General features: G+C 48.7%; 1 protein-coding gene and 1 long non-coding RNA gene across 3 annotated transcripts; one reads left to right on the forward strand and one right to left on the reverse strand.

Annotated features, from left to right (window-relative positions):
- The first annotated feature begins 462 nt into the window (after positions 1-462).
- Positions 463-33,834, forward strand: Cd9 (CD9 molecule). The gene is made up of 8 exons (XM_085839883.1): positions 463-685; positions 21,467-21,569; positions 29,640-29,737; positions 30,367-30,441; positions 31,480-31,578; positions 31,700-31,789; positions 32,775-32,858; positions 33,356-33,834. The coding sequence occupies exons 1-8, from the start codon at positions 620-622 to the stop codon at positions 33,419-33,421; spliced, it is 681 nt and encodes a 226-aa protein (XP_085696009.1). The 5' UTR covers positions 463-619; the 3' UTR covers positions 33,422-33,834.
- LOC147003803 (uncharacterized) lies at positions 8,166-12,546 on the reverse strand. Of its 2 annotated transcripts, none has more exons than XR_015047495.1 (4): positions 12,502-12,546; positions 10,970-11,120; positions 9,676-9,802; positions 8,166-8,973 (listed from the first exon to the last, which is right to left on the reverse strand). It is a non-coding gene; the product is annotated as an uncharacterized LOC147003803 (long non-coding RNA). The 2 variants fall into 2 exon arrangements; XR_015047496.1 differs by lacking the exon at positions 12,502-12,546 and adding an exon at positions 12,087-12,143.
- Positions 33,835-70,911: the final 37,077 nt, after the last annotated feature.

Genomic DNA, 70,911 nt, shown 5'->3' on the forward strand with positions numbered 1-70,911 from the left:
GATTAGCACCTAGAGCGTTCTAGCGGCCACCGCGCTCAACTAAGTGCGTTCAGTCCGGAAAGGTTTACAAGGAGGTGTCAGAGAGAACGCAAGCCAGGCAAACGAGCCCGCAGACTTGCCTCAAGAATCTGAAAAGGTTCTTAAGATTACATGGCCCTTGTGGGTCTTCCAACGTGAGCTCTTATGCAGAGCCCAGGATGAACTAGGATGAACGGGAAAGGCGAGGCCGGCACTTAACTCCCCGTAAAAGAAGTCGGGTATAGAGGTCCGGAAAGACCCCGAGACGGTGGGAAGAAGGAAGATGGAGGGAAAGAGGATCTTAGGAATCAGACAGCAAAAGTAAGGTGCAGAGAGAGCTTTGCACTGAGGGTGGAACCGAAGTCCCAGAACCTGGGTCTGGGGAGGGGATTAGAGCAGGGGCGGGGCAGGTGGGCCGGGGGGCGGGGTCGGCATCCCTCGGCACATGCGCATAGCAGCTGGCCGAGCGCCGTAAGGAGTGGCACTTTTTAAAAGTGGAGCCTCAGGCCAGCCCCTAGCCGCAGCGTGTCTCAGTCGGTTGTCGAGTCCCTTCTGTCCCAGTCGTTCGTGCCTCTTGTCCCACGCAACTCCAGCTTGTACCATGCCGGTCAAAGGAGGTAGCAAGTGCATCAAATACCTGCTCTTCGGATTTAACTTCATCTTCTGGGTGAGTGAGAGGCGACTGTCGCGCGCTCCTCTCCGAGGCCACCTGTTCTCAGGCCCGAGACGGCGTCCGGGGCGGAGAGTGTCCCGGCGGCCGAGAGCGCCGGGAGCCGCTGGTACTGCGCGCGCCAGGCGGACTCCGGGCGAGTAGAGAAAGGCGCAGCGGCTGCCAGCTGGCCGGGCGGGACTGGCAGGTGGGCGGGAGGAGCAAGTGGGTGGGAGAGCCGAGGGTCCTGGTGGCTCCGGCTGTGCACTTCGCTCCCGGGTCCTTCTACCGTCGAGTATTTGAGATGGGCTATGTGCCTGCTCCCACCCGGAGCACCCCCGAGTGTGAGAGAGGAGTGAGGGAGGAGCGGAGCAACCTTTTCGAGTAACTCGATGCCCTCCCCGGCCCGCGAGGCTCCTTGCCAGCAGGGCAGTTGAGCGTCTCCCACTTCGGTGGTCCCACAAGTGACAAGGGGTGCTACGGAGGGAGAGGAAGTGGGTGTGGGAAGTCTTCCCCGCACCTGGAGGTCGGACATTCCTTGTTTAGGACCTGAACTCTCAACTGAAAACGTCCATGCCTCCCTCTAAGCTACCTGAAAGACTAGATTGTCTTGATTCTTTTTCAAGAGCGATAACTATCTTGGCTGTAGAGAACTCTGGGAGAGTTAAGAAAAAGAAGGCGGGGAAGGTGCCTATTGGCGCCTCTAGATGGGATAAATCCGGTGTTTCTGCATTTCCCAGGTAATCAGGTACTGCGGGCTTGAAGCCTCGCTCTAAAAATGTCCAGGTGGGGCCAAGGGAAATGTCCGTTCACCTGCAGAGAGTCCAGAGGCAGGTGCTAGTAGACTCTACAGATGGGCCTCTGGGTAGGGCAACAAGAGAGTGTCCACTCTCCCAAAACTAAGGGACAGAAGCAAGGAAATACACAGAAGACCCTTTTGTCCTGATTCTGAGAGGGCACACTCCCAACACAAATGACCGGAATTTGCTCCCAGGCAATCAGGAAAGAGCTTAACTAGGCAACTCCTGTGCCACCAGAGACTTTGAACAACAACAACAACTAAAAAGTCCACTGTTCCCTTGGAGCTGGCTACCGGGATGCTCACCATCTTCCAGCAGCTGTAAGGTTTAATACTCTCCGGGGTTGTTTGGAAGTGTTGCACAACCTGCAGAGACTGCCCTGGGTTTCTAGGAGCCACCACACCCATACAACTTAAGAGGATGTCAGAGGACATTCCCTGCTTGTGTTTCCCCAGCTCTGCAGACTGGCAGCCAGCTCCCAGGCTTGGCTTGGTCCACTCATCAGCTTGAGCGCTTTGTTACAAAACAAAGTCTGAAGGCAGCTGGCCCCACCCAACCCCGCCCTGTCCTTTGGGGAGTTTTCTTCCCTCTACCTTTTAGTCTATTCCCTGCTGGTCTGTCGGTCAGTCCCCAGACGCCTGCATAGATGGTGTGAAAGTTTGGTGCTAAGGGGAAACCACATAGTTGCCCACATCTCCCATCTGCCCCCATGGCATATGTATGCAAGGGGCTGAGGGGAGGTGCCCATGGCCACCCTATGTCTTCTCATTCTGTTGCCTGCTGGCCTACAATCTGCCCACCGTCTTCCTGCTGCCACTTCCTCTCCTATCCAGAGCCCCCTGCCCTGACAAGTTGCTGCTGGTTGACTCTGCCTCCTGAAGCAGAACAGTCTCTCTCTAGAAGGGTTTTATTTGGGGGTTGGGAACTGCATTGGAGATGATGTACCAGTTGGAGGTGCTAGCTCTCGTGTTCACCGTAAGGAACCAGGGTGCCCAAGATTGCAAGCCGAGTTAGTACTGTAACCTCTGGGCCCCTTGTTTGCTTTCATTACTCTCCTGTCTCTTACCATTAGGGAGGTGGGCAGTTTACTATGTTAATTATTGTTACCTGCCCTACCCTGGGCTCTAATAGGGACAGTCCTGTTACAATCTCTGTGCTAAGTATTTTACAGCCTCCAAAGGCCTCCCCAAGCTCCATGATATAACCAGAGAAAGAAACATTATTCCCATTTTGCCTATTGATGACCAGAAATCTTGCCCATGATAGGTTAAGTGCTAAAGGCAGGGTCAAGTGATAGGGTATTAAGTGCTAAAGGCAGGGTCAAGTGATTGATAGGGTGTTATCAAGTGAGGTGGTAGTGGGCGGGAGCAAAGGAAGGCTGAGAGGAAACTCCTCAAAATATCTTTTACTCCAGGCGGTGATCTCTCTGGGGGGGGGGGGGGGAACCCTTGGGATCATTATGATGTCACCTCTTCAATCCCTTGAGACCAGTGATTTATGAACTTGACATTTGGTGCCTGGTATGGAAAGCAGAGGCCACCTTTGTCTGTAGAGGATACTCAGGGGCTGGATGGCAGGAATCCAAAGAGAAGCCAGCCTCTCGTAGTCGCCCTGGGACAGTGGAAGAGAGGGAGGACCGGAAAAGGGGAATCTGCCTTTCTCCTAGGCTCGAGCATGTCCCCTGTGGGCTGCTCTGTGACAGCTGAGCCTGCCCAGCCTGCCTTTCTGAAGTTGGGTGTCTCTGCCCACAACCAAGCCAGCAATCGGTCTGTTTTCCGACAACCTCAGAGCCAGACCTCACAAGCCTATTTTAGTGGTTCCCAGATTTCTCTCAGATCTCCATGTCTATCCCCTCCACTCCCTCCAAAAGAGAAAGAAAAGAATTGAGAAAGAAAACATCTTCCTAATGTCTGAATGGCAGGTGATAGAAGTGTTTCTGGCTACAGTGTGGTGGCCAGCCTTGAGTCTGGCCAGGAATGTGCCTCTCCCATTCGTTGTTTGTTTGTTTGTTTGTTTGTTTGTTTAAGGCTTTGTTATACAGCCAACTGGCTTTGATCCTGTTGCCTCTGTCTGGCCTTTCCCCATCCCGTATACCCATTCCCCCAGATCCCGCATAGCAAGGTCTTTTATGGTTTTTAGCCTCAGCAAAGGAAAGACCAGATTGAGAGAGCCAAGGCAGATCCTGCTTCCACGCACCCTGACCCCTCTATATCTGCTCCTTCCCCATCCGGAAGGATGGAAGTAACAGAGGGCTCTCCACCTCCAGAGATGACATCACCTTCACGGAAGCAGCTAGGAAACGTGTGCAGAGAGCTGACCCAGGCTTCAGAGCCTGGCGGAGGGTGGATTACTTGGGAACCACAGGCAGCTCACTTCCCTGATCCGCACCGAAGTTTCCTCATCACAAAACCCATGACTTGAAGTAAAAGGTCTCAAAGGTCCATTCAAGATCAGCCTATACAACAAGCCCCGGCCACCACACACCATTGCCCCACCTCCCCTCTGGTTAATAAGACTTCCCGGCATGCCACGTACCATAGGAGTAGGAGTCTGGAAATCGAGGTGGATAGTGAGGCTTGTTCCCTGGCTTTTACCTGCGAGTATAAACCTGTTTCTTGGATCTTCCCTGCTCCTTTTACCTTCCCTCACTCTTGGGGGAGGGGGGTGTGTTCTCCTTATCTTCTGGTTTTTTGGTAAGTGCTCCATTGCCTTGGCCTTTTATGGTCATAGATTGTAATGGCCTGTGCACAGCCCTGGATTCAGCATCTTCAGCCCCTGGGCAGATTAGCTGCATCTCCCTTTAGCTCTGTTGCTTCACCAGTAGAAAGTGATTTGAGGCCTTTGGAGAGAGAGTGGGAGCAATTCCCAGGTAAGTGTGGATGCTTAAACCACAGATTAGGCCACACTCCTACTCGATGTGGCCGGACTATGTGGCTGTATGTACTGTGTAGCCTTACAGCTTTTCCACATCTCCCTGCCACACGAGCTGAGGTACGAGAGCCGGCCTCACTCTTCAAAGCAGAACCCCTGACTCCATTTTGTACACCTCTGACTCAGAGAGGAAGGTACACCTACTCCTGAGAAATGAAGCTGAAGAGACTCTAGCGTGTTCCAAGGCGTCCGGGTTCGAGTCGGGGCAGGTTGTGGAGGGGTAGGTGGCTGCAACAGGAGCCCCTCCCCACCCAGATTGCTCCTCTCAGAAGCTGTTTGACTTGGATGTTGGGTTGAACTGTGGCATAAAATGGCTTCCCACAGAGCCGCCTGGACTGGAGCGACACTGCCCTGCTTGTACTGGAGCTGGCTGGCAGGTTGGGGAGAGGGTGAGCCGAGGCCAAGTGTCTGCCCAGCTATGGAAAATAGGAACTGGCCCCTGCCTAGAGCTTTGGTTTCTCCCCCACCCCCAGCCACAGTTCCCAGTAACCAAGATCTGGGATCCCAATCTCTGGGTGGTGGTGAGAACTGGGTTCCTGGGAGCACACTCGCACTCGATCACACACACACACACACACACACACACACACACAAACTCTTCACAGACACTGCCCCTGTTTTCAGATTGCCGGTGGCAACGTTCCAGACCTTGCTCCAGAGCCGCCTTTGCCGCTGGTTACCGGTTACTTCCCAAATTTGGACAGGCTTTGATAAGCAGCCGGAGAGAAGTGGATCTGGGGTGGCCTGTCAATGCTCCCTCTCCTAAGTGAGCCTTTCCTGGCTCCTGCCTTTCTTTGGGAGGTGTTTTGGGTGTGAACCTTTTAATCTTAACACATAGGCCTGTGTGTCCTAGGGTGGTTCCGCCTAGTTTTGGGTTCAGTTTTTATAAGGAGCTGGGGCCTCTGAAATGGGTCACACAGTTCGGGACCTAAAAATACCTTGGGTTTACAAGAAACATGTTTTCTTTGGTAGCACGCACAGAGGTAGATGGATCTGCCTGGGTGTTTTCTTATTTCTGGCTTGGGACAGACAGGAGTGGAGGCTCCAATCTCAGGGTTCTGGTGGCTTTGCAGTGCTGGTGCCGTGCCGTCTTGTGTGTTCTGGGTAAACCCTTGTGGCATTGAGAAAAGAGATCACACTGTGATTTCTGAGTTCCTCCCTGCTCTGGTTGGGTGAGAGGGACTTTAATAGGACCTGTCAACTTTTTTATTCTTTTGGGTTTTGGAGCTGGGGATTGAAGCCAAATCCTTGTGCATGGAAGGCAAGCATTCTGCCCTTGAGCTGTACCCCCATCCCACCCCCTGCCCCGGGCCCTCAAAGGGTTGGGTTTTGCTTTCCAGTCAAAGTCTTGCAGAAATGGGTTTTACTTCTTAAACCCAGAAGAGGAAAAAAAAAAAAAAAAGCCTCTTCATTTCAGAGGCTGTAAATCTCCCTGACCCTGAACTGCCAGATGAAGTGTATTTCAACTAAAGAAGTTTTGGGTTTTAGGTTAGTCTTAGTAACGTTTTGTATGTTGTGTTTTCGAAGTCTGACTGCATGACACCCGGCTGCTCCATTCTGTAAAAGAGTCAGGCTGGCCCAGGGACATTTTTATTTTCCATCAAGTGGTGACATGCAGCTGTGGAAAGCAATATCCTGTCCCCAGATGAGACAATTTTATAAAAATTATATCCATCCGGGTAATTTTCTACCCCATCCACCCAAGAAAACACTTAGTTATGGATTCATGTGGGGGGGGTGCTTGCCTGTTGGGGTTTTGTTGTTGTTGTTGTTTTGGGTTTTGTGGATTTTTTTTCTATTATTGTTATTATTTGTTTGGTTTGTTTTTTTTTATTTCTAATATTTTTTATTACGTATTTTCCTCAATTACATTTCCAATGCTATCCCAAAAGTCCCCCATACCCCCCCCCCACCTTGGTTTGTTTTTTTGAGACAGGGTTTCTCTATGTAGTCCAGTCTGGCCTCAGATAGATCCTCCTGCTTCTGCCTCGGCCTCCCAAATGCTGGGATTAACAGCATGGGCCCCCAACATGCCCAGCTAAGTTTTAAGTACTGTGGGTATATTGTTACCTTGTTAGGGAAGCCCATGAAATTAGTAGGACTTCGTTTCAGGGGGAAAAACGTTATACGTGGTTTGGTTTTGTTGTTGTTCTGGGGCCCATGAACTTCAGATCAGGAACGGCCCCATCTTGATTTGTTTCCCTTGGTTTCTAGGTAACCTCTGGTTTGTCCTGAATCCCATGTTTCTGACATGAGTGATTTCCTGGAATTGAATGGGGAAATAATAGAAGGTTTTAAAAAGTGCTGTTAGAAATCCTAAATTGCCGGGCGTATTCTAATCTTTATCCCTTTTCCACCTACCATGAGTCTATAGTATATTTAGTATATATGTAGTATGTTAGTATGTATGTATGTATGTATGTGTATATACACACATACATACACACATACACACACACACACACACACACCTTTCCAGTGGATCTATATACACACACATACATACACACATACACACACACACACACACACACCTTTCCAGTGGATTTATATATACACACATACACACACACACACACACCTTTCCAGTGGATTTATATATACACACATACACACACACACACACACACCTTTCCAGTGGATTTATATATATACACATACATACACACATACACACACACACACACCTTTCCAGTGGATTTATATATACACACATACATACACACATACACACACACACACACACACACCTTTCCGGTGGATTTATTAAAACTAAATGAAAAGATAGGCAAAGCCACGAATAGTTGTGAGTTCACCATGACTTTCCCAGTGGGTGGAAATTTAGGTATCGGGGTGCATGTCCCAAGGGTATGAGCATTGGCAGAGTGCCAGTTTGCACATACATCACATGTTCACACCCCAGTTCTGATGGGTGTTTTCAGGCTGGGGAATCCCCACTAAGGCTGCCCCTTCACGGTATGAATACCTTTCTGGTACCTCCGGTGTCAGTCTATGACCAGCAATGCCCTCAAACGTGTGGTGTTGGGTTGGGTTTGAGACAAGGTTGAACTGTATGGCCCAGGCTGACTCAGAATTCTCTGTGTAGACCACACTGGGCCTTACACTCTTAATAATCCTCCTGACTCCCAAGTGCTGGGATTGTGGATGCCTCCTCACCTGTCAGCACTCCAATGTTAAACCTCCTTTTATCCGCCCGGGACAGCTTCCACACAGCACTCCGCTAATCAAATCATTACCCTGGGCCTAAGGCACATAACCGTTTCGTGACCCAGAAAACTCATTGCCAAGTAGAAATTAGATTAATGTCCAGTGCTGGGCTTGGAGAGCCCTCAGTCCTTTGTAATAGGAAGCTGACCTCAAGTTCATGCCACAGTGACCTCTAGGACCCCATGGAGTGTTGCTGCAGGGAAGGAGCAGAGGCTCCAGGTTGTGTCTCAGAACCCAGTTTTCCAAGACATATACGAAGAATAATAGCAGTCCTGACTGGTGGTGGAGGACGGCTGCGGCTGAGGGAGAGCTAAGCAGAGAGGAGGGGTGGAGTCAGGACTCTGGAAAGCAGAGCTTGTGTGGAGTGGAACAAGGTTGTGGGCAAAGCTTAGAGGACCAGCAGCTAGAGGAAGGAAGCCTAGACACCCCACCCCCACCCACACCCATCCCTGCTCAGGCTGTCTTCCATTGGCTGCTCATTTGAGAAAGGCCAGGTTCCACGGCATCTCAAGCCAAAGTTGACAGTTCTGGGACCGGGATGAGTCTTCTGTGTCCCTGTATCCGTTTCCCAGCATGGGAGTGGGAGAGACACGGCTCAACAAAATGATTTTGAATTCGCACTTTGCCATCAGAATCGGGTTCAATACTTTATTTGTGGTATTACCTCAGAGGAGCAATTTAACTTCTGTGCCCAGTTTTCTCATATAAAAAGATGGGAGATGAAGTCTGAAGTCGAGGGATACAGCTCATTTGATAACACACTTGCCTACCGTGATAACCCAGGGTTCAGTCCCCAAGCCCATATAAACGAATCATGGTGGCACTAGCCTGTGATCTCAGTGGTGGGGGCAGGAGAAGCAATAGTTCAAGGTCTTTCTTGGTGTGAGGCAAGCTTGGGCCGTGTGACACTGGGCTTCTCACACACACATAGAAAGGAAGTTGGTGTTATCTGTTAGAAGGTCCATTGTGAAAATAGCTCAAGTGAATTCATTGCGTAAGGTAGGGTGTGGGTCAGAGGACAGATGTGTGAACGCTTGTCCTCTCAAACTAAGAGACCTAAAATATGAAGGAAGAGATTGTGTGATGGGTCGGGACGCATGATAGGTAAGACACAGTACTTTGGAAACCTTGTCTGCTGTATAGCGCTCAAAACATGTCGTGATGGGTGAGGAGATTCAGCCAAGTGGCTCTGTAAGTGCCACTGGCCAACACTGCTCAAGGGTCACCTCCCGCCTCTGGGACCATCTTCACTTCTGTGGGTGGGATGAGAGCTTCAGAGCCACACAGGATATGTGAGCCAGCAGGAGTGTGCACATCTAATCCCTGGACACCTTAGCAAGGTGTGCGCTGTGGGAGAAAAACCAGTGTGTGGATCAGAGCAGGCTCAAAAGCAAAACAGTCCCCGCATCGCCACATGATCAGGACGCCCGCTTTCAGCAGAAAGGGAATTATTTACGAGCTGGTGGCCAGGACGGGAGGGGGGATGTTGTGTGTCTGGCAAGCAGGCAGTGGAAACTGCAGCTGGGATGTCTCCTTTTTGAGTGAGGTTAGCCGGGTCCTCAAGCACACCAGACCTGCTCTGCAACTGAGCAGCCCAAAGGCCCTGCTTTTTAATGATGCTAATTCTGTCTACAGAAGAGAGGACTTCTTAACTCCTGAACTTGTCCAGACCTGGTTGCTATCTCACTACTAGGAGGATACCCTGAGAAAAAGTTGATGTGATCACAGATCTCAAGATGTTGCGACCCGTTAATACAGTTCCTCATGGTGACCCTCAACCATAAAGTTATTTTCGTTGCTACTTCATAACCGCAATGTTGCTACTGTTATGAATCATAATGTAAATATCTCAGGTTAGATATCTGATATGTAAACCCCTGTGAAAGGGGTTAGTGCAGTCCCAAAGGGGCCACACTGCAGAGAAATAAATCTGATAGAAATCATTTCTACCAAGAGTGAGACTAGATTTGAGAAAGAGACCTCTCTCATGGTCTGTGTCATGCAGGTGAGTCACTCTGAGCATGCTGTGACGTGGGCAAGTTGCCTCACCTCTCTGGGCCTGTTTCCTCTTCTCTCTGACTGACCATGACTATGGAAGCCATCTGAGACAGAGCTCTGGTCAGGTCACCATGCAGGTCGGCTGTGTTCTCAGGCGGCCAGACACACACAGAAAAGCCTAAAAAGAGACCGGACCCCTTCTTTAACTTGGGTGTTTTACAACTGAATTTTTCTTAAATGTTGAATTATATGAGTATCAATTTTCTCAAAATTTAAGATAGAAAATAGAAGGGGCTGGCTTCTTCTGGTTGGTTGGGATGTTAAAGTTGTGCTTGCACACGCAGCCCGTGATGCTACAAAAGAGTCTTAGGGATCTGGGCCAGGTGTCACATACCTGTAGGAAGATCAAGATGAAGGTTCTTGTCAGCTACATAGTGAGTTTAAGCCCAGGGATGACTACACACACACACACACACAAATGCAAAAGGTAGAGCAAAGGTCATTTGTGAACCAGAGTAACTTGAGGGAGTGAGTTGGTCTGTTAAAAACAGATTCCTGAGAGATGGCAAGTTACTGGCTTAAGCCTCAGTTTCCTCATCTGTGTAATGGAGGAGTAGTGCAGCATTTAATGCAAGGCTAATCGACTTTTCCCTGGCTCACAGTAAGAGAGCCCAACAGGTAGGTTAGCTAACTTGAGGGTCTACAGCCATCGCTGGAGTTAGAGCACTGCTAGCTTTCTATGCTTGTTTGGAGCTTAGATCTTAGAGCTGGTCCCAACATTTCTATCCACCCAGATCTCTCTCCTCCAGCTCTGTGGAATCACAGCGCAGGGTGGCTCAGAGCTGAAATTGGCCTCCAGCACATGTGCCACAGGGCTTACCCCTCTATACTGGCTATTTTTGTGTCAACTTGACACAGCTGGAGTTATCACAGAGAAAGGAGCTTCAGTTGAGGAAATGCCTCCATGAGATCCAACTGTAAGGCATTTTCTCAATTAGTGATCAAGGGGGAAAGGCCCTTGTGGGTGGGACCATCCCTGGGCTGGTAGTCTTGGGTTCTATAAGAGAGTAGGCTGAGCAAGCCAGGGGAGGCAAGCCAGTAAAGAACATCCTTCCATGGCCTCTGCATCGGCTCCTGCTTTCTGACCTGCTTGAGTTCCAGTCCTGACTTCCTTTGGTGATGAATAGCAGTATGGAAGTGTAAGCCAAATAAACCCTTTCCTCCCCAACTTGCTTCTTGGTCATGATGTTTGTGCAGGAATAGAAACCCTGACTAAGACACCCTCTATCCACAGAATGCTTGGCTGTCTCCCCAGTGTTGAAATTAGCCCTTGGTCAAGGCTCACCTCATGAAGCTTAACTTGGGTGTTAATTCCCAGTAGTTCAGGAGCTGCAGTACTCCACTGCATGGAGGCAATCCCAGCACTTGAGGTCAGAGGCAGAAGATCCAAGGCATCCTCCTCTGTGTAGCTCTTGTGAGACCATCCTGCCTCCAAACTACAACAACAAAGAATGAAAGGAAATGGGGGGCGGGGGGGGGGGTAGGGGACAGGGAGAAAGTAAAAGAAACAATCTTATTTACCCTAAACCAAGCGTGGGACCTTAGCACACACACCACCACCACCACCTTTCCCCTCCAATTCACCCCATATACTTCCCAAAAGAGAACTGAATTTTTTTATTTAGAACTTTCTTGGACAACAAGGACACCCCCCCCCATACACACCCGCCCAGGAAACCAGATCCTAAAGGGTGTCTCAAGCCAAAGTCATCATTGCTTCTGTACAGATGGAAGAGGAAGGGCACTTGGGTGGAGCGCCCTGAAGCACATTTTCCAGGGACCACATCCTGCCCTGCCTCAGCAGAGAGAAAAGGAGGATGACCTCCAGGGAAGAGCTGGCTTCTGCCCTCCCTCCCTCCCTCCCAGGAGGCTGACACTTCATCCTCAAGCCTGGACAAGAGAGGAAATCCTTGCCTCAAAGTTCAAGCTCGAGTATTTTTCCAAATCTGACCTGTCCAGAACCTGGGGATTCCCAGTCGTACAGGGATGGGTTTTCTGAAGTAAGAGTTTTCATCTCTGTGACTCTGGTTCCATTTGAGCCCTTCCTGTTCTGGCTGTGTCATTCTGAGTAAGTTGCTTAACATCTCTGATATCCCTAGTTACAAGTAAAAGAAGGAACCTTCCGTGGTGATAAACCACATCCCACCATGGGAGGCACCCCGTGTGTGTGTGTGTGTGTGTGTGTGTGTGTGTGTGTGCGCGCGTGCGTGCGTGGGTCCTCACAGATAATAGCTGCTGCTGTTATTCGCAGCCTCTGTTTTGGAAACATTGTGTATCTCCCCTCACCTGCCTCTGGAAGAAAAACCTGCCAAAAGTTCAGTCCCCACTAAAGCTGGCTAACCTACAGCCTGACTGCAGTCTCTGTGTTTTCTTGTTTAAAAATAAAAAGGAAAATCTCTTACAAGAGTCTGGGGTAGTATGAAGCCAGAGTCTGCGGCTCATGCTTGATAGCAGCTTGGCCTTGGGAAATAGGGGTATAGTTTTCAGGAAAGCAACCGTGGCTGGCCATGGGAGCCTCTTCCAACTTCCCTGAGTCACTGGAGAACTAGGTGCAGGTTCCAAGAGCGCTTTGCTCTTCCTACCCTTGATCATTCAGTGTGGAGCAGCTGCCCAGCCAGGGAGGGGGCCTGCCTCTCGGTCTCCTCCCCCCACCCCCCACCCCCACCCAGCCGGCCTCCACTGGCTCTGGCCAGCAGTCCAGGAGGACTTCCTGTGGCTTTGTGGTTGAGTTGGTTAGAGTGCCAGGGCCCCACTCCCTGTGTCTGAGACCAGTGGGGGAAACAGCCTTGCTCCTTTCAGAGATGGCCACAAACTCACCTCCCACAAACACAGAACGTCAGCCCAGGAAGTCCCACCCCTCCCTCCCTCGATGTTTTTCAGAAACGGGAAAGGGGAGCGCTCCCTGCCATCCTTCTTGTGCAGTATTTAAACAAAAGCCCAGGGTAGTGATCATAATCAGGAGTGTCAGAATAACCCAGGGCGCATGATCAAACACAGGCTCCAGGGTAACCCCCACCCCGGGAGGGAGGCAGGCTCTAGGGACTACCCTTTGCGAACTGCTGGCTGGTGAAGGGGTTCACTATAAATGTGAATGCTGCCCACTTGATAGAAGCTGAGAGAGTAGAATCTGAGAGTTGCCCTGGACCTGTCCACCAGTCCTTCTGTTACTCTCAAATCCATCCCCTTGCTCTTTAAACAAAGCTAACACTTGCAATTCTCAAGGAAAGGCAGGCATGAAGTCTCTTCCGTTGGAGTGGACCTGAGTATTGGTCATAACTGAGAGGTGGGATCTGTGTGTAGGAGGGCCCCTTCCTTCAGCACTGGCTATGCCTTCCCACAGCCAACAGTTCCAGGCTCAGGTGGGGGAGGGGGAGACAGAAGAGGAGGCTGCCACTTGGGATCCTGTGTGTTCTTGCTGGCATTGCATGGCCCAGCCATCTCAGGCTTGGCATTTGCCAGTGAGAGGAGGTTGCTATGGGGATGGGTGAGGCCCAGAGCCCATGGGTCTGGGTGGCCTGACTTGCTTTTGAATGTTGAAGCCTGTGGACACAAGAGGGCCTTATCTTCGCCTCAGTGGCTTTCTTCAAGCTTGGCTGATATTTTAGGGCCTGGGAAACAGCTGATGGTGAAATTGCATCCTGACTATTTGGTCTTCCTGGGCAGAGTGAACAACAGTGCCTACAGGTACCCAAGTGCACTGTGTTCAAACAAAAGCATCAAGGAGATCGAGGAACAGTTAGTTACAGAGCTGGTGTCCTGTCCTGTGCCAGAGACTGTGTCTCCCTCCCTCCTACCCCAAGAGAAGTAGATTTACCCATTTGCCTCCCACCCAAGACACACAGCCTCATAAAATAGAAACCCAATGTCCTAAGTTTTGCAGCTTCTGCCAGCCACCTCCTCAGATCGGGAGTGGGGTGGGGGTTGGGGGACGCCATATAACATCCCTGGATGTTATATATCAATTCGCCCACTCATCCCTCGTCTTTCTCAAGGTTTGTTGTTATTGTTGTTACTTCTATTTTCCCCACTAGACCAGAGTGTTTTATGTGTGTACTTCTCAACCTATGCTGAAAGTTGAAACAGTGTTTCAGTGTGTGTACACATGCATGGTACGTCCATGTGTGCGTGCATGCAACAAAACAAATAACAAACGAAACCGATTGTGTGGCGTATGCCTGTAACCCCAGCAGCATTCCGGAGGCTGAGGCAGGAGGATCACCACAAATTTCAGGCCAGCCTAAATGTATGTCACTAAGTGGCAGTCAGCCTGTCTCACAGAGAGAAAGCAAGCCGAGGAAATGACTGAAGACTGTCAATGGTAGACGAGAGTGCTTGGGGTTGAGCTCCAGAGGGCAGTGGCAGAATTGCGTGGAGTCCTTCTCCACAGAGATGTGCAGTCACATCACCGGGCATCCTTGGAAGAGCCACCTGCCTAGAATTCCCCAGATGATTCTGGCGCCACCCCATGTGCAGCCAGGAACTGGTGACTCGGTCAGGCAGGTGGCAGGTGGCAGCTCTAGGACTTCCTGCTTCTTGCTTGCTACATTTCTATTATGCCACCGTCCTTCCCTGAAATAGCCATTGTTTTTCCAGAAGAACAACAGAAAGTAGGAAAGAAAGACCTCGCCCCTTTCCCAGACCTCCTCCACTCCCCAGCACCCACCTCAGCCCCTCTGGTTTTGGCAGTTGAGGCTACTTCAAGTCCATACTCTTCAAGTTCAGCTGCAAGAGTAGCTGAGTTAGTTGGTAGAACGCTTTCCTAACACGCACAAAGCCATGAGTTCAATCCCCAAAACCGGGCTTGGTGGCACATGCCTGTTTGAGTTTGTTACTGTTTGAGGTGTAAACAGGAAGAACTGACGTTCAGGGTCATCCTTAGCTACCTAGAAAGTCTATACCCTAGGCTTCATGAAAGCCTGTTTTCGATTCCCACCCTCACCCATCCTCTCCCTCCCCCATCCCACCTCCTCATCCCCACCCTTGCTAAGTACAAAGAAAGCCCAACCTGGCTGAGTTCACCTGCTTGCTGCGCGATAAGCATTTTGTCCTTCAGAAAAGGGAAAAAAAAAAAAAAAAAAAACAGTATAAGAGATGGCCCCTCCCAGAACACCCAGTACACCCTAGTGTGTTTTAGTTGGGATAGGTCTCTCCTGGTCACATGCCACCTCCCAACTGAAAGACCCAGTACAGTTATGGCTCAGTTGCTAGTCCAATCCTAGTCCGCCTGCCCACAGACTTGAGTTTCTGTCAGTTCCCCTTCCCCCATGGGTGTACACCTCCACAGGTTCTGGCTGGATCCAGTTTAGCAAGCTTGGCCAGGTACCCCTAAGTTTCATTATTACTATTTAGCTTTTTTTTTTTAATTGACCTTTGGAATTGGAGGTGTTCCCATTGCCTGTAGGTCGTGTTTCAGGGTGAGACTGTCCCTCCAGTGAGATTTTCCATGTGACTCACTAAAACCCTGCTCTGAACTTTCTGTGGATCAGGGAAAATAGCCGTGAGCTGGAATGTGGTGCGATGGTGGAGGCTCTGGGGCTGGCCTCACAAGTCCAAGGCCTGGGTTCCTGGGTTAACACCAGAAGGCAGAGAGAGAAGAAGGGTTTGTGCCTCTGAAATTGTCTTAAGCCTTACACGACCGGGTTACCTGTGTGTTCACCCCAAAATCGGAGTATGTGGCTGGATTTCTCGAAGGGCGGAGTTACAGAGAGGATCGCAAAGCAAGCACTTTGCAGAAACTTGGCTTCTCAAAAGGCTTTACAAGAGTCGGGCGTGGTGATGCACGCCTGTAATCCCAGCCCTTGAAAAAAGGAGGATGGAGAATTTGAGACCAGCCCAGCTGTGCACAGAGAGATCCTTTGGGAAGGGAGTACAGACTTCCTGAGGATTAGCCCACATCTCATCCAGGCCCTTACTCCTGGGAGGCAAGTGCCCTACCACTGAGCTACTCTGGTTTGGTTTTAAGTCAGGGTTTCCTACATAGCCCAGGCTGGCTTTGAGTCCAGTATGTAACCCATGCTAGCCTCAAAGATCCTCCTGCCTCAGCCTCCCAAGTGCTAGGATTATGGATGTGACCTCCCTGCACTGCACCTGTTGTTGTTGTTGTTATTGTTGTTGTTGTTGTTGTTGGCAGGGTGTTGGAAGATGCAGGGAAGGAAACAGGATCTTGCAGTGTATCCTTGACTAGCCCAGAATTCACTATATTGACCAGACTAGCCTCAAACTGAGAGATCTGCCTGCCTCTGCCTCCTGAGTGCTGGGATTAAAGCCCCCAGGAGCTGCTGTGCGCAGCTTCACCAGTCGTGAAATATTAGGAAAGGGCTCCAGTGTCTCTTTGGAGCTGTGGTTAGGATGTTGTTTGAAGCTGGGTTAAAATGGGGGGGGGGGTGAATAAGAAAAGGAATCAAGGGCTGGTGAGATGGCTCAGCAGGTAAGAGCACCCGACTGCTCTTCCAAAGGTCCTTAGTTCAAATCCCAGCAACCACATGGTGGCTCACAACCATCCGTAACAAGATCTGACTCCTTCTTCTGGTGTGTCTGAAGACAGCTACAGTGTACTTATATGTAATAAATAAATAAATCTTTAAAAAAAATATATTCATCTCTTTAAAAAAAAAAAAAAGAAAAGGAATCAAGAAGTTGATCTGACCTTAAGGCGTGTCACAGAGCACACTCTGTGAGGTGCTAGAGCAGTCTGGGTGGCCAGGGTGGCAGAGGAGGAACATGGTGGGCAGAGGCAGGAATGCTAGGGTTGAAAAATCGAGATTCCAAACAAAGGGGAAGGAGCCTGGGGTTCCTTGGCATCAGCTGCAGGTTGGGACAGTTCTGTGAGGATTCAGGAGGGAGTCGAGCTTTCTGTTTTGCTCTTTTTTAGAGGGGCAGGGGTTGACCTGCCAGTGTAGTGCTGGCAGAAACAGAATCACAGAGAAGCTAATGAGCTGAGCAGCCCTGGAAGGAGACTGAAGCTTTATGGGGAAGAGACAGGCAGGCGGCATCGACTGCCGCTTTCTAGACCTACAGAGGCAGTGTGCCAAGCTAGCTAGTGCAGCCTTCACTGGATTCTAATGCACACCACACTTTTCCATGTTTGTTTAGGGTTTATTTGAGTTTGGGGGAGGTTTTGTGAAGTAAGGTTTCATAATAGAACCCAGGGTATCCTGGGACTCACTGTCTTCCTGCCCCAGCCTGGAGTACAGGCTTGCCCCACCACACCTCACTCTGCCACACTATTGTTAACCTTGCCATGCTCACTTCCATTTGCGCATTCTGTTCCTGGGTCTCACCCAAGATCCCACATAACAGCAGTTGTTGTCCTAAATCTCTGGTCTGTGACAGCCTCTGACTTTCCTTGTTCTTCACGATCCTGACAGTTTTATAGCTGCTACTGGTCGGTCACCTGGCACTGGGGAAGCTGAAGGAGATGGCAGAAGAGGGCTCAAGGGTAGGCTGGGCTCCTTAACGAAACTTTGTGTCAAAACCAGTAATACAGAAGTCTGTGGGATTTGGGGAGGTGGCTCAGTGGGTTAAGTGCTTTTCCAATAAGCCTTGGGACCTAAGTTCTTGTCCCCAGAACCCATGTAAAGCATTAGAGTTTGTAGGGAGGTGGAGGTAGAGCAGGGAAGCCCGGAAGCTATCAGGTGCTATGCTTACATAGCCGCAAATAAGACACCCTGTCAGAACGAGAATGCAGGCCGTCCTCTGACCTCCACACGTTTGCCATAGCACGCACATATAACACACACATAGACACACGTATAACATATACACACACAACACATAATGGCTTTTTGTTTTGTTTAGGAAAAAAGGAAAAGAGAGAAAGAATTTCCGGGCTGAGTTCTTTGTAGACTATGCAGTTTAGGTTTGTCTCAGTTTTTCTTCCGTCTTACACTAATTAAAAAAAAAAAAAAATTCCATATGAGCCGGGGAAACAAAGCAAGCCCCAGTGAAACAATGAGCGAAACTCCTTGTTTCCTTTACAGTCACGTGACTGGACCATTTGGGGCCAGATGGCAAAGGAGCTTTTCGCAGCAAAACCAGACTGTTTCCATTTGGCTTTTGTTAGAAACAAAAAAGGTAGCTAGGCCAACTGCAGGCGGGGGCCTCTGGCTGGGAGAACCGCCTCTGGACCTACATCTCCATCCACTGCTGCTTGCCATCCAGTGTTGTCTAAGGGCGGGGCTGAGCATCTGCATCAAACTTGCCCAGGTGTGAGTGACAGAGGTGGACTTGGCAGTTTTGTGGCTGATGGGACTACTTCTTGTTCTTGTTCTTGTGATAAGTTATCTAAAAAAAAAAAAAAAAAAGAACAAGACACAAGTTCATTCTGATTCTGGCTCCAATTGGAAGATGCAGAGCACCAAGGAAGGGAAGTCCTGGGGCCGGAGCTTGGGGGTGGGAGTGGGGTCAGCTTCTCTGCCTCACAGATGATGCATATGCAGTCTTCCCCTGCTGTCTCCAAGGTGGACATTCCAGGAACTCCTGATCCTACCCTTACCCAAGAGCCCTTGCCCCCACCCCAACGTCTGCAGATGCCAAGATCCAAGGATGCCTTAAGTACAATATTACGTTTACTTACAACCCACACATATCCTCATTCAAGCTTCAGCACACATAGCAGCCGTGAGAGGCAGAACTACCCATTGCACAGGAACCTGCAGAAGCAGCCCCTTCACCTTGGAGGGAGTCCCTTGGGAAATGATTGACACGATGATTTTTTTAAAGGCTAAAGCTGCCTGGTTCTTGCTACTGGTCTCTTAGTTTCTCCTGTGATTGAAGTGGCTGGAGTGAGAGCCAGGAATGGCAACTGAAGTATCACTCCCCCCAATCCCTGCCACCAAAAGCACGCTTCCCTGGGAAGTGTTCAGAGCTCAAATGTTGCCTAAGGAACGGGCAAGCTATTCAGGTTTCACAGCCCCACCATCTCCAGCTGACCTAGCCAACTGTAGCTGTCTTCCCATTACAGGAGGCCGCTAATGACTTCCACAGCATCCCCTCCAGCCACTTAAGCACCAGAGGGTTTTTTAAAAACAAAACAAAACCCGGCAGTAAGTAACCGCCTGCAACCCCAGCACTTGGAAGGCAGGAGGAGGTTGCAAGACCAGCCTGGTCCACACAGCAAGTTCCTCATAAGCCATGCTGCAAATGTGAAAAATGGCTCACAACTGAACAAGAGCTGAGCCTGCTCATGCACACTCTTAGTCTTAGCCACGGAGGCAGGGGACAGCCTGGGCTACAAAGTAAAATCCAAAGTAGCCAGAGCTACCTAGTGAGACCTTGTCTCAAAAAAACAAAAACAAGAAAACTGATCGGACAAAGATGGCAGCTGGCTCACACCTGATCAAGTGTTCACATCCTGTTCTGTCTTCCCTCACCCTTCCTGTTGTCTGCTTTTCTGGAGCCTTTGTCCTCCCTGGTGGGCTTTAGTGTCCTTTTGCACGCCTCTGCGGCCATCTGCATTTGCTTCTTCACTCTTAGGCAGCATTGTGGTGTGGGCAGCCCAGAATTGTGATACTAGGCTTGCGGTGACCAGCTTCTGCCCTCAGTGTGGCCCAGGTGAGCCCTGAGATTTTTCCTAGCCTGCCAAGTTTCTGGTTTCTAACCCAGATTTTTTTTTTTGGTCCTCACAGACTAGAAGGGGCTTCCAAAGCTGTAAACCAGGGCTTCTCCATTTTTCTCTGTTCACCAGAGAAAAAAATTGCATGTCCCAAGGTAGACGGGTATACCAAGTATATATGCAAATCACTTCCTGATCATAAGCCAGAGTCTAGCCCAGAGCCCAGCTGAGCAAGGTCTTCCCCAGCCTTGATGCTGTTGTTCCCTGACTGTAGTCAGGAGCTTTCTGTTGGAGGAGATCAGTCTGGCCCAGCATGAGAGGACTCACCCTTCTACCCTGTGAAGGCGTGCTCTGCACTATTTGGCCTAAAGAGGCTCTCCCCTGTGTCTAGCTAAGAAAGACAACCCTGACTCCTGTCTCTGGATACACAGTTCTCAGGTCCATGGTAACGCTGTAATGCCTGCGCCATCAAGCCCGGCATTCATGAACTCTTCCAGTGTCCAGCCAGGGACACTTGGTCTGGGACCTTCTTAGTGGCACCTGGCAGTGTCTTTATCTAAGAGGGGTACTGAGCACTGTGGGAAGATGGCACAGAACGGAGGGTGCTGCGTCATGTGACCTGGTGCTGAGACCGTCAGGCTGCTTTCCTAAAGCCCATTAGGCGCCTCCTCCTAATGTAGTTCTGATGTGAGCCCCCTTAGTCCCTGGCCAAACTGGCAAGGCACAGGCAGGCCACATCCACCCTTCCCGTTTACAGATGGAAAGGCTGAAGCAGTAGGGCTCTAAGCCAGGAAACACAGCCCACACTGTGACAGGAACTCAGTTTGTATGCAGTGGGATTGAAGCAGCCTATACCTCTGTGGGTACAGGCAAGGTGGTTTCTATAGGCTGACATTCTTCCTGGGTGGCCCTTCCTGGTGTCACCATGCACACTTGACACCCAGTGTGTCCAATCCTATTGCCACAGATTGGGGAGAAAGAACGGAAAAGCGGGGTGGCAGGAGGGAGGGTGGTTGTCCATACCACAGACTGTTACACAGCTCCTCAGGCAGAGAATTAAGATCCTCCAAAAGCAAGATGGTGACCTGGGTGCTTCTGATAGGGTGGGTAGACCAGCAAAACCAGGTCTGTCTCCCACATCCAGCCAGCCACTACACTGGAGGGCTGTGAGTCACTCCTCCAGCAAGCCCTGGTACCAGTGATGAGAGGTCAGCTGGAACTGGGTGGGTGGGGGATGGGAAGGCTTGGCAGAGGTCTCCCCAACAACATCTGCATCTCCGAGGCCAGGGCAGGGGTTGACTGGCAAATAAGAGGCTGATATGGGCAAGCGGGGAACACTTCTAATATGTCATGTCATGTGCTGGGCGTATCACATGCTGTCCCCAATCCCCATGCATGCACTTGTCATCGCTCAAGTTAAAAACAAAATCAACAGCCAGGCATGGTGGCACATGCCCTTGATCCCAGCACTCAGGAGGCAGAGGCAGGCGGATTTCTGAGTTTAAGGCCAACCTGGTCTACAAAGTGAGTTCCAGGACAGCCAGGGCTACACAGAGAAACCCTGTCTTGAAAAACAAACAAACAAACAAAAAAACAAAATCAACAAAATTGGTAGTATATACCTAGTCTTTTAGGAGGCTGAGGCAGGGGGATAGCTAAAGCCCAGACGTTCAAGACCTGCCAGGACAACAGAAGAATAATGTATCATTTGGCATCCTATTCAACACCCCATATGCTTACCCACCCTGCTCATTCTCCCCCTACCCAAAGCACATCACTCACTTGTGATCACTGGTTATGTTTGTTTTGTTTTCCGTTATTTTTTCTATGACGTATATTTTATATTCATGCAGCTTAAACAGCATCCTGGCATTTAACTATACAGAGTCCTGGGATGTGAGTTCAGTGGTGCGTGCTCTTGCTGAACATCATGGTAAGGCACACGTGCAGTGCCGGTAGCCCTTGTGATTCATCTTCAATGCTGTGTAGTATTCTATGCCTGCCAACTGCAGCACTTCTGGCAGGGAATTGTGTGTGAATCCCAGTTTTCTGGTGATTTTACTGCAGTGGTTGATCACACCTTTCAGAGAGCCTTCTGCCTCCAGATGCCCTTGGAAGGTAGAAAGAGAGATGATGCTGAAGTCCTTTGCAGGTCTCCTCAGCATTTGTTGAGTCTGCTATCCCAGGTGATCAGAACTAATGGCAGCCAATGCGTTGTGTGTCTTGCAGCTCGCTGGCATTGCAGTGCTTGCTATTGGACTATGGCTCCGATTCGACTCTCAGACCAAGAGCATCTTCGAGCAAGAGACTAACCATTCCAGTTTCTACACAGGTGAGAGGGGGCGGTTGGCACTTCAACTCTGGGAACTCCATGCTGACCTGGGGCCTAGGGACTGGGGGAGAGAAGCTGGCCACATAAGCCAGCCCTGTCCCTTTCAAGTTAGGTGGCTCAGTGAGTGTGCATAGCTGTGTCTGTGCGTTTGCATCTGACTCTTGTGGTTTCTGGTCTTGCCTGCCGATTTTGGCATCTTGGCCATTCTCTGATGTGAGGTTGTCTGGCAAGGGTGCCACCACTCCCGAGGGTTTCAGAGCCTCTCTACACATGCTTTGTGTCTCCAAACTAAATTGTAATCTTCTTAAGTCAGAAACCATTGTCCTGTGTGCATCTGCAGAGCCAGGCAGAGAAGGGGCTCCCCTTCCAGTCTCCCGCCAGACCGGCTTCCTGAATAGACAATCAAAATTGAGATTTAATGGGGATGGAGATGGAGGAGTTCACAGGAGGCCCTGGGAGGGATGTCAAAAGAGAAGCTAAGCAAGAGAGCCAAGAGACAGAAAGAGAACAGGGAAGAGAGAAGAAAGAAAAAGTCTGGGCTGGAGAGCTGGCTCAGCAGTTAAGAGCACTGAAAGAAAGTATGTCAGTCAGTGGACCTGAGAGACCATCCGATCCTTTGGGGGAAACTGCCTTTGCCTTGGGGAAGGGTTTCCACGTTCAGTAAGGTGGGGATCACCCAAGCTACAGCCAGCCAGTCGCTTTCTCAACACAGGTTCCTTGGTCCTTCCTGACTCCCTTCGGCCCCTTTCTCTTCGCCTGTGAGGGGAGATGCCTCAAGGACCATCTCACGGCTGCTTGTCTGCCTGACTAAGTTCAGCCTCTGGTTCCAGCCCGCCTGATTTAGAAGTAGGAAGCCCCCTATTTTTAGGGTGATCCTGTCATGCCATCAGACCCAGCGTGAGTTGTCACTTCCTTTCCACCCACCAAAGTTATTTTTACAAAAGACAAGAAAGCATTCTGACAAGGTTATCATCCCGCAGGCTGCAGGGACCAAGGGCCACGGGGCCTCCAGCCAGTCAGCCTTCCCTTTCCTCTCCTCCCTGGGGCCAGACTGGGCCAGGTAGACCGGGAGGAGTCTCTGGGGGGGTGGGGGGAAGCACCTGAGCTCTCAGTCTAGAGCTCCTGTTTTCCTGTCCTTAGTTACTATCCATTGGCAGTGGAGTGGGGAAGGCCATATTGTTAAAAAGAAAGTGGGGCTGGGTATGGTGGCGCACGCCTTTAATCCCAGCACTTGGGAGGCAGAGGCAGGCAGATTTCTGAGTCCGAGGCCAGTCTGGTCTACAGAGTGGGTTCCAGGACAGCCAGGGCTACACAGAGAAACCCTGCCTCGGGGGGAAAAAAAAGAAAGAAAGTGGGGAAAAGAACAGGCTTGTGGTTTATTGTTGGCAAGCCTTTGGGTTTTTGTTTTTTGGTTGTTCTTTTTTTTTTTAACTACAAGCAGAGTTTTTAGGGAGCATGTTTCCATAGTGCCCTGACTTGTTTTAGCAACAAAGCTTTGCTTCTAAGCAGGAATGCCAGGAGAGCAGGGGAGGGCGCGGTGTGGTGTGCTTCCCTGAGTAGCTGTAGCAGGGAGCAAGGTGATGAGGGGAGCCCGGCCCACTCCGTGCCCCAGCACACGGGAGCTGTGAGCTCACTCCCTGAGGACCACAGGCAGATCTATGGGTCCTTTCAGGCCAGCAACAGGTACCTTTCCAAGCTGATCTCCTGACCAAGGGCCCAATAGTCCCTGTGTCTTCCAAAAGAGTTCTGACTCCCTAGGCAGGCCTCCTTCCTGTTGACTGCTCCTGATCACCTGGTAGTTCTTCCCAGCATTCAGGACTCAGGCTAGCCAGGTTGGTGATGCACGCCTTTAATCCCAGCACTCGGGAGGCAGAGGCAGGCGGATTTCTGAGTTCGAGGCCAGCCTGGTCTACAAAGTGAGTTCCAGGACATCCAGGGCTATACCGAGAAACCCTGTCTGGGGAAAAAAAAAAAAAAAAAAAAAAAAAACAGGACTCAGGCTAATTCTGTATATTTTTAGATTTAGGGAAGAAAGATTTTCACTGGTGACCCTGGTGACCTGGGAAGAAACCACTCCCACGTCTGAGCCCCACCCTGGTGTAGTTCACTGGTTCTATCCCTGAAACCCCACATGTTACAGTGTCAAAGTGGCCTTCAGCGGTCCTCCCTAAAGAGACTGAAGGATGATTGACAGCAGAGTCCAAGCCAGCAGGCATCCTCAACTTTGTCAGTCCCTTTGCTCTGGGCCCTGTTAGCATTTTACAGTAGTGGTTGTAATTGATGATGATGATGATGATTTGGGGGAGGGAGGCCCCTGGAGACTGAATGCAGGCCCTGCAGCAGGCTAGGGTGCCCTCTCTGTCATTGAGCTGTATCCCTATCCCTCTTTTTCCCTTAAGACTTTGAGACAGGCTCTCACTAAGCTGTTCAAGCTTGCCCTTGAATTTAGGTTGGCCTTGAACTTGTAGTCTCTCCTGCCTCAGCCTCTTGAGTGGTTAGTATTAAAGACCTGTGCCATCAAGCTTTCCAAGGGTTCTGCTTCCAGGGCCAAGGGGCTACTGCCAAAGACTCTGACACATCAGGGAACTGGGTGGTACCTAGGTTTAGACCCTGCCTGGACAACCATTATATTTTGGGAAACTGAAATTGTTGTCCCTGGGCAAAGGGCCAAGAAGGCTTTGCCCTCTGGGTCCTCTTTCCCATTGGACCGTGAGACCAGCCCTTTGTGGGAACCACAGTCCTCCCAACACACGTGCTAGAAGGACTGGTTATACCCACCCAGGCTGATTTCTCTGGCATGATAGGGTGGCCAAACCTCAGACCTGCCAAAGTGTGTAGCTGACGTTTCAGACAACCTCTTTGTTCAGGTTTCCTGACGTGAGACCACAGCTTGTACAGTCAAGAAAGGGTGTGTAGTGAGGCAGAAATGCAAGACTTAGCAGAACAGCCGATACCTCACCCATAGAAGGGCTTTCTCTCCAGGTCAGCCCTGGTACATTCATCCTGTCAGCAGGACACAGTCCCAGGCCTACCAACATGTCAGACATGTCACAGAACTACGTTTTCCCAGCCCCGGGCCCACAGCTCTTTATGTGGTGGTGTCCTTCTAGGACCATAGCCAGAGTGAAGAAATTTAGGGGGTGTGGCCACAGGCCATGAGTGTCCATCCCTCCTTGGGACCTTCTGGGTATAAATGTCCTCAGTAAGGTGGCCTCCCTGCACTGGGTACGTCTGCCATGGAGTATTGTCCATTTTCCCACCTGAATCCGGCACGGCAGACGTGGGACCCACACTTCTCTGAGGGTGCCATGCTCAGCATATACCAGTGACTCTTCTAAATGAGAGTACCCGGCTGTGGGAGGGAGAGAAGGCAGGAATGAGCTGGGGTGGGGGAGGGAGTAGAGTGGGGGCCAGGTGTTTGGGGATAATGAACCAAATAGTCGGAGGGAAATGCTTATGAGTTAGATAGAGCTGGGCCTCCAGGGGAGGCTTTTGTGTCCTCGCTAGTCGGAGCTCAGAGCCCAATACACAGGTGGGACAGAACACCCCACTTCCTGTGCAAAGGGAACCCTGACATATGCTACTGCCACGCCAGCCCTTCTCCCTTCACCCCATTTAAATAGACCTATAATGTCATCCCAAGAGAAAAAAAAAAAAAACTGTACAATAAACAGCCCTTAAGCAATTTAGCGTGGAGATCCTGATGAAGGCCCTCTGACGAATATATTTTTCCATGAGTCAGACAGAAAGCTAACATTCACTCCTTTTATAAAAGGGAACGCTTTGTCATTTAACACTGCCAGCCCTTGCTAACGAGGGCCGGGTGTGGGGCTGTGAGCTGCCGCTTTCCCAAAAGGAAGCAAGGGACAGTTCTTTTCTAAAGCAGGCCAAGAGGTGGGGCGGAGCTCCGAGCTGGAGCTCAGAAGTGAAGACCAGCCTCACCTTCGGGAAGCCCTGGGTTTGAGCTCTATCTAGCCCTTCTTTACACATGTGTAAAGTGGGGAACAGATACAATAGGAGACTCGCATTGAGTCCATGACTCACTAGGGTTGGGAGACCAGCTTCCAGATGAGCCATTTCTATAGCTTAACTGCTAGGGTTGCCGTCTTCTTGCTCCTGACTAGAGAAGGCTGAACAGAGACACTTCCAGAGCTGCAGCTATCTGAACAAGAGTTAAAGCCAACAGACCTTTAGTTTAAAATCTTTCTGGGGTGGATCTGTCATATGAACCAAGAGGCCCATTAGGGAAACATTCTCTCTCTGTGAGAACTGCCCCCTCCTTCAAGGCTCTTGGTTCCCAGGCTGCCCTGGCCTTACCAGGGTGTCCAAGCTCCCATACCAGGGTGTGGACTATATTTGTTTGCATTTGACTCTATCTCATGTGTTTATAAATCCTTTTGATCTCTTACTGCTGTTCCCCATTTATTCAGCCCCTGCTCTGCAGGAAGAGTGACCTCATTCTTCCCTGTCTTGCCCTGATCCGACCGACAGTCAGAAACCACGGCTGTACTTCTGCCACAGTCAGTGGTGTCCCCTTGGCAGCTGGCCTTCCTCCCCAGGGGCCGTGCACGGAACTGCACTGCCTCCCATGTTCAGGCCCCACTACATTTGGCTGGCCAGGGAGATGACTTGAGGACAAGCTGCGTTTGTCCCCTTGCCCAGTCTGGGCCAGGCATGCACAGAAACAATACCCATATTCATGCACTGTGGGGTTTGCCAGTAACCCCACGTGACTCCACGTCACAACGGCGATAGGAGGAGGCGAGAGAGGCACAAATGCCCACTGTGTGTGCTCTGCTCTGGGCTGCCTATGAGCATCAGCTGCAGGCCAATCCCAGGTCTCTGCCTACAGAGTCCCGCCCTACGCTGGATGCTGCAGACAGGGGACGACAGTGAGGTCACTGTGGCACCTGCCAAAAGTCCTTGTCACATAATGTGCTGTGTTCTGTGAGGAGGCATATCTCCCCCTCTCGGTTTTTTTCGCCTATTTGAAGAAGTCTCTCTGACCCTAGTGGGAGAATAGGGAGAGAGTGACAAGTACATAAAATCATAAAAATCATATGGGTTTTTGCAGTGGTTACCTAGGCCTTATAGTGTTGGGATTAATAACAGTTGCCGTGTGTGTGTGTGTGTGTGTGTGTGTGTGTGTGTGTGTGTTCATGAATGTGTGTACTACCTCATTACACACATCGCAACAGTTCCAGGAGACTGTACTGTTGCCACCCCTCTTTTTGTGGTACTAAAGGTTGAACCGGGTGCCTTTATGTGCGCCTCAAGCTCCAGTCATTTAAATCTATGTGTGCACATGTGGGAGCCAGAAGGAATGCTGTGTGTCTCTTGTACTCTCCAGATCATTGAAGCCCGGTCTCTCACTGAACCTGAAGTTCTCTTTTTCAGCTAAGCTGACCAGCCAGCCAGCTATCTCCTGGGATCTGACTGGCTCCACTTCCCAGGGCTGGCACACACGTATAACCTGGCTTTTTTTTATGTGGGTGTGGGTTCTGGGATCTCAAACTTGGGTCATCATGGATGGGTGCATAGCAAACATTCTTAGTGAGCCATCTCTCAACCCCAATCACCCTGTGTTTTATTTTAAAAAACAAACAAACAAATTGCCATTTCTTCTTTTCTTTTCTTTTTCTAAGACAGGGTTACTACATACCCTGGCTGCCTTGGAACTCACTATGTAAAACAAGCTGACCAGGAACTCACAGAGATCCATCTGCCTCTGCCTCTGCATCTGCCTCTGCCTCTACATCTGCCTCTGCCTCTGCCTCTGTGTATTGAGATTAAAGTTGTGTTAGCTGGGCATAGTAACTCACACATTTAATCTTAGCATTTGGGAGGCAGAGGCAGGTGGATCTCTGTGAGTTTGAGGCCATCCTGGTCTCTAGAGAGTTCTAGGACAGTCAGAGCCATATAGTGATACCCTTTATATCTTGGAGGGGAAAAAAAAAAAAAAAGGAAGGAAAAGAGAAAGTAAAGGGTATACTACCACGCCTGGGAGAGGTGCACATCTTTTTTTGGTTTTTCGAGACAGGGTTTCTTATCACCCTGGCTGTCCTGGCACTCACTCTGTAGAGCAGGCTGGCCTCGAACTCAGGAATCTGCCTGCCTCTGCCTCCCGAGTGCTGGGATTAAAGGCGTGTGCCACCACTGCCCAGCTGAAGTGGACATTTTTAAACCCAGCACTGGGAGGCAGAAGCAGGGAACTCTGAACTTCTGGCCAGGCCATTACACGTGGTGTTTCAGGCCAGCCAGAGCTCACTTGAAGAGACAGTGTCTCAATATCTATCCACCCTAAAGCAATTTTTTCCTAAATACTCTGTCCCAGAGATACCCTTTATATCTTGGAGGGAAAGGTTTATATCCCTCCAAGATATAAAGGGTATCACTATATGGCTCTGACTGTCCTAGAACTGGCTTTCAAAGCTAAGCTTTCTGGGCTTTAAAGCTGGGGCTCCTGCCATGTCACTGTGCCCTTCCCAAGGTTGGTTAGAGCATGGTAGCAAGACGGGGAGGTACTGAGGCTGAAGAAGTGGCCAGGGGCGAGAGTGTGTAGTGCTCATGGGGAGGACCCACGTTCAAGTCCCAGCACTGATGGGTTGGGTGCTCACAACTGCCTGTAACTCTAGCTCCAGGGGCTGTAACGCCCTCTTCTAGTCTCCAAGGGCAACTGCATTCATAAGCACGTACATCAACAGAGACATACACATAATATAAAAAATACATTTTTTATTATTATGGGAGGCACTACAACCTCTCTCAGGACAGAAGAGGGCTTCGCAAAGGTAGTCCCTGCTCAGCAGCTGTGGCTTCTCAAGAGTGTCACTGTAGGGTGGACTCTGGGCATAGCCTGGTGAGCTGAAATAAATGTAGCCAGGGCTATCCACTCTGGTTCCAGATCCAGGGATTTGCATTGTCTGGGTGTGGATAAGATTTTAAGAGTCTTTGCCCTCAGCCAGGCATGGTGGTGCACGCCTTTAATCCCAGCACTCGGGAGGCAGAGGCAGGAGGATTTCTGAGTTCAAGGCCAGCCTGGTCTACAAAGTGAGTTCCAGGGCTATATAGAGAAACCCTGTCTCGAAAAACCAAAAAAAAAAAAAAAAAAAAAAGGGTCTTTGCCCTCCCCTGTCTCCTCCCCAGTAACCACTCACATTGAAGACTGAGGCATGATGTCATCCATTGTCACCTCAGCGTGAGGACTCCTTTCACCCTTAGTCTAGAGTAACTTCATTCCAACCATGAGATTTCCTAGGTGGGCTTAAGGGATTTCATGGCACTTAAAGAGAGAGAGAGAGAGAGAGAGAGAGAGAGAGAGAGAGAGAGAGAGAGAGAGAGTGTGTGTGTGTGTGTGTGTAAGCAATGAGAGGCCTGCAAAGGCCAAGAGAGAGCATCAGTCAGACCCTGGGAGCTGAAGTTACAGGCATTTGTGAGATGCCCAGCCTGGGTGTTGGGATCTCTGGTCCCCATGATTAAGCAACAAGTAGCAAGGACTCTTAACCACTGAGCCATCTCTCCAGCCCCACCTTCGCAGTCTAAATAAAAGACACTCAGCAGTTAGCAGCAGTGTTGGAGCTAAGACAAGGCTCTTCTGATTTGATACCCACTTCTTCGTCCTTTGCACTAGAACAAGGAACTTTGCCGCTGTGGGCACTGCGTGCTAGGTAACTGATGGCATGCAGAAAGAATTTCTGGGGGGATCATATTCTCAAGCCCCAAACTGTAGTTTGAGAGGTCTCAGTAAGTTAGCTCAAGTGAGTTGTCCTGCTGGGAGAAACATACAGACTGAGCCAGGGGTTGTCTCCTAAGCATCAAGGGTTCCTGTTCTTGGGCACCTTCTAGGAAAGGGTCCGAGGATGAGGTAGAGTGTTGATGTCGTGGAGCAGAGTTAGGGAGGAGAGGGTCGGGAGAGGAACCTGGAGCCAAGGTGAGGATGCTATTTTGTTAAGAAAATGTCTCTGTCCCTAGAATCAAGGCAGTCAACAAGGAGACAGGAGGCTGGGAGGAAGCCTGGGCCTGCACACTAATGTTTGCAACCTTGTGTCCTTTGCCTCTGTCCTCCCTCAGGAGTGTACATTCTGATTGGAGCCGGGGCCCTCATGATGCTGGTTGGTTTCCTAGGCTGCTGTGGAGCTGTACAAGAGTCCCAGTGCATGCTGGGATTGGTAAGTATTCCTTCTATAGAGTAGCTAGCCAGCCTTACCTTAATCCTTTCCCAAAATGTCACCAGGCTTAGTGCACGTAACAGGTAGAACCGGTGGAGTAAGGAAGGCTCCTGGGCCACTGGCTGTGTTCAGCCTCTCACTATCCTTACTTCAGGCCCAGTCCCGTCTGCCTGGCTCCCACCACCATCTTGCCGTGGCCGGCCCTTGATTCCTAATCACTTCCTTTATGCACCTAAATGCCAGGACTGTATTTCCGCCTTTCTCAAAGGCCATGTTTGCTTTCTTCCGAGTCCTTAGGTCCTTTTGCCTTCTCTCCTTATTTTAAAAATTCTTTCCGTCCTGTCCAGACGCCACGGAGTGAATGTGCTGCCTTTGTTTCCCCGGTCTCGGTGGTATTTGTGTGGGCAGTGGTGGTTTATTGCTGCCCAACTCTAAACTAACACCCCCAAGTACCAGTGTAGGGGCAGCAGATCACATTTTCCCCCCAGAATTCATGGCTTCTCTGCTTTTTGCTTAACCTCTTCCTACCTGTTCATCTGTGCCACCCGCATGCTAACTGTTCTGCAAGCCTTTGGTATTGCTGACTGGCTTGCTGGAGTCTCTCTCATCACATCCTTTGTGTCTTCTAGTTCTTCGGGTTCCTCTTGGTGATATTCGCCATTGAGATAGCCGCTGCCGTCTGGGGCTATACCCACAAGGATGAGGTAGGTGTTTCCATAAGTACACTTGGGTCCTACAGTGATTTGAGTTTCTGAGCTGGGAAGACAGAGAACAAAGGGTCCAGGCTAGTCACTCGCCGGGTTTTTCCACTGAATACACCTCCTTATCCAGTATGTTTCCATGTAAAAGCAAGGCATATAGTCCTTGGGAGTGGGAACGTGGAGCTTAGCCTGCCCTGTGTGGCTAGCACCCTAGTAATCATTCAGAACGTTTTGGAAACCGTTTGTGTGTGGGCCTGTCAATCACAGCTAGACAGCCCTTCCCCACTGCTGTTAGAAAGGTTGCTCAGAACAACATGGCTTTCTGTAATCAGCAAAGACTCACTTTCTCTAATCTGTAAATACATACAAGTACCACACCAGACACTATGCAAGGTCCCCAAGTATCCAGGTTCCGGGTCCCACACTTTGACTAGATGGAACTTTGCCATCTAGTGTGGGAGAAGGATGTTAGACAAATGTCACACAAGTCATTTATAACCAAAAATACCTTGAGATTTAAAGAAGGTGAGGGTGGACCAGAGCGTCTCTTCCAGTTTATAAGGAAGTAAGTGTGGATCTAGACCTTGAATGAGATAGGGTGTCTGGAGGGGGTGGGGACAGAAGTGGGGAACTTCTGGGCCAAGGAAGGGGTGCTGACCATGTGAGTTTGAGTTTCTCTGGTGAACTCTTTAAGGAGTTGTAGGCCAGGCTGGAACACAGTGCAGCATTTAAAAAAGCAGGACCGCTTACATTCTTCAGTGGGAGAAGAAGGAAATTGATGTGGGATCTCCATTTTCAAAAAACTATCCAACTGATAAGAGAATTTACCAAGGGATAGAGGCTGGGGATTCCCAGTGTCACTCCACCACCTCAAAAGAAACTTAGCCAGGCAAGATGGCAGATCCTGTAACCTGGGCACTTTGGAAGTCGAAGCAGGAACGATGGTGAGACAGATGGTACTGGTGGCAGTTAGCCAAGCGCTTGAAGGGTATCCGTGAAGCAGAAACCCATCTCTGCTCCTGGTTTGTCTGTCCCTCGTAGGTGATTAAAGAAGTCCAGGAGTTTTACAAGGACACCTACCAAAAGTTACGGAGCAAGGATGAACCCCAGCGGGAAACACTCAAAGCCATCCATATGGCGGTAGGTCACCTCTGTACAGAAACCACTCACCCCTCCAGTACATCCCCACGGGGTATCCACGCTCACAACTCTTTTAACTATCTTTGTTTTTCTCATCCTCATCCCTGCCTTCTCTCTTCAGTTGGACTGCTGTGGCATAGCTGGTCCTTTGGAGCAGTTTATCTCGGACACCTGCCCCAAGAAACAGCTTTTGGAAAGTTTCCAGGTTAAGGTAAACTGAGAAGCAACCCTCTGGCATGCTGCCCTGCCACTTAGACAAATCCCTGCAAGGGCTTGGGTGAATTTAGCAACATTCTTCCCAGGGGCCTCGTTCCTCAAGTGGCAGCGAGAGACAAAGGCCAGATCAGAGACAGAACAAAATCCCCTAGCTCCTGCAGCTACAGGCACCTGGGGCGGTGCACACTGCCCAAGTCCCAAGCCTTAAAGAACAAGCAGATTCCACGTAGGGTATGTGTGCGCCTAAGGCTTTAGAAACAGTTCCCGGTTGGTCAGTTCTCCTTAATCCAGAAGGAGAATTATAAAGTGACTCTCTACAGCCACATGGGACTGGACCCAGAGGGGCCTCTTTTAGTGGCAGAATGCTTGCCTGGTGGACGAGGCACCAGGTTCCAGCCCCAGAACTGCCAAAAAGAGAAAGGGTTGTGGGGCTGCTATAGCAAGTTGGCTCAGTGGTGAGAGCCCTTGCTCTTCCAGAGGACCCAGCATTGCATCTGAGAATCACCTGTAACTGCAGTCCCAGGGGATCGAATGCCCTCTTCTGAGCTCCACAGACACCAGGCACAGGTGTGGTGCTCATACACACATGCAGACAACACTCAGTGTAAACGTATATAGAAAGAGCCGGGCATGGTGGCGCACGCCTTTAATCCCAGCACTCGGGAGGCAGAGGCAGACGGATTTCTGAGTTCGAGGCCAGCCTAGTCTACAAAGTGAGCTCCAGGACAGCCAGAGCTATAAAGAGAAACCCTGTCTCGAAAAACAAAAACAAAAAAGTATATAGAAAGAAAGAAGAGACCTCAAACCTCCCCCTTCTCTGACGTGTTCTCAAGTTTAGGGTACTCCCTATATCTCTCAGTTCCCTCTGGCCATGAGGCCTCCCAGAATGATACAGGAATCAGCAAGTCACCAAAGAAGAGGTGCACAGCTAACGTGAGAACTGTTGCTTACTTACCGTGTGTCTCGTTTGCCTCCCCAAGCCCTGCCCTGAAGCCATCAGTGAGGTCTTCAACAACAAGTTCCACATCATTGGAGCAGTGGGTATCGGCATCGCCGTGGTGATGGTAAGTGCCAGGTAGTCCGGGGAAGAAAGCCATGCCTGGGCACTGTTAGAAGTGCTGTAGCGTCAGAAGCAACCCTGGCTATCCTGGGCAGGTGGATGCCGTCAGTATTTCTTACTACTAGGAAGTGGGGGAGCTCTTGGCTGTGGCTCAGAGGCAGGGCACTTGGCTGGAATGGGCAAGGCCCTGGGTTTCAGTCCCAGCCCAGCAAAGAAAAGAGGATGGAGAGAGTCCTAACCTGCATGCTGTGTTGGAAACACTGAAGTTAAGACTTAAAGCTGCATTTTTAGGGTCTCACCCTGAATGTTCTCTGAGGAATTATCTCGGCAGCTGACTGCTGGAATCTGAGTCCCTGCCGTCCTTCCTGTTATCTGGCCTTCTGCATCTCCTACATCAGTATCCTTCCTAGACCCTGCTGTTGCTTTGGGCGTTTGTCTTGGCCTGGGTGATGGTCCTTCCCTTCAGGTCAGACAGACCACTCCCCCTTCCTGTCTTTGCAGATCTTCGGCATGATCTTCAGCATGATCCTGTGCTGCGCCATCCGTAGGAGCCGAGAAATGGTCTAGAGTCTGCCCCAACCCCGAGCAGGAACAATGGCCCTGAAGACTGTCCGGGCCATTTGGGTTTTTTTTGCCACTAATATTAGTATTCATTATGCATTTCTAAATAACAGTCATTCTGTTTGTCTTTTTAATGCTTTATTCATTATTGACATTATTCATTATTCATTATTGTAGTTGAGGGATCCGGGGGTTCAGTTTATTTTGATTTTTTTTTTGGTTGTTTATTTTTGCTTGTTATGTTAAGCAAAAATCCTGCAATGAAAGGTACTATATTTGCCAGACTCTAGACATAAGATATTGTACATAAAGAGAATTTTTTTTTTGCCTTTAAATAGATAAAAGTATCTATCAGATAAAAATCAGGTTGTAAGTTATATTGAAGACAATTTGATACATAATAAAAGATTATAACAGTGTCTCGGGCTGATTGCTGGTATTGCTTTCTAAATTAGTTTTTAGAACTGCTTGGGTCGAAGGTATTTTTCAGCTTTTTTTTTTTTTTTTAATCTTATCCTGTCTAGCCAGGCATCATTCTCTCTGTAGATCAGGCTGACCTCAAGTTCCAGGCAGCCTTCCAATCTCCCAAGTGCTGACATCACCCCTGTGCACCAGCCCGCCCACCTCTTTCAGCTGTCTTGTGTTCTTTGGGCAGTAGATGAGAAGTAGATTGGAAGGTAAGTCTCCTCACATACTAGTAAGGGACCCGAGGCATGATAGATAGGGAAATTCTGATGACCTGAGGTCACAGTTTTAGTCCACACTAGGATGAGTCCCCAGCTCAGCAGTGTGAGGTGTCTTGGGGGCTGCCGAGTCTTTGTTATACTCATTGTTGTACCTCTAGCACCAAGACCTTGGTAACCGGGCATAGCCAGTGCTCAGTATGCCTCTCCATGAAGAGTCCTTGGTTGAACAGCTGGGTATATATCCATTGGGATTTAATCAAGGAGACGGAACCACTCTAAGATATGTGCACGCAGAGCTTCATCTCAGGGATCTGTCCCTACACAGACCCTGGAACTAGTTGAGTAGACCAGTGGGTAGAGAAGAACAAGAACCAGCTGGCAGTGTCAGGCAGCCCTGTGCCAGTTCTTGTCTCTGACACTGGTAGAGTCTTGCCTGAGCTGGACTGTCCACAGCAAAGCTGAGCTGAAAAACAGCTTCATTTCTTATCCTTGATTCAGGTTAACGTTAAAAAACAGTGTGGTGGCTAGAGAGATGGCTCAGTGATTAAGAGCACTGGCCACTCTTCAAGAGGACCCAACTTGAAATCCTAGCCTCCACAAAGCTCCCCACAACCATCTTCCCAGGGGATTTGATGCACCTCTTCTGGACACAAGGCATGCATGCGGTGCACAAACATACTGTCAAACAAAACAGTCATACACTTTTTTCTTTTAATTATTAAAATGTGTGGTATGTGGTACATACCTGTAGTCAGGAGACTGAGGCACAGTTATCAGGTCCAGGCCAGCATTGGCCACAGAGCAAGGTCCTGAATCAAAACAAGAGAGACCCAAAATGTTCCTGAATGTAATGCTATGACGTGTTCATAGCAATGGATGGCCAAAGTAGAATATCATCTGGCAGAGGGTGGTGATGCACACCTTTGATCACAGTGCTTCGGAGGCAGGGACTGGTGGTTCTCTTGTGAGTTTGAGGCGGATGAGCCCTGATGTCACTGTGACAAATGAAATAAGCCAGACACAAGAGGGCCAGTATCTGTAATTGCACAGAGTGCCTGGAATAGGTAAAGTTGGAGACAGGAAGTAGATCTGAGGGGACTCAGCTAGAGAGACAGAAAATCACCTGAGTTGTTGGTTTGAATTACCTTTTTATTACATACGTCTGTTTAGCTAAGGAGGGAGGCTCACACCTCAACTCACATGTGGATATCAAAAGGTAGCTTGTTAAAGTTCTCTTCCACCGTGTGGGTTCCAGGGCTTGGGTCGGCATCCTCAGGCTCTGTAGCAAGCACCTTTACCCACCAAGCCATCCATCTTGCTGGCCCAGGCACTAGTACTGTTTAATGAGTCCAGAGATTCTGTTTGGAATAAATGAAGTTTGGGGAATGCAGAGAGGACTCGTGTGTTGGGCAGTTTCAAATGGTGCAAACGGTGTGTTGTTTGATGGGTGTATCATGGTAGACAAGCACAAAAGGATGAACCAAGTTAGCTTTCTCGTCCCACTGTTCTACTGGGGCCCAGGATCCTTCTCCATTCAAGCATTTGAAGACAGCTACGATGGTTCTGGTTGTGGAATACGCCAGCCATTAATTTTATGTAAGTTACAGAGCAGGGCTGAGGGAAAGGAAGAAAAAAAGCCAGATGACAGAAGTGTCCCTGCCATGACTTCTCAAGGACCTTTTCCTTCCCTTAATCTATCCAGGCCTAAGTGACCCAGGGTGTCCACCTCACCTACCCCCAGCCTTCTTGCTGGCTTGGTGAACCCTGAGCAGATAATGCAATTGTCCCCATTCAAGTCTTGGCCATCAGACCCCTGGAGAGCTAATTCGATTTCTGTCCTTTTAAATTGGATTTTCCCAAACCATCTGCTTCCCGTGTGGAAATGCAGGCAGGGTGAGACCTTCTGACATAAAACCTCCACTCTGCAAACCCCTAAGCCAGACCTGCCTCTCTGGCCAGGCAAGACCTTAAGGACTCCTCCTGCTCCGGAAGCTGGGTGTGCTGTTCTAACCACCCCTACCTGCCAGTCACCAGCACCCACAGGTCTTGAGTTGACTTGAGTTGGAGTTGGGGAGACCTGTGGACTCTGCATCGTTGGTTGACACATGAGGAAACAGGACCAGGGCACTCAGGCGAGCCTGGAAAAGCACACGCCCTGGGAGCTGATCCTTGATCACTACGTTATCTCTTGACATCTCACCTGCCAGGAGACTTCAGGACACTCATGAGAATAAGCATTTACGGGGCTGTGGTGTGACTCGGAGGTAGAGGGTTTGAGCATCGTGAATGAGGGCGTGGATTTGGCCCCTAGTATGGAAGAGAACCAAAAGCAGCTCTGTGTACACCATAGCTGTGTGTGTGAACTGTGTGTGACCGGCTGGCAGAATGGCAGCCTGAGCACATCAAGGCCCAATGGGTGTGGCCTTCCGGGGCTCATTTGATGACCAGGTTACAACACCCTTAAGATATCCTGGAAGTATGGAAGGCACTAGTTTGCCTGAATTCCCATAAGGATGAAATTTAGGATGAAGCAGAAGTCCTGTGTGAAGCCAGAGCTTGTTCCTGGTTGACTGGATGATTGTTTTGTTTTGTTTTATTTTTGGTAAGGGAGTGTTTTTAGTTTTTTAAAAAACAGGGCCAGGCAGTGGTGGCGCACGCCTTTAATCCCAGCACTTGGGAGGCAGAGGCAGGAGGATTTCTGAGTTCGAGGCCAGCCTGGTCTACAGAGTGAGTTCCAGGACAGCCAGGCCTACACAGAGAAACCTGTCTCGAACAAACAAAAAGAAAGGGGGTGGGGGCAGAGGAAAGAAAGAAGGAAGAAAGGAGAGAAAGAAGTAAACTGAAGCCATTTCAAAGGAAGGAGAAAGAGCATTCAGTGGCATACTGTGATACTGTGGTGACCACGGGGAACAGCTCTTTTAACTAAGCAATGTATCTAAGAGAATGAAGAAAAAGGAGATGAAATACACGTGGTATTCAAAAAGCTAGGAATCCCCTGACTGTCTGGGAAACAGGCATAATCTCCCTGGCATCAAAAGAGACAGAGACAGCACGGGGCTGGGCAGCTGGCTCGGGTTAAGAGCATTTGCTGCTCTTTCAGAGGCTCCTCCTTCAGTTCCCAGACTCCCAACCACCTGTAACTGTATCTCCAGCTCCCTCTCACAGGGCATACACACATACATATGGATACAAATAAGTCTTTTTAAAATATTTTTAAGGCAGGAAAAATTCTAGCTCTTCCCCACACAGGCCCAGAGTCCCAGCTAGACCGGGAAAACCCAGCCCGAGGTCAGTGACCACACCCTCCTGCAGGCTTCCCTCCGTTTCCTTCTGGCCCAGCCTGGAATCCCCACCCCACCAACCACAGCACCCCACATCCCCCTGGCAATGTCCATGTATGAAAAGGCACAGTGATAGGTTGGACCTTGAGTGATTTGGGCCACCTGCTGGGTTTGGGTCTCCTCTCCTGGGAGCCCTGGCTGATGAGAGCAAAGATTAATCATTTTCCCCTTAAGCAGTTCAGCCGTTGTACGTAGTATAATTTATATCTCCTTTCAATTGTAGTTGATTGGAAATTGTTAAATGACCAGTGGAGAATCATGGTCTAGCCGGGGAAAACAAAATGTAAAATAGGTCATTCATCAGAGAAAATTTAATCTAGGAAATTGGCCTGGTCCTGGCGGACTGAGGGATCTCTCAGAGAACAAGGCAGTAAAGTGTATGAGAACACAGCTGCCAGCCCTGTGGCTGGGGCCCCCCACAGAGCACTGCCTGGAGAAAGGACACGTTCCACTGCTGTGGGTTCCTTTAGGGGGGGCAAGGAGAGGCTAAGTCTCGGACTGCTGGATTCCACGTGCGATAATACTCAATATTTGTCACACCGCAGGCTGAACCCTGGCTGGTGTAGAATCTTCCCTGATGGCTCATAACCAACAAGCATTCGGGAAAATGTTCGGTAGCATCAGCCATGAGGAACTACAAATCGAACCTTCAATGAAGCACCATCTCGTTCCCGTTAGATTGAGGAGGTTAAGGGGACTCCTTACACACTGCTAGTTAGAATGTAAGCTCTTCCAGGCCCTTTGGACATCAGTTCCCTTCCTCAAAACACCTAAGAGAACTACTATATGATCCAGCCATACCACTTCTGAATATATACCTGAAGGGGTGTGGTCTGCTTACTACAGAGACACTTGCGCATCTGTGATTATCACGTCATTCATCAAAACTGTCAGCAAACAGAGTCAGCCTACATGTCCATCAACTGGGGATTGATGGGGAGGAGATAGGGAAACTGCGGTACGCGTGCTCATCAGAGTATTATTTGGCCATAAAGAAGAAAAAGATCTGCCATCTGCCACACAGCAGAACTGGAGGACACGATGTTAAATGACATAAGCCAGATCCAGAAAGACAAGTCTCATGTGTTCCGTATCATGTGTGCAGACTAAAGGTTATCCTGAAGATAGAACTGTGATTACAAGGGACAGGGAAAAGTTGGAAATGGCATATTGAAAAGAATCTGATTTGATCAGTGCACGCTTTGTCCACGTATAGATACCTCACACTGAACCACATTAATATGTTCAGTTAACACATGTATAAATATATATTAATAAAAAACCAAAACAATAAATCCAGTTAGGTGAGCAGAAATGAGCAAGCCAGAAAAGGACTGCTGTCCCCAACTCCTTTCCCCCAAGGCAGTCCCTGCCCCCGCACAGGGACAGCAGCCTTGCTTTAACTATAATCAAAGGTTTTGATGGCAACTGTGGCAAAGTTAATTTGAAACAAGGAAATTCTGGATTCAATATATTGTGCAACCCAAAATTGCCACAAGACTTCACCAGGAAGTGACTGGAGAAATCCAAGACTGTCACATGTGTGGGTCCTGGCAACCATGAGCCCAGCTGATTTGGCCTACACTGTGCAAGTGAGACACGCCCAGCACAGACCCACAATAACGAGGCTTCAATGGAAGCCCTGGTTCTTTGCTTCATTATGGGTTTGTGGGGGCATGTTGGTTTCTAAGACTATTTTTAAGTTGTGTGTGTCTGTCTGTCTGTCTGTCTGCATATGGGTAAATATACCAGAGTACAGATGCTCAGAGATGTGGATTCCCGGGGAGCTGGCTCCAGGCAGTTAGTTGTAAGCCAAACTCAGGCTCTCTGGAGGAAGAGTTGGTGCTCTTAACTGTTGAACCATCTTTCCAACCCTTTGTATTCTGTTTGGTTCTTGCTGTGCAGCCCTAGCTGGTCTGACAAAGAGCCTCCTGCCTCTAGTGACCCCCTCCTGCGATGCCTGCTTGGCTGTAATATAAATTGTTGCTCAGCATGTGTGAGACCCTAGATTCAGTCCCCAGAACTGAAAAAACAAAAAGCTGTACTCTTGCTTCTCTGAAAGATTACAAAGTCCTCAGGTTCTAGGGAACTAAAAGCGGGGTTGTTTGTAAGTCACTGAGAGCTTATTGAGAGTTACCCTGACCAAGCACAGGTAGGGCCTGGAATTCCCCACTCCAGCTCAACTTCCCAGTCAGTAGCACAGATCTGCAGATGCTGGGCCATTCGGCACAGTGGTCTGAGCTAACACACCCAAACCCAGAGGCTAAAAGCAGTCTAAGGGTCCTTTCGTTAACAAGATAGCTTTGATATTTCCTGCAATGAACCAATACTGTCTTGCTGATGGGGTTTGTGAATCTTCCTTCCTCTAATCTGAACCCACAAAGGGATAATCCTTATGTACCCAGGGTGTGGGAGATGGAGGATTCCTCCCGAGTCCCAGATGCGTAACTGATGAGCAAGAGCCTGGCTCACACCACAGCTCTCAAGTACGAGGAGCTCAGGGCACAGATAAGTCAGCCTCAGTTCCAGGTTCTCTCATTTTCTCATTCTGTTTAACTGTGTTTATACACCTCTGCCCCTTGTGTGCAGACCCAACTCAATAGGTACTTCTCTGCATCAACGTCTAGCCTTAACACCCGCGGTGCCCGGCACCTCAAAGCCCCTTTCTGGAGAGATGCCCTGGTCAGTAAACTGCCGGCTGCTCAAGTGTGAGAACATGCTCTTTAGCATCCACATAAAAAGCCAGACACAGCAGCACACATCTGTACATTAGTGCTGGGAGTGTGAAGACAGGGGGACCCCCTACAGCTCATTGGCCAGCGGCCTAGCCAATCAGTGAGCTCCAGGTTCAGTAAGAGTCCCTGTGTCAGAAGGCAAGATGGAGAGAGATTAAGGAAGGCAACAGAAGTCAGCCTCCAGCCTCCCACGTGCATGTACACACACACACACACACACACACCCTTCCTTCCCCTCAAGGCTATAGTTGCTTTAAAGACCCAGCTTAGACCCTCATAACAGAGCTGATGACACACTCACCTTCCCCCAACTGATGGTTCTAGGTCTCTACCCTCTCTTGGGTGGGCACCCATCGTACAGCAGGTGGCTTCGTGTGTGAGGGAGCATGTAACTGACTCGGGAAGGTGGAGTAAAAGTGGAAATGATGAGTGATTGGCAGCACAGAGGACTGAGGAAGCCCCATGCCTTCCCTAGGGGCTCAGCAGAGACAGCTCATGGCTGCAGAAGGCAGTAGATTGGTTTTTGTCCTTGAATTTGTTCCATTGTGGTCACATGGTAGCTGCAGTAATTCAGGGCTTCATCTGTCCTACAATGTCTGTATTTAAAGACTGAAGAGGGCCGGCAGTGGTAGCACACACCTTTAATCCCAGCACTTCAGAGGCAGAGGCAGGTGGATTTCTGAGTCCGAGGCCAGCCTGGTCTACAGAGTGAGTTCCAGGACAGCCAGAGCTATACAGACAGAGAAACTCTGTCTCGAAAAAAGAAAAACAAAAACTTTTTTTTTTTTTTTTGGTTTTTCGAGACAGGGTTTCTCTTTATAGCTCTGGCTGTCCTGGAGCTCACTTTGTAGACCAGGCTGGCCTCGAACTCAGAAATCCGCCTGCCTCTGCCTCCCGAGTGCTGGGATTAAAGGCGTGCGCCACCACGCCCGGCACCAAAAACTTTTTAAAAAGAAATTAAAGACTAGGAGAGTGAAATTTCCCACACTGTTGGTTCTCTCTCTCTCTCTCTCTCTCTCTCTCTCTCTCTCTCTCTCTCTCTCTGTGTGTGTGTGTGTGTGTGTGTTTTGATTTGTGGGTATGATGGTTTGTATATGTTTAGCCCAGGGAGTGGCACTATTAGACAGAGTGGCCCTACTGGAGTAGGTGTGTCACTGTGGGCATGGGCTTTTAAGACCCTCATCCTAGCTGCCTGGAAGCCAGTATCTGCTAGCACCCTTCAGATGAAGATGTAGAACTCTCAGCTCCTCTGCACCATACCTGCCTGGATGTTGCCACATTCCCACCTTGATGATAATGGACTGAACCTCTGAACCTGAAGCCAGCCCCAATTAAATGTTGTTCTTATAAGAGTTGCCTTGGAGCCAGGCAGTGGTGGCACAGGCCTTTAATCCCTGCACTTGGGAGGCAGAGGCAGGCGGATTTCTGAGTTCAAGGCCAGCCTGGTCTACAGAGTGAGTTCCAGGACAGCCAGGGCTATACAGAGAAACCCTGTCTCAAAAAACAAAACAAACAAACAACAACAACAACAAAAAAGACTTGCTTTGGTCATGGTGTCTGTGCACAGCAGTAACACCCTAACTAAGACAGTAGATTTGGTTTAAGGGAGGTGTTATTGAGGCATGGTCTCACTATGCAGCACAAGTTGACTTCAGCCTCATAACTCTATTGCCTTGACCTCCCCAAGTGCAGAGATTACAGGTATAGCTCACCATTTGCAGCTCTTTAAAAATAGAGTCCTTCAGAAGCCATCCTGTCACGTCTCCTAGGTCAGAGCTGCCTACATGGCTGTCTTTATGATCAAACTGAGTAGAGTGGAATTAAAGTAACTGGATTGAGAGACTAAACAGGCCTAGGCCTGAAGAAGATCTGCCTTCAGCTGAGGCCCATGACCTGTGGAAACTTGGAGCCAGATATCACACAGCAACTAGGCAGGACCTAGCCTTGTCAGCCTCAGAACAAGCACGAAGGGCCACCTTGAGGAATTCTCTCCCAGCTCCTGTGACATTTGTTATGGATTGTTTTTGTCTTCTTTTGTTTCTCTCTCTCTCTCTCTCTCTCTCTCTCTCTTTCTCTCTCTCTTTCTGTGTGTGTGTGTGTGCGCAGGTGTGTATTATGCTTATGTGTCTATACATATTCTATATTTATTCTGTACACTCTATACATCTATACATATTCTATACTCATGAGTGTGGACTCCAAAGGCCAAGAGTAGACGCCTTCCTAAGTTACTCCCCACCTTATTTTTTCTTACTTAGTTCTCTCACTAAATCTGGAGCTCAACAGAAACAGCCTGACTGACTGTCCGTGAGCTTCATGACACTGTTCATAATTCCCCAGTTCTGGGATTAGACACGTTACCACACCTAGCTTTCCACGAGGTGCTGGGGACCTGAATTCATGCTTGCACAGCAAGCACTTTATTGACTGAGCCCCCTCCCCTATCCCTTGATTTTCATGTTTTTTGAGACAGGGTAGATGTGCAGTGATCCTCCTACCCCTGCCTCCAGAGTCCTAAGACCACAGACACGTTCCATCATGCCCAACTCTTGGAGATTTTTTGACCCTGAAAAAAATATTTTTCTCTCTAGCACTATACCTTTTCTAGACTTGGTGAGTTCAAGGTTCATAATAAAATCCTTCCAGTGGGTTCGGGGTGGAGGGTAGCCTACGGTGGAGAATGGCCTTAGCACATACAAAGCCCTGGGAAAACCACCAGACCTGACCCTTCTCCAAAAAAAAAAAAATATCTTTCCAGTGATCTGAACATTGCATCCGTGACCTCCCACCTGCTCTCTATGTAGCCAGCAGCATTCAAACATCTTATGACCCAAGAATGCATGCGACTCAGAACAAACACGCCACATATAAACACCCTATCTACATACACATAAATGACCTGAAACAGCCATGATAATATTTACCCTTGCTTCCTGTGTCACACTCTGTTTTCCATTTACAGATGTTGACTGAATGAGTCACTTGTGTCTCTGTCTCTCAGTTTGTAAGCCCTTGTCCTGACCCTTCTTCATTTTACTCTGGAATTAGATACGAAGTTGAAGTGAAACTGGCAATTGAGAGGGAAATAAAATAGCCAGAAAGGCAGAAGGACAGAACTCTAAACACCAATCTCTAATCTCTTTTTGTCAGGTAAACTCAGTCCCTCACACCCTGTCCCCGCTCGATAAAGAACTTCTGGGCCGGGCGTGGTGGCGCACACCTTTAATCCCAGCACTCGGGAGGCAGAGGCAGGCGGATTTCTGAGTTCGAGGCCAGCCTGGTCTACAAAGTGAGTGCCAGGACAGCCAGGGCTATACAGAGAAACCCTGTCTCGAAAAACCAAAAAAAAAAAGAACTTCTGTCCATGGCCTCACTGCCTTCTGCCTGCCGCTTGCCTCTTCACAGTAAGACCCTACCTTGGAATGGGGTTCAGGAAGCTGAAGTTCTTAGTGAAGAGGTAGAGTATGTCTGTCTAGCACGCACAAGACCTTGGGCTACATTCCTTGCACTGAGAAAGCCAGACAAGAAGGAAGGAGAGGAGGGGAGGGGAGGGGAGAGGAGGGGAGGGGAGAGAAGGGGAGGGGAGAGGAGAGAGAGGAGGAGAGAGGAGGTAGGGTGTTTTGCCCTTTCAGGAAGCATTCTGTAGCTGATTCCGATGCAGGTGCTCTAGCGTCTTTATTGAAGCTCACACTTGGGCTCACCTCCATCACTGACACAGCAGGACTACCTTGCCTAACACAGAAAATCCAGACACGTGAGCACACCTGTAACACCAGCACTAGAGAGACTGAGGCAAGAGGATCCTGCCTTGAAGGGCAGCCTGGGCTACCTAGCAAGACTCTGTCTTGAAAACCAAGCAAAAATAAACTAAGGCATTGGCCACTCAAACTTGGTACCCTGAGCTCAAGTCCCCAATCCATAGAAAGGTAGAAAGAGTGAACCGACCCCACAGTGCCACAATGTTGCTCTCTGACCACCTCCCCCCCAAACACACACACATGCCACTGAGGGTTCACCCCTCTTGCAGCATATTTGATCACACTGTGAACCCCGAGATTGTGCTGTTTACTGGAAAAACCTGCTTCTAGTTGTGTGTCTCAGTTTTAGCAAATACCTTTAATCCCTCTCCCCAGAATACAGACTTGTCCTTAGTACACACATTTAAGCCCTAACAATGAAGGCAAAGTGAGTTTGTAGAAAGACGCACCGTGTTTGAAAGTGATGTTTAATTGACTGACAGACCAAGTGATGAATCAGAGAAAGATCTGACAAAAAAGACTATGCCTAACTCTCACAGGAAGAGAGAAGAAAAGGAAGCTACTTGAAGGGCCGAGCAGAGAGGAAGAAGAAGCAGTTTTACAGGGACAGTTGAAGAGAGAACAAGCTAGACACAGGTGAAGACAGAACAAGCCAAAGAATGAGAAGGGGCCAGAAGATTAGAACAGATTTCCAGAGGTAGTTTGAGGCCAAGCAGAGCAAAAAGTCAGAGGCCAAGAGAGAAACCAGATCAAATTAGTCAGTAGAAAGGAGTTTGAGCCAGAACAGCTGAGTTGAATCCCCCAGCCAGAGTTCAGAAAGACCAAGGAAGGGTGAACTTATTAGGTAGCAAGTCTCAAAAACTGAAAACATCCTAGGCCTAGATTAGACTGTATGGAGACTAGACGCTTCCAGGACAGTTAGCAGTTAGCAGACAGAGACAGTAAGCCTCTAAGATGACAATTACTTCAGGTGAGTAAAAGTTACTTTAACATACCCCAACCTGCAGCAACACACACACACCATATACACACAATAATAATTAAAAATAAAGGAATGAGCCAGAGTAAGTGGCTCACACCTTTAATCCCAGCAGTCTCAAGGCAGAGGCAGGTGGATCTCTGTGAGTTTCAGGGCACCCTGGTTTACAGAGTGAGTTCTAGGCCAGCCTGGTCTACACAGAGAATTCCTGTCTCAATAAATAAATAAATAAATAAATAAATAAATAAATAAATAAATAAAATAGGTAACCCCATAGGAAGACCAACAGTGTCAACTAATGTGGACCCCAGGGAGCTCTGAGAGACTAAGCCACCAACCAAAGAGCATACAAGGGCTGGTCCAAGAGTCACAACACATATGTAGCAGAGGACTGACTGCCTTGTCTGACCCCAGTGGGAGAGGATGTGCCTAATCCTGTAGAGACCTGATGCCCCAGAGAAAGGGGATGTGGGGGATGGGGGACACACCCTCTCAAAGGCGAAGGGGAGGGGGATTGAATGAAGAACTCTGAGCAGAGGGACCAGGAGAGGGGCAACACTTGGGATGTAAATAAAATAAAATAGGAACACAGTATCCCAAACAAATGACAATAACTATAAAGATCTTAAATTGGCTTTATCTGAGATTTTAGAATCAGACAACACTCATCTTGTCAAATAAAGTAATTCATTTGGAGAGCCTGAGTAATGGGAAGGGAGGAGAAAAGGCCATTTCAAAGTGACTTTTCTTGCCTGGCAGGGACAGGGAGACAGAGTGACAGGAAATAACTGGTTACAGTCAGGTTACTTTGGGTGAGGTTTTTGTAAAGAGGGAAGCAGAGGGACTTCATTACCATAGCCACTGAATACAGTCTGCTCTGACCAGCCTTGATTCTTGGAAGGTCAGATTACAACTGAGTCTCTGTAGGCCACTGTGTAGCTTTGTTGTAAGGAATTCCGGTTTTACCGTAGTCTGGTGCATTGGGGCTTATGCCAGGACTTCAGTCTGTGGGATACAGCCAGGATTTCAGGCCTGTCTGTGTACCCAGTTAGCCCCAGCATCACACTAGCCCTAGTACCCATTTAGCCCCAGCTAGCCCCAGCATTACACTCAACGCCTCTCAGTGATGCAGAGGCATGAGAGCTTGGGAATCTGAACTCCCGGATACAGAGTCTGGCTTTCAATGCCACTAACAAGAAGCAGATAGGTCAGCCGGGCGTGGTGGCGCACGCCTTTAATCCCAGCACTTGGGAGGCAGAGGCAGGCGGATTTCTGAGTTCGAGGCCAGCCTGGTCTACAAAGTGAGCTCCAGGACAGCCAGAGCTATAAAGAGAAACCCTGTCTCGAAAAACCAAAAAAAAAAAAAAAAAAGAAGCAGATAGGTCAATGGTGCAGAAGACCAGAAGACAAGAGGCCATCTATCCCAGCAGAAAAAATGACTATGATTTCCTAATGGCCATCAGAGACATAAAATGCAACCTCCAGAGAAGTCTCTCCTGCCCCCTGCCCCGTGGCCAGAGCGTCCTCTCCCAGTAGATGAACCACAGGGGTAAGTATATCATTAAGTTGTTTGAAGTCAAGCCTGGTGTCTGCAGCCCAAGTCAAGCCTGGTGTCTGCAGCCCAAGTTACCAGACATCTATCCTCCAAAACTGAGTCACCTGCCACAAGCTAAACTAGCGAAGGTGACCTCACCTGGCCAGCACTGGGATGGCCAGTTTTCAAGGTGGCCTTAAATGTTACCTACTCCCAGCTGCTGTGGGAGGGCTCTGGCCTCACCTTCCCAAAAGCTTCAAGACTACCATGAAAGAAATCAGAATAGCTTTTTTTTTGGTTTTTCAAGACAGGGTTTCTCTGTGTAGCCCTGGCTGTCCTGGAACTCACTTTGTAGACCAGGCTGGCCTCGAACTCAGAAATCCGCTTGCCTCTGCCTCCCAAGTGCTGGGATTTAAGGCATGCGCCACCATGCCCGGCATCAGAATACCTATTTTTATACATTTTTATACATGAATAGTGGGCCATATAAAGAAAATGACAAGAGGAGGCGATGAAGTCTTGTGGGACATGGTGATGGTTTGTATATGCTTGGCCCAGGGAGTGGCACTATTTGGAGGTGTGGCCTTGTTTGAGTAGGTGTGTCACTCTGGGTATGGGCCTTAAGACCCTACCTCTAGCTGCCTGGAAGTCAGTATTCTGCTAGCAGCCTTCAGATAGAAAGGTAGAACTCTCAGCTCAGCCTGCACCATGACTGTCTGGACACTGCCATGCTCCAACCTTGATGATACAGGGCTGAACCTCTGAACCTGTAAGCCAGCCCCAATGAAATGTTGTCCTTAAAGAGTTGCCTTGCGGGGGCTGGGGAGATGGCTCAGCAGGTAAGAGCACTGACTGCTCTTCCGAATGTCCTGAGTTCAAATTCCAGAAACCACATGGTGGCTCACAACCATCCATAGTGAGATATGACACTCTTCTGGTGTGCCTAAAGACAGCTACAGTGTATTTACATATAATAATAAATAAAATCTTAAAAAAAAAAAAAAGAGTTGAAAGAGTTGCCTTGGGCTGGGTGTGGTGGCGCATGCCTTTAATCCCAGCACTCGGAAGGCAGAGGCAGGCAGATTTCTGAATTCAAGGACAGTTTGGTCTACAAAGTGAGTTCCAGGACAGCCAGAGCTACACAGAGAAACCCTGTCTCGAACCTCTCCCCCCCTCCAAAAAAAAAGAGTTGCCTTAGTCACAGCAGTAAATCCCTAACTAAGACAGCATCCAAGGAAGAAGACATCTGATGGCTGGAATAGAGCAGCTTTCTGCTGCAAGCACCTAAAGGGAGGACGGAGACTGGCAATGAGAGAGTGAGACATCACTATCCAAGAAAATGGAGGAATGTCCTTGTCATCTGAGAGACCTCCAAGAAAGAAAGAAAAGGAAGAGAAGAGATGGACACGGAGCACCAGGAGCCAGAGCTGTGGATAGACCTCAGTGCCATGTGATCACATACTCTCTTTCAAGTTATGGTCACTGCAGCATCTTGCCAGATCACTGGAAAGTTTCACACACACACACACACACACACACACACACACACACACCATGCATGTGTCTGGGTAAGGTCATGTGGGGGTGGATTTTGAAATAGAGGAAGAAGGTGACTGGGTTGACAAAGAGGAATGGTGAAAGTGTAAAGATAGTTGCCCAGATAGAAATAGAATCAAGAACCAGACTGACCGAGAGAATCCAACCCACTGCCCATTCACATGCTCTCTGAAACCTAGGGGAAGTTCCCAGATTTCTTACCCAGATGCCAAACGGTGAGAACCCCAAGCTGGTGCCTGCTGGGAGGGTCATTTTGTCCTGTTTTTAATTGACATGCTTGGGCTGGAGAGAAGGCTCAGCAGTTAAGAGCACTGACTGCTCTTCTAGAGGCCCTGAGTTCAATTCCCACCAACCACATGGTGGCTCTCAACTGTCTGTAATGAGATCTGATGCCCACTCCTGGTGTGTCTGAAGACAGCTACAGTGTATTCACATACACAAAATAAATAAATCTTAAAAAAAAAAAATGACATGCTGGTGATCGAACCAAGAACCTTGCACATGCTAGGCAAATGCTCTGCCACTGGGATACATTCCTAGGCTTTAGTTAGTTTGGTGTTGTCTGTTTTGTTGGGTTGTTGTTCTTCCTAAGACAGAGTCTCTCTTTTAGCCTTGGCTGGCCTAGAACTCACTATGTAGACCAGACTAGTCTCAAACTTAGAAAGATCTGCCTATCTCTGCCTCCCCAGGGCTAAAATTAAAGGTGTGTGCCACATTTTTTTAAGGACAAGAGTTTCACTGTGTAGCCCTGGCTAGCCTCAAACTCTCCAGCCTCTTACCTCTGCCTCCTGAGTACTGGGTTACAGAAATGAGGTGGTTCGTTTCACGTGTCATCTGGGCTGGACAACAACCCTCAACTGGTCAAACATCTGACTAGATGCTTTTGTGGTGGTGTTTGGATGAGACCGGCATCCTCTGCAGAAAGCAGGTTGTATGGGCAAACATCATCCAGTTGAAGGACTGACTAGAACCCAGACACACTTGAACTGCAGCATGGGCCCCTCCCTGGGTCTCTGTCCTGATAGTCTCCTTCAGTTTGGACCCATTAAAACTCATAATTACCTCAAAAAAACTAAACAAAACAAACAAACAAAAAAACCTTATAATTACAAGATTTGTTTCCTTAAGAATCAATCTCCCTGGCTCGTCAGTTAAGAGGACATGCTGTTCTTCCTGGAGACCCAAGTTAAGTTCCCAGTACCCACACCAGATAACTTAAAACTGCTTCTGTAACTCTAGCTCCAGGGACCCTGGCACCTCCCCACCACCACCACCACCACCACAGCACTCATGAGCACATATCACGCCGAGGCATAATTACAAAGAACTTTTAAAAGCTCTCCCTCTCACCTATGCCCACGCCCATACTTCCTCTTATGTATCCTCTGTAGAACTCTGACTACTACAGCCCCTATAAGCAGCACACACTTGCTGTTGTATCTAGAATGCTTCTGGATGACGTCAGCCGTACATCCTACACAAAACCTTGCTAAGTCTGTCTTGTCTCTTCTGACTTCAGTGTGTCTCTCAAGTAGCTTTCTTTGGTGAAACCCCATGGCTTCACCCACGTCAGGCAAGTTCCCTATCACTGAGTCACATCTCAGCCCTCAAGCAGCGTTGGAGGTGACACGGTGGTCAGGGCTTTCCCAGTAGGAACAACAGGGACACAGCTTCTCTAACCACTCTTCCAATGGCTAGGCACACTGACTCGTGGACACACCTATATTTATACTAAGGGGAATATATTCCTGTCATGTTCACATGCTTCCAATGGCAAATTATCAAATTATAAGGCAAGTCTAACCAACAGAAGTGATTAAAACACAGAGGTGCCCTGAGAGATGGCTCACTGCGAAAGTGACAAACAGAAGCCACCGGTGGCCAGGGTAGGAGCCAGGCCCACCACACTTGGAAATCTAGACTCTTCTGCCCACCCAAAGGACTGGAAGACATAGACACATGCCCACCATGTTTCTCCATCCCTAGGTATCTGTCTGTTCTCATCTTTGGCTTCTTTCCAGCCAAACCACCGCCTTCCCAGTCTCTCCCTCCTATCTCCTCAGACAGATCTCATCATTAAAATCTCACGCCATGAACCATTTTGTTGTTACAGTTGTTGTTTCAGATCTCATATTGTAACTCGGGCTGGTCTACAACTCACTGTGTAGCTATGTTGTCCTCAAACTCAAGGCAATTCTCCTGCCTCGGCCTCCTGAGTTGTTGGAAGCTGGGAAATGCTGGAAGCAGAGGGCAGGCACATCCTCTAGGCTGTGAGTGCCTACGGCCTGAGAACTCACAAAACAGGTCTTCAACGTGTCCTCAGCCTATCTTCTCGACGCCTCCAGAAAAGATTATTATTCCTCATCATGAGGCAGAAACTAAAACAAGGGTTAGGCTTGAGGCTTGTTAGTGAGACCTCAGCCCTAGAACTGGCCTTTCGAGTGAGCCTTACAGAGTTGAGATGCCACTCAAGGGCATATGGACTGAAGGCTTGGTCTCCAACGTCAGGAACTAGAATGGAATCTTTAGAAGGTAGAACCCAGTGGGAGGGAGTTAGGTCTTTCAGGATGGACCCTTAAGGATGATATTGGGAGCACAATCAATATCTTCTTCCTCTCTCTTTGCTTATTGACTATTACAAGGTGAACGCCCTTGCTCTAATGCACCACTACAGACCCCAAACATCAGGACCATATAAGAAACCTACAAAAACATGAGCCAACATAAATGCTTCCTTACGTCGATTATTCCAGGTGTTATTCCACAATGATGGAGAGCTGACTAAATAAACAAAGGCATCCACAGCTGAGCTCTCCGGCAGCCCCTCCTGGAGATGCACAGGCGCATGCAGCCATGAATACAAACGCCAAGTCCCCAAGGCTCCAGGCCTCGGCTGCTGTCCCCGCCCTCTCCCGGAATGTGAACGAGGAAAGCAGCCTTGCCACACCGAGAGAGCATCACGAGTCTCTGCCCTCACCGAGAGCAAAAGTTAATTAAGCCTTCACAACTACAAAGGAAAAAAAAATGCCACAGAGCAACGAGAATGTGTGTGCAAGATGGGAAGAACGGGACAGAATGCAAATGGGATTATGTCTGCTTAGATGGAAAGATGCCCCCAAAATCTGGGAAGATAGTTGCCGTTGTGGAGAGAGCCTGCCAGAAGGGAAGGGAGGAGACATTCCAGAATGTTCCCTTCTGAGCCTTTTGTAAACAGTTGAAGAAGTAAACATGGGTGCCTTGGCATGCAGCTCAATGGTGGGCATTTGCCTAGCTGGCCCTGGGTTCTGTCCTCAGTGTTAGAGAAAGACAAAATAATAAATATAAAATGTACTCTAGTGCTTGATGCTACAAGCAACAGACTACTTAAGACAACCCTCAGCTGAGTTCTAAAGTGAGCAGACACTTTTGTGTGCATGTCCGTGTTGCTGGTAATTAAACACAGGGCCTCATGAATGCCAGACAAGTGCTCCATCCCTGAGCTACATCAAGAGGGGACTTTTTCAAGGGATTCACAAAATAAAGGCCTGGTAGCTAGGGGTTGACCTAGCTACCAGGGACCTGCCAAATCGTAGACTTCATATTCAGCATCCCAGAACTCCTTGAGATGGTTAGCTTTTTGCTCCTTTTTCTGTTTTCTTGCTTCTGCCCTTTACCAAGAGGTCCAGCTCACTGCTACGTTCCTATCTGGTCACATCCGTGGCCACCAACCTGAATCACAGTTCTGTCAGTCTGTGATGAGATTGTCTTTGGGCCAGTACCCAATCCTGTAAAAGCAGCCAGTTGTGGGTCAGGGTAGGAATAAGGAGGCTTTAGAGACAGTTGCCTGCAAAGCTTCTCTCAAAAGAGATTGTACACACAGAGATCACACAGTACACAAACAGCCCCAGGATACCATGGATTCAGGGCTCTGCATTCATCTCCCCCAGCTGGCCTGGCCTCACCTGCCCTGGAGCACTGCATCTCCTGGATATGTTCTATGAACAGAGGTGAGGGTATGATGGGCTGTGACCTTTGTTCTAAAGAGGAAAGTTCACAGAGAGAAACACCTGACTGCAGAAGGTCCTTGTCCCTCTCCTCATCCCTGCTCTGGCCCCTTTGCCAGAACTCCAGCAGTGATGAAAATATTAGAAGTCCAGGGAAGTCCACACCCACAAAACCAGAGACAGATAAATCACAGTTGGCACATGGGATTTCAAATCAGAAGTCTTGGGTTTCCTACCCATGCCTCTTAGTAGCAATATGGCTTTAGGCAAGACGTTGAACTTCATAGAAAGTCAGGTTTTATTTTGTTTTGTTTTGTTATTGTTAAACATCTTTACCATGATACCTAATTTCTAAAACTGCAGATTAAAAACAATAATGATAATACTTGTGTGCCTGTCAACAGGACAGGGCAAAGCATTGCAAAGTTTCCTCCATCTTATATTCTTTCTGGGGCCATTTTAGGTTTAGCTAGAATTTGATCTCTTTGACAAAAAGTCTCATGGAAAATTAACTCTTTTCTAGGAACTTGAGATCAAAGTGCCCCAGCTAACTTATCTTAGCTTCTGTTAAATGCCCTGTTTATGGAACACCTCCCCTCCAACTAACTGCTTATCTTAGCTTCTGTTAAACTACTCGCTTGCACAAAACCTTCCTCCTGCAGCTGCTGAGTAAGATGCCTGGACACGGTTTTTGCTTTTAAAAAACCCTTACTCTAAACAATTAACACTATCCTTGGCAGCCGAGTGTGGTGGCGCACGCCTTTAATCCCAGCACTCGGGAGGCAGAGGCAGGCGGATTTCTGAGTTCGAGGCCACCCTGGTCTACAAAGTGAGTGCCAGGACAGCCAGAGTTACACAGAAAAACCCTGTCTCGAAAAACCAAAAAAAAAAAAAAAAAACCCAAAAAAAAAAAAAACCACTATCCTTGGGTCCTGTAACCATGCAAGCTGGCTGGAACAAAGACTTCTGTAGGCTGTGTCTGAGTGGTCATCTCTGGTAGGCTCCCCATAACAATGAAGCTAGCCTATTAGTTGCATATGGCAGGAACTCTAATCTATGCTCCATGTATGCTAAGCAAATCTTCTACCACAGAGCCATACCCCTCCCCGGCCTCCCCATCTTTCTCCCTCTGTGGCCCCGTTTTCTCTCTTCTCTCTACATCACAGTCATATGCTAACTCTCAGCATCCCCATGTGCTACTCTGAATTCTGTGGTCATAAGTCACAGTACACCCTATTCTGATGGACCCTTGTGTGAATGGAAATATTTTGGCTTTATCTTTGTAAATGTATGTATGCCACGTGTATGTGTGTATGTGCCTATGCGTGTGTGTGGATGGACTTGTGTGAGTGCCTGAAGATGCAGGTATGTGCACACATAGGCAAGCATGCCTGTAGAGACCAGAAGACAATCTTGGGTGTCATCCTTAAAAGTGGGATCTATGTCCTTTAAGAAAACATCGTTCACTGTCCTGGAGCTCACTGGCTGGTCATGGAGCCCCAGAATTCCTCTTGTCTCTTCTGCCTCCAGTGCAGTGTGGCTGGCCTTGGAAAATTATCAGCTCTGATGGCCTCAGTGTCAGGTGTATTTTGAGTTGTATTGTTTTCCCCTTCCTTTAGTCACCAGATACCTCTTAAGTACCTACTATCTGTCCGGTCACATGTTGGGCATGGAGAAACATTAGTGAACAGAGTGAACCAGCCCCTAGTCCTTCTGCATCTTGCAGCCTAATAGTGGAGGAAGATGATAAGCCTAATTAATACTAATTATACAGGGCTTGGGTGTGATTTGGTAGAGCACATCACTAGCACGTGTGAGGCCTCAGGCTTCATCCTCATTAACACAAAAAAAAATAATAGCAAGTGCATCATAGTGAGTGAGGGGGCGAGAAATGGTATGACCAATAAAGTAGAGCAGATTAAAGGTGGTCCAGAGTGCCTGGGTGGTAACAGAGCATGCTCCAAGCAGAACAGTCCAAGACGGCCTCAGGGAAAGGCACTGAAGCAAGACAGGGATGCTCATGGAAGAGAGCAAAGTTCTAGTGCATTCAGGAAACTAGATATTCATCTGGGTGGACAGGGAGAACGAGAGAAAGACAAGAAACAGAGTGGTGCCACAGCCTACCCTGGGAACTCGGGAGGCAGAGGCAGGGGCAGGGGCAGGGGCAGGGGCAGGGGCAGGGGCAGGGGCAGGGGCAGGGGCAGAGGCAAAAGGCCAGTCTGGGCTCCTTCTCCAGGACTATGCCTGCCTGTACCTGATGATGATAATGGACTAAACCTTGAACCTGTAAGCTAGCCCCAATTAAATGCTTTCCTTTATAAGAGTTGCTGTGGTCATGGTGTCTCCTCACAGCAATAGAAACCCTAACTACAAACACCCCCTCCCCCACCATGTTATTTGCAAAGAACATACCCTACAAAGGAATAGATCATGTTCCACAGGGGTGGTTCTGGCCTTTGCTGCCCCCTCAGACAAGGGGCCATGTAGCCTTCCAGGTATTTTCTCTACTCCTGGAGGTTCCCTGGAAATCACATATCCTAAAAGAAATTCCTTTTCTGACCAAGCTAGGAAAGAACAGTACCTGCCTCTCCTAAGCTGGGATCCCAGGAGTTTCTCAGAGCATGCTTCCTGGCTTGAATGAAGTTCAGGTAGATCAATCAAAGGCTGCTTCTCTTCCTACACATCCTTGGTTAATCTCTGACCCTCCTCCACCACTGATCCTGATCCCAGGTGTGTCTTGCCTTACTTCCTCATACCACCCTCCAGAAACCTCCAGTGTTCATCTCTCCAGAAACTCCTGAGCCCTGCCCTCTGAGTGTTCCGCGAGTGTCATGAGCACACTGGGTCACCTACACGATGGATAGATTGTGTCTTTCCATAACACCTGAGGTTTTGAATAGTGACAAATCTAACCCAGCCTCTGTCTTTCAGGTGATCAGCACCCACCTTACCTCAGAGCTACCATTAGATAGCTCATACAAAAGGGTGCTACCATTTCAGAGGGTCTAAGAATTTAGGGGCTAAATGCCAGAAAACTGAGGTGAAGACCAAACATATATATCACAAAATCATATACATTGACATGTGGGTTACCATTCTCTAAAAATATTAAGTCTAAAAATCCTCTCTAATGATTCTCCAGACAGAAACTAGCTAGAAGAGTATTGAATGTGACAAGAAGAAATTGAAGATGGAGACATAGAGACACCCCTCCCAAAAGACTCCTGGGAGCTTTGGCCAAGGCAACGGGTTAGTCCCTTGAAGGATTCATATTATGGTAATGTTGATACAAGAACACAGCTCTTGCCTCAAAAGAGATAGGAGATAGTTTATTCTGGAGCAAAATATGAGAGTGGTCACAGCCAGGGAATACAGATTCAAGTTCCCCAAATTCCACATTCCAACATGGAAGTAGTTTCATGAAGGTTCTATAGTAAGAGAACAAAGAAAGTCATAAACCAGGATACACTGGTGGGAATATCAGAGACAGGTTACAGCAAGGCAGAGACAGCTTGGCTATAGACCTTAGATGCTAACTGACAAAATTCTTAGCCCCTTCAACTAACAGAAACTAGAGGCTTGCTGATCTTTCAAAGGATTTTTAATCTTTTAATCATAGGGTGTTAGATTTGAAACATAGGTGGGCAAGGAATGGCTATTTAGAGAGTAAAGATAACCGGAGATAAATTGCAAGTAGGCACTGGACCTGCGACATTCCAACTTCATTATATCAGTGGAGTGATAATCAGCCAATTATCCTCTGCAGACTCAGCTTCTTTCCAGGAATTGCTCACAATGGCACTTTGGGGAAGTGACAGAACATAGAAAGTGGGACCCAGGAGGTTGGGGACAGGCCTTTAAAAGTCTGTCTTGAAAACTTCTTTGGAGAGTCTGCCAGAGAAATACCACTTACCCAAATTACCTCTGAGTGAAGATAATCTCTCTTGGGGAAGACTGTCTTCCTTGGCTAACTGCAGTTTGGGCTGTGCAGAATACACAGAGTAGGAAGGGAGGTAGGGAGTACTCAGACAGCTGAGAAGCCAAACCAACCTTTACAACCTGTGCCCCAGGTGTCACAGTCAGGGAATCTTCCCATGATGGAGGGTGTATCTCGCAGTGGACAGGTCTTGTCTTTCTGTCCCCCAGGAGGTGAGTCACTGTGCCCTGCCCGACACCAGCTTCACAATGCCCCACCTCATGATGCAGACTCAGAAGCAATGGAGCCCAATCAAATATTTCCCCTTTTGAGTAGTTTCCTCTCAAGTGTTCTGTTGTATGATGAAAGCCCTTTAATATCCCACCTTTCCTTTCTTTTTAAACATTTATTACTTATTTTATGTAAATGAATACACTGTAGCACACACCTGTCTACAGACACACCAGAAGAGGGCATCAGATCCCATTATAGATAAGTGGAAGGTTTATTTGGCTTACAGTTCTACAAGGATGAGTCCATGGTGGTGGGGGAGGGGGCTACGGGGGTGGGTCGGAGGGGGGAGCACAGTAGCAGCAGCAGCAGCAGCAGATGTGGTGGCTGGAGCAGAAGCTGAGAACTCACAAAACAAAGGCATGGGATTTCAGATAAATGCAAGGCATTTGAAACCTCAAAGTTCTCTTCCAGGGACAGACATCCTTTCCTCCAGGAGGCCACAATACTAAACCTACCCAAAAAGGACCACCAACTGAGGACCATCTGAGCCTTGGGAGGGAACACTCACATTCAAGTCACCACGCCCACTTACCCAGGTTCCCATCAACAGGTCTGCCACTCCAGTATTGACTTAAGGTGACCTTTCATTGTTTAACTATCAGAGCTCACATAACTTCTTCTACAATAAGAGCATGTGATTCAGGGTAACATGAGTCCATATTCACAGGTCATAGGAGTTCATATAATAAATAGTATGCTGGGCAGTGATGGTGCATGCCTTTAATTCCAGCACTTGGGAGGCAGAGGCAAGCAGATTTCTGAGTTCAAGGCCAGCCTGGTCTACAGAGTGAGTTCCAGGACAGCCAGGGCTACACAGAGAATCCCTGTCTCAGGAAGGAAGGAAGGAAGGAAGGAAGGAAGGAAGGAAGGAAGGAAGGAAGGAAGGAAGGAAGGAAGGAAGGAAGAAAAAGGAAGAAAAATGGAGAAGCTAGAGAAAGTACCCAAGGAGCTAAAGGGATCTGCAACCCTATTGTTGGAACAACATGATGTACTAACCAGAACCCCGGAGCTCTTGTCTCTAGCTGCATATGTATCGAAAGATGGCCTAGTCGGCCATCAATGGAAAGAGAGGCCCATTGGACTTGCAAACTTTATATGTCCCAATATAGGGGAATGCCAGGGCCAAAAGAATGGGAATGGGTGGGTAGGGAAGTGGGGGGCGCTATGGGGGACTTTTGGGATAGCATTGGAAATGTAATTGAGGAAAATATGTAATAAAAATATTAAAAATCAAAAAAAAAAAAAAAAGAAGACAACCGGATGGCAGAGATAGGAGAAAGGCAAACCATGTTTCGCTGAGTTGAGGAGCACCCACATCCAATAAAATAAAGACAGAAATGTTAAAAAAAAAAAAGAAAAGAAAAAGAAAAAGGAAGAAAGGAAGAAAAAGGAAGAAAGGAAGAAAGGAAGAGAGAAAGAGAGAGAGAAAGAGAGAAAGAGAGGAAGAGAGAAAGAGAGAAAGAGAAGAAAGAGTATAAGGAAATAAATACTTTCTGGTTTCCTTTAAAGTAGCATTATTGTTTTTTGTCAGCACACAGTATCACCAGCACCACCAGCTTCACCTCCTCCTCTTCCTCCTCCTCCTCCTCCTCTTCCTCCCCCACCTCCTCCTCTTCCTCCTGTTCCCCCTCCTCTTCTTCTTTTTTTTTTTTTTTTCAGCAGAGTCTTTACACAAACTATCCTGGAACTCACTATGTTGGCTAGTAGACCAAGCTGGCCTTGAACACACAGAGGTCAGCCTGTCTCTGGCTTCCAATTGCTGGAATTAAATGCTTGTGACATCATACCTGGCCCCCTAAAACTTTTTTTTTTTCTTTTTTTTTTTTTTTTTGGTTTTTCGAGACAGGGTTTCTCTGTGTAGCCCTGGCTGTCCTGGCACTCACTTTGTAGACCAGGCTGGCCTCGAACTCAGAAATCCGCCTGCCTCTGCCTCCCAAGTGCTGGGATTAAAGGCGTGCGCCACCACGCCCGGCTCCCCTAAAACTTTTAAGTGTTTTAAATTTTAACTAACAACAGCAAAATAAAAACAACATAACAAAACAAAACCCCGGGGCTGGTGAGATGGCTCAGTGGGTAAGAGCACCCGACTGCTCTTCCGAAGGTCCAGAGTTCAAATCCCAGCAACCACATGGTGGCTCACAACCATCCGTAACGAGATCTGGCGCCCTCTTCTGGAGTGTCTGAGGACAGCTACAGTGTACTTACATATAATAAATAAATAAATTAAAAAAAAAAAAAAACCCTCCTGCTCCTCGGGCTTCTTATACAAGACTCACTTGGAAAAATCCCAAGGAGTCACATTCATGTCCATAGGATGTGCCAGAGCCTTTGGCTTCCTGGTCAATGACTCTCAGACAGGCTACACTCAGAAAACAAAGAAGATTCAGCAGCTAAGAGCAAGGACGGCAGAGGCAGCCTCTGTTCCACAGTCTGGAGAAAGTGGCGGGCCTTGCAGCCCAGTCAAGAGACCCAGAAAGTGCAAGAAAATGAAGCAAGAAGATAGAGCAAACCACTTCCCTTTGGCTCCTTGGTTCCAAACACTTTTTGGAACTTTTTCCTCTTTCTCCTTGCTCCCAGGAGGGGCTCCAGCCTCAGGGCCTTTGCCTTGAGCGTCTCCTCCGACAGCATGAAGCCCCTTCTAGAGCAGAGCACACTCTTCCTCAGCTCTTGCAGGCGACTCAAATGCTGCTTCTCGCTTTACCCCTCACCCATCCCGACCTTTCTGTTTTCTTTTCCTCTTTCTTGGGCCAAGACAGAACACTTTCCATGTTGCATCCATTCCCAAATAGTGTTTCTGTGAGAACAAGGGATGGAGGTTCTGGGTGGGAATTTTGGGTAGCCACAGCTGTGGTCATTCTAAGCAGGAAGGTGAAGTAGGGAGAAAATGACAGTTAGGTGGTGCAGGAAATGCTGAAAGGGACTCAAAGGGAAGGAGAGAGGATGGCAGCAGAAGGGAGGTGGCATCTATGAGGAGTGGCTACCAGCAAACAGCCTCCACTGGTGCTGAGAAACACAGGCTTAGTACATTGTCATTCTGGTCTCTGTCCCAAAGCACAGGCCCAAATGGAAGGGGATTTCCATCCCTTCTTCTCCTCGGGTGATCTCCTTAGGACCAGGGGCCTGCACGCCTCGCCTGAGGCACTGTTGCTGAGCTGAGCCATCGAGCCTCCCTCCTCCCTCTCAGCTGGCCTCCTCGGGCTGTATAGTTCTCCCTCCAGAGCCCTTTCCCCACAGACCCAGCTCGCTCTGAGTTTGTGTCATTCTCATGGCTGCTCAGCGTGAGTTGCTCCTGAGCCTTTATTCTTGCTTTCCACTCTGCAAGGCTGAAGCAGTCTCCACTTCCAGCAGTCAGCTTTCACCCTGTGTTCCCTTTTAATTGTATATTATTATTATTATTATTATTATTATTTTAGGTAGTGCTTTTTTGGCTGTCCTGGAACTCTCTGTGTAGGCAGGCTGGCCTCACACTTACAGAGACCCACCTGCCTCTGCCTATCACATGCTGAGATCACCACTGATTCCCCCGCCCCACGCTCTCCTTTTAATGCTGTTGCTGAGCTGTCTCAGAAGCCTCCTCCTCCTCCTCCTCCCCTACTCTGTGGATTGCCTGCCTCACTAACTGGCAGGCTGGAATCCCCTTGGCCCTGACTGGACACATACAGTGGGCATCTGATGAGTATATCCCCGTTCAGTGAGAAACAGACACACAGTTCTAGGGTCTACCACTGTCTCGGACTTTAACATTAGCTTCTGACTCCTTGGGGACCAAGATAAAAGTAGTGATGGGGCTGTCACTCAGTTAAGTGCTTGGCTAGGATGCATGAAACCCTGCATCTGCACCCTCAGTCCTCTGCCAGCCAGATGTGGTGAATCCAAAGCTCAAGGTACCCTCAACTGCTTGCTAATCTCAGACTAGCCCGGAATATATGAGATTATAACCAAAGGGAGTAAATAAAAAAAGAAAGAAAAAAAAAAGGAAAGGTAAAATTATACAGTGTTGCCAGCTATTGGATAAATGTATCCAATCCAATTCAATTGGTAGATTAATGCTTAAGTCAAGTTCCCAGGGCTCTGATCCAGCCACTTACTATTTAGCTTAGAAGGAAAGCAGTTTTGTACAAGAGCTAGGACCCTAAAGGGTGGAGGGAGTTATGGCCCGTAAAGCTCCTCCTTGGGAAATTCATAGGCACAAAGACTTTTCTTAGGGAGAAAGAAAGAAAATGTGCGGTCTCCTGTTTGATGCTGTTTCCTCTCCTCTCCCTCCTCCTCCTCTCCTTCCTCCTCATCTTCTCCCAAACAGTTGTACTCAGTCCCCACCTCCCTGAACTAGTGTCTGTCTGTTTGTAGAAATTTAGGGTTTTCACTTTGTTTTGTGGTACAAAGTCTCCTCATGTTGCCCAGCTGGGATTGGAACTCTCTCCTCTGTCCTCAGTCTCTGGAGTGCTAGGGATGCAGGTCTGTGTCACCAAGCCCCATTCGGTAGTGGTAGCGCTTTACAAAGACTCAGTACTTTTCCACGGTTAAACTTCTCAGCAATTTGGGACCTTTGTGTTTGCTGAGGCACTGAGCTAAAGAACTAGGAAGAGCATTACGCATACTCCCGGTATCTAAAGGTCACCAGTTGTTTTGAGTTCCGTAAATTTCAAGTATTTAGATATAGGTGTGGCCTCCAAAATTAGAATAGCAGGCACAGGGAGGGGCTGTCCCTTACAAAGGACTACTCACAAAGGAGTGGCCTTTGCTTTGTCATGATCTGCCTTCACCTAAGCACTGCAGATTCTTTTAAGAGCCTCACCTTAATGTGTAATCCTGCTCATTTGACCGGCCAAAGTGGTGCATACCTTTAATTCTAGCACTTAGAAAGCAAAGACAGGTAGTTCTCTGTGAGTTCAAGGCCAGCTTGGTCTAAAGCCAAAGCAAAAGTTAGCAAAAAGGAATTTAAGAAAGAAAGCAAGATTTATCTTGGCTCATAGTCTAAGAGTATGGTCCACCATGGCAGAGAAAGTATGGTGATGGGGGTGGCCTCACTGTGTGCAGAGGCATGGGGAAGCTTTACATTTGCTCTCAGAGAACAGAGAGAACAATGTAATATTCACATCATTTTCTCCTTTGTCCCCTTTTATACAGCCCCAGCCCACGAGACGGGGTTACCACATCCAGGGTGGAAATGCCTTCATTCGCTCCCCAAAGATCTATCTTTTAGGTCATTCTCGATCCAGTTATATTGGCCAGGAAGACTCAGGGTGCAATACTTAGTATAGAGAATAGTAGCCTAGTAGCCAAAAAGGAGTGAAGGAGGCAACTAAATCCTGTGATGCTGGGCAGAACTTGACTCCAGGATGGAAGGCAACCTCAATGAAAGGCAGAATGGGTTCTCCTGGAGATCTGGGAAACAGAAAAAAACGAGGGTTTACAGAGCACCATGGGCTGCCCACAGAGCTATCTGACTCCAACCTTTAAAAGATCCTGGCCTCAAGTAGAGAACCCCTGAGAAATGAACTCCACTGAACAAGGGAGGATAGTTGTGCTGGTAAAAATAAATCTCGTACACTGATGCTAGGGTAAGAGGGGCTAAATAGAAGATTCATTCAGAGGCAGCTCTTACCTGCGACCCCGGCGCTCCATGGAAGAATACGATAGTCAGAAGACAGGTACTTCTAGACACAAGTGCAAATGACAGTCTCCAGAGCACGTGTTTCAGCCTACAGAGTGGCAGGCTCACCTCAGTCTTCGGAGCAGTGCCTATGCAAAGCAACTTGTTCAGATCATAAGCCCTAGATCGACTTCCTCAGAATGGGTGGGAAAATCTCCGTGTTAATCACCATTTACTAAAGAATTAAGTTTTTCTTTCTTTTCTTTCTTTCTTTTTTCACATTTATTTATTTATTTATTTATTTATTTAATGTAAGTACACTGTTGCTCTCTTCAGACACACCAGTAGAGGGCATCAGATCCCATTACAGATGGTTGTGAGCCACCATGTGGTTGCCGGGAATTGAACTCAGGACCTCTGAAAGAGCAGTCAGTGCTCTTAACCACTGAGCCATCTCTCCAGCACCTGGAATAAAGCTTTTCTAATGAGGGTTGAGAGGTGCAACCCTTTTCTATGGGTTGTAGCTATTAGTCACTAGGAAATCAGTTTAATACTGACCATTTGGCAGAATTGGTAGCAGATTCTCCCCTGTACCTAGGACCTTACTAGCCACGGGTTCTTGGCCCCAACAACAGTGCCAGGTGTGGCTTCATCCTAAGGGCTGGCCTTAAGTCCAGTCAAAACATGGTTGGTTGCTTCCATGACATTTGCCACTTTTGCACTGGTGGCCATGTCTTGACAGACCCGTCTCATTATTAAAGCTCTCAGAGTTTACAGTTGGGTAAGATGATGATCTCTTCCTCTCTAGAGCATGTGTCACACCTTCTGACACTAGGAAGGCGAGAGGGACTAGATGAAACTTCCAGGCGAGTTCCGGCTCTATTTACTCATGCTCTAGGACTTACTTGTATCTGTCTTCAGTGATAGAATCTTGTCATCAAGTTCTGAAGAGTCCCGAGAGGGATGGCGATACTCTATAACGGTCATGTCCAATACTCTATGGGACCTCACTGATCCATGACTCCAAAAGAGGAAACTGATTCTTGGCACTGAGACTTTTGTTTGTTAGTCTGCGGTGTCTAGTAGGGGCTTTGTGCCTTGTTATAGGGTAACTACGTAACTTGCTTTATTAAAATAGGTGAATGTATATATTTTATGAGTTTCTACAATAGTCAAGGTGCAGAGATTGGGGAATGCTCGGGCCTTAAGGCGCTATCTCTATATTACACCTCCTCCTCCCAAGGCTCGGGAATCATTGAGGAAGGAGCAGAAGAAAGTCTGTAAAAGGCAGAACCAGTGGATGACTGTGGGACCAGGGTACCGTGGAGCTGGGAGGAGCCAGTCTGGAGCAGGACTGAGGTCAAGTTGTGTCCAATCCCAGAAATCTCATCTAGAGAGCAATAGGAGTGAGGGCCACTCCCTTCCCTGTCCTGGGTCTGCATGTCCTGGCCCACAAAGTCCTGGGCCCCCACCTTTGTCTCCACCACTATAGGTCAGTCACAGATGGTCAGTCCCTGCCAGGTTAGGCTTACTTTCTTATAAGGTCATGTCCAGCAAACACCTGGAATTCCCCTTTATGCAAATAAGGCATTCCCAGCACCTCGACCCTAGCCAATGATGTACACTCACCCCAAAAGCCTCTACTCAGTCCCCAAAGATTTGAAATCTTTGATTCCCTGCCCCGCACCCGCGCCCTTAATTAAAGGAGCTGTTCAATGAAGCCTGCCTCCACAGGAGCCTGTTTCTCCCTGCACTCGCCCCGTATCTGCAGTCTCCATCATCCCGCCCCCATCCCTCTCCCCAGGCCATTCCTGCGTACTGCTGCCTCCTGTCCTGCCTGAGCTTCAGGCTGACTGAGCCAGGGAAAGCAGGGGAAGTGGAGGCCTAACCACGGAGGGCTACAAGGAAACAGTGTTGTTCAAACCCAGCAGGCAGTTGCACATACGGATCCATAGTGGTCCTGGCAGCTTGCACAAGACCCACAAAAGCTCAAAAAATCAGACAAGATCTCAGCATGGCTAGAGGAGGTGCTAGGGACGTTCCACTCCTAACTGAAGAAATATTGGTAACTGGTAGCTTCTGAGAGAGGAGAGTCTGTTTACAGTTATGCCCCTGGTAAGTAGCTATGCCCTGGGTAGGTCAACTGCCACCCAGAGGAGGGTCACACAGCACAAACTGGACAGAACGGGGCAGGGCAGGCACAAAACTGGGTGGGTAGAGATGGGATTGATTCTGAGAGGAGCTGGGGGGGGGCGGGGGAGGGAAGGTGAACATGCTCAAAATACATCTTGAGAAATTCTTAAATAACTATTTATTTATTATTTATTTATTTGGTTTTTCAAGACAGGGTTTTGCTGTGTAGCTAGCCCTGGCTGTCCTGGAACTCACTTTGTAGACCAGGCTGACTTTAAACTCAGAAATCTGCCTGCCTCTGCCTCCCAAGTGCTGGGACTAAAGGCGTGCACCACCACACCAGGCTTTCTTTTTTTTTTTTTTTTATTGTTAAGAATATTTATTTTGATAGTCTATCATAAGTCAGTCCAGGCTCCACTCTGCCACAGGCGTGTTGAAATGACGTCTCCCTCCGGGTACTTTCTTCTCCAGCCGGAGTACGCACCTCCCATGTTGGATTGCATCCAAATCCAGATGACCAAACAGTCCTGTATCCCCAAAGTAGGCTTAGCCACTTACCAGGGACATATCTGTAAACAGACTCTCCTCTCTCAGAAGCTACCAGTTGCCAAGATCAGGCACTCCAGGATCTTCACCCCTCCGAAGTCTCAGATAAATCAAGAAAGGACTCAAGCCCCAGCAGAGGCAAACTGGCTGCCCTGGAAGAGCTGCTGCAGCCTCTGGCCTCCCCCCCCCCCAGCTTCACCATGGCGATGACCAGAGGAATGAGGAGCCCCCACCTTCATAAGTACTTCTAATATTGCAGAAAGGAGGGCTGGCGAGAGAGCTCAGCGGATAAGAGGATCCATTGCTCTTCCAGATGACCTGGGCTTGATAACCACCACATGCCTGCATGACAACTCACTACTGTAACTGCAGTTCCAGGGCGTCCAGTGCCCTCCTCTAGCCTCTGTGGGCACATGGCATGCATGTGGTGCACAGACAGATACACAGGCAAAGCACCCATATGCATGAAATAAAATAAATACATCTTTAAAAATTGTAACTGCAGAAAAATAAATTTAAAGAAATTGATGATGATGATGATGATGATGATGATGATGGGAGGGCAGCTGTGCCATCACTGACTGTAGCAACAACACTGAGATGCACTCCTCTCAAATGGGCTGCTTAATCTGTGTTCAGCATGACCCCCAAGAGATTCAGGCCCACTCTGTTGACAGATAATCGGGGCACCTTATCAAAAGCATCTAACCGGGCTGGTGAGATGGCTCAATGGGTAAGAGCACCCGACTGCTCTTCCGAAGGTCCAGAGTTCAATTCCCAGCAACCACATAGTGGCTCACAACCATCTGTAACGAGATCTGGCGCCCTCTTCTGGAGTGTCTGAAGACAGCTACAGTGTACTTACATATAATAAATAAATAAATCTTAAAAATAAAATAAAATAAAATAAAGGCGTGCGCCACCACACCCGGCTAGGGAAAAAAAAAAAAAGCATCTAACCCTAAACTGCAGGTGTGGTGCTTGATGCCCGCAGAAGGGGATATTGGTAGCCAGAGACCAGGGTGACAGAGACAGCCAACAAGGAGAAAGAAGCACTCCAGAAGTCTCCAGGCACCCAGGGACAGCAGGCAGGGACAGAGGGGGAAAGTTTCTGACTGGAAAAATCGTTCCTTCTTCCAGGGTCAAATTTAACTGTGTCCCTCATACACCCTAAAGGGGAAAACACTTAGAGTACATTTCTAGACCACTACCACACCACACCCCTTATACCCCACCCTGAAATATTTGAAGTCTCAATGCTAAAGGCAGAGGTCTAAGGAAAAAGCCTCTAGTCTCAGTCTTTCTCAACCTTTCTCTCCCTCTCTCTTTTCTTCTTTTTCCTCCTCCCCCTCCTCCTCCTCTTCTATCCTTCCTCCTCCACCCCTCCTCATCTTCTTCAACTCCTCCTCCTCCTCCTCCTCCAAAGTCTCATGTATCCTGGGTTGACTTTCAGCTCAGCACATAGCTGAGACCAGTCTGAACTCCTGATGTTGTGGGGTATCCATGCCGGGCATGGGTTTAAGCCAATAGAATCTTCATTAGCTGGCACATGGCTACACAGGCATTCAGGATCCCATAGTGTAGCCCCAAGTCTCTGTCAGGGTGAGCTTTTAAGCACACACACACACACACACACACACACACACACACACTTGTCCTGGGTTGACACACTTCAGTTAGCAAGAACAGTTAGCCAGAAGCAGAACTACAGAAACTCAAAAGCAAGGTGAGCACATTTAGAGACGTTCCCATGACAATGGACTTTGATGGATTAGGTCTTTGTTTACATTTTTGGCAGGTGATGCTGTCGGCTCTTCCTATATGGAGTCAGTTATGCTACAGTCTGGGGCCTGTTACACTGGCCCTCCTGATTCTCCTACCCAATTGCTTGGTTTACAGACAGACATCACCACACCCACTCAAAAGTTACTCTCTGAGCTCAGACTTCCTCAGCTACCATATGGGAACAATAACAGTACTTACGCCCCCGGTGTCCTGTGAAAACTGTCTGAGATCATTAATTCCTATAGAGCCATTGGGACAACAGCTAGTTTACAGGAGGTGCCCTGTAAAGTACATGTGTATACATGCACAGAGATCTATATGATTCATGTATTTTAATTATAATTTTCTATCTAAAAGTATACATATATAATAAAATGGACATTACTATATACAATGTTGAGGTGTTCTGTGCTAGTACTTCCAAGTTCTTCTTGAGTGGGAGGCAATTAGCTCCTGGGCATCTGGGAGTCACCTCTTCCCAGGGATGGTGACTCATTGGGAGGCCCTCCCAGGATCAACCAGATCTTCGAATTTACCATCCACACTTGCTGAGCCAGACTCAAGCCCTGTTAACTTCTAAACCTGTAGCTAGAAGCCAACGGAAAGGGCTGGGGGGCATGGAAGGGGGGAGGAGGTGGACAGGACGGGCTTCTGTTCTTTCTGACTTTAAGCAGAGAGGAGAACACTCTTGGGGGTCCAGAGGAAATGGCCAGGATCCACGGCTCCCCAAGTGGAGAATAGTGGCAAATTTTCCTCCGATGATGTCCCTCCTGCTGCCCAGCCCTAGCACATCCCATGCCAGCCCTGGGGTCCTGAAGCCCTGGAACTTGGGCAGGAAAGCAATCCCTGGCCCTGTGGAGAGAGGGGTCACAGGCCCGCGAGAAGCCCACCACCCCAGAGGGCTGACCCTATTGCCCCGAGGCAGCAGGGAAGGCCTGGACTCTTGCAGAGCTGCAGGTCCATACGGGTGGGTGACTCGGGCGGGAGCCCGCGGGCAGGGCGCGGCCGAGCTGGGAGCAGGACCCAATGGACGCCGGAAGCCTCGGAGGCTGACTCATTCTCCTGCCTCCGACAGTCACCGCAGCTTCCACGGCCACACAGAGCGCCCCAAAGGGGATGCGCCCCCTGGAGGCCACATCAGAAAGCGCAACCTGGAACCCTGGTTGCAAGTTAGATCTCTATTTAGATAAATTTGAGGTTCAAAAGAAGGAGGCAAGCACAAACACTTATCAGTTGGTTCTCATCTCTTTGGAGCCCTCTGTGGAGGCGTGACACCAAATATGAGCATGTGAGCACCTAGTAGGCTCACAATTCGGTCGCAGGTGGATTGCTTGCCTGGTCCCAACCTAATGCAGCCTAATTGTCACCCCTCAGACTCATTTCTCCTTATTGGTCTTAAGATAGTAGAGAATTCATTGACGAACCAGGGACGCCCAGCTGATGAAAGTGGACAACATTTACCCAATACCATTGTGCAGAGAGTTTGCATACGTTATTTAATGCCCTTAATCTCTAAAGGAAGTAGATATTATTACCCTGCCTATTTCCAGGAACTAAATGAAGATTTAAGCGATGGCACTACCACTATTTGTAGTTTTTTTTGTTGGTTTATGGTGGATTTTTTTTTCCTTTGGTTTTTCGAGACAGGGTTTCTCTGTGTAGCTCTGGTTGTCCTGGACTCACTTTGTAGACCAGGCTGGCCTCGAACTCAGAAATCCGCCTGCCTCTGCCTCCCGAGTGCTGGGATTAAAGGCGTGCGCCACCACGCCCAGCATATGGTGGATTTTTTTTTTGGGGGGGGGGGTTTCGAGACAGGGTTTCTCTGTGTAGCCCTGGCTGTCCTGGCACTCACTTTGTAGACCAGGCTGGCCTTGAACTCAGAAATCCACCTGCCTCTGCCTCCCGAGTGCTGGGATTAAAGGCGTGCGCCACCACGCCCGGCTGGATTTTTTTTTTTATGTTCTTGTTGTTGTTATTTTTGAGACAGGGTTTCTCTGTGTAACAGCCCTGCTGAAATGGAACTTGCTTTGTAAACCAGGCTGGCCTTGAACTCACAGAGATCACAGTGCTGGGAAAAGAAGTGAGTCACCACGCCCAGTACACACTCAGTTGTGTAAGCAACACGTTCATTTAATTCCACAATAATGTGGAGTTTCCCAAGGACAGGTCAGCTAACAGGAAATGAAGGTTCGTTTCACAAGGTCTTACAGCTCCAATTCTCAGATATAAATCCCTCATTTCTTTCCAACTCCGTGGTCCCCTCCATTCCATCCCACCTTGCCCCTCCCTTGAGGAATAAAAGTGACTCACTCAACCCCACCTGTAGGCTCCAGCAGCTCTGAGCCACTAACCCACCCTTTGGGTAGCAGTAACATCCATAACAAACCTAAGCGCCTCCCACTTCCCTAGCCCCACCCCCTCCACCCACCCCACTGGCCCCTAGGAAGCGAGAGGCTGGTGAGTGGTTTCTGGTTTCCCACACACAGTCTTTCCAGTGGCCAGGAGGGTGACTGTCTTGAGATTCAATGACGGGTTTGTGCTCCTGTACACGCAAGGAGCCCAGATGACCTAAACAACCGTCGTAGGCATAGCGGGGAAGCCTATGATCGCATTTCCACAGAGCAGCCTGAGGCAGAATTGCAGACGCTAAAACAGCATAAACTACACAGCAAAGAGTCTGGGTTACTGTGCTTGCCTGCAAGAGAAAAGAGCTTCAAATCTGATGCGACCGCCCAATGCCGCCTCTCTGGGGCGGCGAGAGAGGACTTCAGGAAGGGGTCTGTTAGCGTTCTGTCTAAGCTCCGCCCCACAGTTACCTGGCAAAAGCCAGGTAGCCCTGACCCACTGCTTGCCCCTTTCTCCCTCCTTGTTCCTCTCTTGCTACCTTGTTCTTCCTTCCCCCATATCCCCATGTGCTCATGACCAGCCTCTACTCTTCTATTCTCCCTTTCTCTGCCTTTCTCTGTCTCTACTACCCTCTTAACTCCCCTCCCCATACCCTGAATAAACTCTATTCTATACTATACCTTTGTGTGGCTGGTCCCTCGGGGGGGAGGGGATGCCTCAGCTTGGGCCCGCGGAGGAACCGCCTTCCCCCATACCTCACCACACCCCCATAGAATATATCCCCCTCTCTTTATGTTTTTATAAACACACCAGGGTTGGTGGGTGCCTTGCCTGCATTACTCCAAGAATGAGAAGCCGACCTGGGAAGATTTTTAGTGCCATGGAAAAAGCAGAATGGCTTAGTTTACAAGGAAAAAGGGAGCCGGTCACGTGAGTGAAACGTGCAGGAGGCTGCCTTCAGAACAAGCAGGAAAAAGCCAGCTCTGGATCAACACCATCAAATTTCAATGGTTGTGAGTCACAGAACTCAAGCCGCAGAGACAGAGGCAGTGGGGAGCACTTTCCCCCTTGGCAGGCAAATCCCAGATGCCTGCCTTCTCCGGAAGGCCACAGAGGAAGATTGTCCCCCGGAAGCCTTGAGGTTGATCTCCTAGCTCAGTGGTTGTACACTGGGGGTTCCAGTCACAGCAGCACACACACACACACACACACATACACACACACACACATACACACCAGAAACAAAAGAACAGAGCCAGATGTAGGAGTTTACATCTGTCTTTGTTATCCTGACAAAGAAGAGGCAGGGAGGATCAGGTGTTGAAAGCCAGATTCAGCTACACATTGGAGTTTGAAGCCAAGGGGGAAAAAAATTAAAGCAATAAAAAGAATACACCCAAACTGCAAACCATAGGCATGGCCTGACCCGTGGGGCTAGTACAATTCAAAGTCTAACTAGGAATTCAAAACAGGATTCAACTGCTCCCAAGGACAGGCAAAAGAGAGAGAGGCAAAGTTTCCTCAGGAGGAGCTGGGGCACAGCATTTGACTAGGGGAGGCTCACAAACTCTTTGACTGGCAATCTACAAAGGTCCAGTAACCTAGTGCCCCTAACAGCTGGAAATCTTGCTGGCATGATTCATCAATGAACAGCCCACATATTTTGGGTCTGTGGTTGTAAATAAGTCACGGCTGTGGCACTTACTGGCACAAACATGCTCACCTTTTCTCTGTCCCAAGGAGGCAGCAGAGAAAGGGCAAATGCAGGCTCGTGCAGGCCTTGTGCAGCGACCCTTTGCTCTCAGCACTTGGACTAGCAGCGAATCTCTGCTTTAACATGCCCACGGCAAAGAGATGCCGGCTCCTCGGACAAAAGCCGAGAGTAGGCCCCATGGATGTGTAGAAACGTGAATGTTCAGAAGGCAGCAGGTCTATTTAGCAAAAGTAGAAACATTCCTCTAAGAGGTTTGTGTCTTCCGTTCTCTGCCTACTCTCCCTTGGGTTACCACACTAAATTACTGCAGCCTGGAACTGCTCTCAGCTGCATCCATCCGTCTGTCTGTCAACCTGTCCCTCCTGAACATCACCTGACCAAGTTCTTCTCCCTTTCTTGGGAACCTAGAGCCACAGGTGATAAGAACTTTCTGTGCTTCCTGCAGCCAAAGTCACCCACCCACAACTTAATCTGCTCTTTCTTTCCTCTCCTGATCTACAAAGGACCTGTCCCTGCAAGTCTAGTGGTCCTCAGGTGTCCTGGCTCCCATCCTTCCTCCTGGCCCACAGCTTCCCCAACCTACTGACTCCCCATCT

The sequence above is a fragment of the Mus caroli genome, unplaced genomic scaffold (genome assembly GCF_978045245.1).
Source record: "Mus caroli unplaced genomic scaffold, Mus_caroli_1 scaffold_7, whole genome shotgun sequence".
NCBI lineage: Eukaryota > Metazoa > Chordata > Mammalia > Rodentia > Muridae > Mus > Mus caroli.

Bases quoted from the DNA above. Each gene is read 5' to 3' on its own strand.
- Cd9 (XM_085839883.1), top strand. From the start codon at position 620: ATGCCGGTCAAAGGAGGTAGCAAGTGCATCAAATACCTGCTCTTCGGA. The intron at 21,570-29,639 runs GTGAGAGGGGGC...GTCCTCCCTCAG, and splicing joins CCATTCCAGTTTCTACACAG to GAGTGTACATTCTGATTGGA. The intron at 31,579-31,699 runs GTAGGTCACCTC...TTCTCTCTTCAG, and splicing joins TCAAAGCCATCCATATGGCG to TTGGACTGCTGTGGCATAGC.